Source organism: Amphiprion ocellaris, chromosome 7 (genome assembly GCF_022539595.1).
Source record: "Amphiprion ocellaris isolate individual 3 ecotype Okinawa chromosome 7, ASM2253959v1, whole genome shotgun sequence".
Taxonomy (NCBI): Eukaryota; Metazoa; Chordata; class Actinopteri; family Pomacentridae; genus Amphiprion; species Amphiprion ocellaris.
In genome coordinates, this window is record NC_072772.1 from 16,048,694 (window position 1) to 16,120,782 (window position 72,089).

General features: G+C 38.7%; 3 protein-coding genes and 2 long non-coding RNA genes across 12 annotated transcripts in view; 3 read left to right on the forward strand and 2 right to left on the reverse strand.

Moving 5' to 3' along the window:
• The window catches only part of LOC111589130 (rap1 GTPase-activating protein 2), a 126,806-nt gene extending 121,289 nt beyond the window's left edge, over window positions 1-5,517 (forward strand). For all 8 annotated transcript variants that reach the window (XM_023299857.3, XM_055012116.1, XM_023299856.3 and 5 more), the window contains 6 exons: window positions 889-1,001; window positions 1,152-1,250; window positions 1,339-1,459; window positions 2,354-2,456; window positions 2,581-2,654; window positions 2,966-5,517. In XM_023299857.3, the coding sequence (XP_023155625.1) occupies window positions 889-1,001; window positions 1,152-1,250; window positions 1,339-1,459; window positions 2,354-2,456; window positions 2,581-2,654; window positions 2,966-2,974 (519 nt within the window). In that variant the 3' untranslated portion in view covers window positions 2,975-5,517. The remainder of the gene's footprint in view (window positions 1-888; window positions 1,002-1,151; window positions 1,251-1,338; window positions 1,460-2,353; window positions 2,457-2,580; window positions 2,655-2,965) is intronic.
• A 694-nt stretch (window positions 5,518-6,211) lies between these two features.
• Window positions 6,212-9,473, reverse strand: si:dkey-52l18.4 (uncharacterized protein LOC560708 homolog). The gene is made up of 5 exons (XM_055011900.1): window positions 9,150-9,473; window positions 8,198-8,539; window positions 7,878-8,108; window positions 7,732-7,767; window positions 6,212-7,579 (listed from the first exon to the last, which is right to left on the reverse strand). Exons 1-5 carry the CDS (start codon window positions 9,199-9,201, stop codon window positions 7,485-7,487), a joined length of 756 nt encoding a protein of 251 aa, XP_054867875.1. The 5' UTR covers window positions 9,202-9,473; the 3' UTR covers window positions 6,212-7,484.
• Window positions 9,474-13,777: 4,304 nt separating this feature from the next.
• On the forward strand, window positions 13,778-22,115 carry LOC129349250 (uncharacterized). The gene is made up of 3 exons (XR_008602177.1): window positions 13,778-13,960; window positions 15,098-15,246; window positions 17,331-22,115. It is a non-coding gene; the product is annotated as an uncharacterized LOC129349250 (long non-coding RNA).
• Window positions 22,116-26,102: 3,987 nt separating this feature from the next.
• Window positions 26,103-34,955, reverse strand: LOC129349236 (uncharacterized). Its single transcript, XR_008602161.1, has 3 exons — window positions 34,855-34,955; window positions 33,965-34,065; window positions 26,103-28,041 (listed from the first exon to the last, which is right to left on the reverse strand). It is a non-coding gene; the product is annotated as an uncharacterized LOC129349236 (long non-coding RNA).
• Window positions 34,956-47,325: 12,370 nt separating this feature from the next.
• Window positions 47,326-72,089, forward strand: part of blmh (bleomycin hydrolase) — a 25,941-nt gene continuing 1,177 nt past the window's right edge. Inside the window, exons 1-11 of the mRNA XM_023299009.3 lie at window positions 47,326-47,483; window positions 49,530-49,727; window positions 51,740-51,849; window positions 54,009-54,150; window positions 54,369-54,457; window positions 54,569-54,661; window positions 64,641-64,796; window positions 64,892-65,050; window positions 65,168-65,235; window positions 66,113-66,230; window positions 66,510-66,576. Coding sequence (XP_023154777.1) covers window positions 47,474-47,483; window positions 49,530-49,727; window positions 51,740-51,849; window positions 54,009-54,150; window positions 54,369-54,457; window positions 54,569-54,661; window positions 64,641-64,796; window positions 64,892-65,050; window positions 65,168-65,235; window positions 66,113-66,230; window positions 66,510-66,576 — 1,210 coding nt within the window. The 5' untranslated portion in view covers window positions 47,326-47,473. The remainder of the gene's footprint in view (window positions 47,484-49,529; window positions 49,728-51,739; window positions 51,850-54,008; window positions 54,151-54,368; window positions 54,458-54,568; window positions 54,662-64,640; window positions 64,797-64,891; window positions 65,051-65,167; window positions 65,236-66,112; window positions 66,231-66,509; window positions 66,577-72,089) is intronic.

The following is a 72,089-nucleotide window of genomic DNA, read 5'->3' on the forward strand; positions in this document are numbered from 1 at the left end:
AGTTTATAACAACCCCAGAACACAGTAAAAATTGATTTTACCAAATGTGACCTTTAAAAGGTCATAACATTTTTTAAAATTCAGTCATCTTCCTAATGTGAGTGATTAGAGGCTACCTAGCCAAATACACTGATTTCTGCCTAAGTTAAAACTGTTTAGCAACATTTAAATCAATACCTGAAGATCATAATGAGGTTATTTGCAATGTTTCCAACAAAATCAATCGCATCTGATCAAACTACACTCGTATGCGAGTCTGATGAAGCTTGAGTTACAACTCAACTGTTGATTCTCCTCTCATTTTATCTATATCCCATTTTTTTCTCTGCAACTGGTGGATAACACATCAGTAATATTACTCACAAACACTCCATCCAGGGAGCACGTACCTCCAGTCGTGGGCGAATTGTACTACCTCCCCAGAATTCAATTTATGATTCACTTGATTTCTTTTAAATCTCTACGGGGTCTGGCTGTGCTCCACATCTCAGAACTATTAACCCCTTATTCTGCACTTAGACCCCTCAGATCGAAAAATCAATGCTTTTGCTGTTTTAGCTTCAACGTTGTAGAACAAGCTCCCACTTACAGTCAGAACAACTCAATTTGTGCCTCACTTTGTCAAGCTTTTGACAACCCATGTGGACAAATTGGCATTTGTATTTTATTGTCTTTTGTTTCACTGTCTGTTTATTGTCTTTTTTAATGTTTAATTGTTGCTCTTTTTGTAAGGCACCGTGTCACTCCCTTTTTGAAATGTGAAATAAAATTTATCTTTATTTACAATTTAGATATTTAATGTTGCATTGATCTCAAATGGAGTTTTGAGTGGGTTTAAAATACTGCAATGCAAAGAAGAAAATTAACTCTGTATTCTGTCATCTCCAGCCTCCAGCCCTGTCAGCCAAGTCTCCTCTGAAGAGCCCAGTTAAACGGCGCTCAGGACTCTTTCCCCGTCTCCACTCCAGCACAGAAAGTCCATCAGACAAACACACACGCAGGTTGGTGTTCATTGTGTTACACTTTTTGCTTCGTATCATAATTGTGTTAACACAGACACCATCGTTAATCTATATTTCTTGTGTAGGTGGTAGTTGGATTCTAAATGGTCACACTGATGTTTTCATTATTGTCATGGCTTTTGTCTACAGTGACCAAAAGCTTGCAGAGATCTGCCCGCTGTCCCATGAGGTGAGGTCAGAGACATCATCCAACCCCAGCTCACCTGAGATCTGCCCCAACAAAGAGAGGTGAGAGCTGACTTTTGCTGCTTTTAAGAGGTTAGAGATGGCTGAAGGCAAAATTCATGTGTTTATTCCACCGTTTTCTCCTCCACAGACCCTTTATCAAGCTGAAGGAGTGCAGCAGCGGCAGGCCGAACATCTCTCGTTCTTCGTCCAGCACCAGCAGCTTCAGCAGCACCACAGGAGAAACAGAAGCTCTGGAGGAACTGGAGACTGTGAGTACAAAAGTTGTCGGAACAAAATGAACGAGAAGAAAATGTACAGTTTTTTCCCCCTACTGTTTGTATTATTTTTGTTAGCTTTTCTGTAGCACAAAAAAAGAGAGGAAGCGAGTGTTATGCTGGAGGTGAAGTAACAATACTGAAAACGCTCAGAGTGCGAGGTTGTTAGTAGTGTCAAAGCCTTCATGGATGGGAAAGTCTATAATTGCTGAGAACTGTCTAATAATGAGTGTTGAATGTCAGCGCATCTGTTATAATGATCGCAGCTCGTCTCACTTGCCTTCCATCAGTTGATGCTGCTTGTCAGTGTTATTTTATATTATGTAAGAAATGCTGTCAAATCATCCCGACTCTCAGCATTTAACTTGAGATCGGTTTGCACAGAGGCAGTGTGTGTTGTTAAAACTGTCAAAGTGAAGGTTTGAAGGCCAGAGGAAACAGTTAAAGTAGGGGTATGATGCTTGACACAGCAGTAAAATACACCAGTGGTCATCACAAGGGAGAATTTGATAGGTTCAAAGCAATCTGATATATTTCAGTCCTCATTAAACTTTGATTAGAGAATTCTCTCTCTTTTTTCCTTTTTTTTTTTTTACCTTTAGACAGGATCAGGTGAACTGTGTTCAACTGTTTTAGTGCTTCATGAAGCTCTGGGCCATAACATTATAGAAGCAACTTTTTCAAAATGTTGCAGATTTACATCAACATAAAGCTTGTCTCATAGAACCTCTTGCGGCTTCTTGCTGAACATTCAGTGATTCACTTTGCTGACAGAGAGATTTACGTCAGCAAAACACAGTTTCCTTGTTTCAATGACCTTCCTCAGTTTCTTTCCTCTTCCACCACATCCTCCATATCAACCTGACTTTTAACCTCCCTCTCCCTCAGGCCAGCCATCCATCTATAGCTTCTTCCTCTGCCTTCAGCCCTGCCCTCAGTGTGGACAGCCAGGGATCCGGTACCCCTGTCATCATGTGCCGCAGTCCAACAGGTAACTCTACAGCGTTCAAGCCTTACTCCGACCATTTAAAAAGAATGACATAGCAGAGGTTCGCACTCTAATGAGCATCCTCTTTGTTTCTTTAATTTCCATTCCCCTCACTTATATTCTACAGATGGGAAAAATAAGACATCACCGAGGTCAAACTTGAAGTTCCGCTTTGACAAAATGAGCCACTCTTCCACGACTGTAAGTTTTTAATTTGAAGTCTGCCTTGCTGGCATTATTTTTCATGTCACACAGTACCAACTTTTTAGGACTGCAGAAACTTCCGTGACATTTGAATTAGAAGCGTTACTGCAGCGTGCTGGGGGCAATGACAAAAAATCCCCTGGTGGGTGTTTGATACACCCTGTCCATCTTAGAGACATCTCATTATCTCTGGATCACTGTAATGTCACTGAAACAGTAAAAGCTGGTGTTGGGTAATAGGCCCAGACTGAAAGATGCGTGCTGTCAGTGAACACTCTCCTCTAACTGGCCTCTTTCTTCTCTTTCAGTCTGAGTAGCTTTGTGGAACGGAAAAAAACAGACTTGCACAACGGAGGGACAGCGTAGGCTGACGGAGCTGCAAAAATAAAGAAAGAGAAGAAGAAAAAAATCCCATCGACAACCACAAAATCACTGTAGAACCACTTCCCAAGCCAAGGATAATCTGACCAGGTTACCGACTGCACCAGAGTCCCCACACACTATAAACTAACTGACTATACTGTGAGTGTTTAGTGCAGAGAAGCATCTGAAATTTCTTTTTAACCAATGTTAAGCTTCAGAAATTTGTCAATACTTGCTGCATCTTAGTTGTTAATTGTTCACATTACATAAGGGTCTTGGCATGGCTGTGATACTGTGAGTGTAGACCGAGCAAGACTTTTTCTCAAACATCTTGTTTAATCGAGAGCCATGAAGATACTGAAAAAACGGTAACATGAATCTGCGGCTGAACTGTTCCTCTTAATCTAGCTGACTCGAGTGCTCAATGGAAATATTAGTCAGACATCAGGATGTTCCCTTCTGCCTTTGCCCTTGGATGGTACGTCTGGTAACAGTTCCTCTTTTGCCTAAAAAAAAGTACACAGAGACACACAAATGAACATGTGCACAGACACTTAATGTACAGTCGACTTAAACCGATAAGCCACAACATTTAAACCACCTGGCTAATATTGTGCAGGTGTCAGTCATGCTGCCAAAACAACTGTGAATCTTTGCGGCGTGGAAATCAGAATGGGGATTTGGATGTTGGCATAAGATCCTTTGGGTCCTGTGGGTTGGGGCTGGTGGGACCTCTGTGGATCAGGATGTTCTGGCGCATCCCATGGATGCTCGATTGGACTGAGATCTAGGGAGTTTGGAGGCTAGGTTAATGCTTTGGGCTCTTGGACGTGTTCCTTGAGCCATTCAAGAGCAAGTCCCACAGTCCTGCTGGGAAAGACCACTGCCCTCAGGGGTGTGCTTGGTTTGGAATAAGGTTTAGGTGGGTGGTATGTATCAAAGTACGGCAACATCCATCTAAATGCCAGGACCCAAGGTTTCCCTGCAGAAAATTGCATTGTAACAAGACGATGAATATATACACTTCACTTGTCAGTGGTTTTAGTATTGTGGCTGATTGGTGTTCAGTAGCAAAGCCTTGGAAGTGGCAACACTGGGAGTTTTCTTCCTCCACGGTAGGAGCTGATCTTGTTCTTTGCATATATAATTGCTTTTCTAGGAAACACCTATGATTTTGGAGATGCTTTTGTAACCTTGCTAGCTGCTGCATTGTGTCGGCTGCACTATAAACACGACATGTCTCCTCCTATGACAGCATTTCTGTATCTATAAGGGTCACTTCAAAGCCCTGAACTCAAGTGCTTGGTTAGTGCAAATTAGCTCAGTAGGAGACACTGCCAACACATTTTGCCACAAGCTTATTTTAGCCAAAGCTGCGCCTTACAATCTATCAAAAGCCCTTTTCACCACTGGTGTGTTCTTTCTCTGTTTCTCCGTCTGTCTCTCTGTGTGTCTCTCACTATGTGAGAGGATAAGAATCTCCTGGATCTGGTTACAGCACAGTTGTGGGTAGCCGATCAACACCCACATTTGCTGAAAATAGACATTGCACTTACAGAAAACATTTCACCTTCTGATAACTCCCATTGAAGCTTGCTAGCTCAGTGTATCGGTGTATATGTTCGGTGGTTCTTTTGAACAGGAAGGTCTCCAGGGATTTAAAGTTTCCCAGCATGTGAGCTGATGCAGAAGACTTGAAAAAGATGCTTCAGGTTATAATGAACCATTGAACCACCTTTGGCAAAAACACTTTGAATGTGAACTTCAAACTTTTTTTTCTCTTTTTTTTTTGGTATTTTGTATTTTACGCCTTGTTGGTTGCTATTACAAAGTCTCTTAGAAGTAAAGTGCAAAGCCAGTTGCTCACAAGCACAACAGGCCCGTAGGTCTGCTCTAATCCTCAACTATACCACAACATTAACCTGGAGTCGCACAAACTGGAGTCAGTAAAGAAAAAGCTTAAAGACACACAGATGTGTTTCCAGTGTGACCAAACTGGTAGGTGTATGAGAGGAATGTCTAGGTAACCTTAATGTGTAGGGAACCATTCCTGTAGCTGAGGATGACTTGACAGTGTCTAAAAGTTTGAAAGCTCAGTTCGCCCAAATTACAAATATCCTCTGTAATTTAGGTGACCTTTTAACTTGCCAGGAAACTATTCTCAGTTAGTGTAGACCAGTGATTACCTCGAGTAAGCGAAGCAGGGACAGAAATCCTCTGGACAGAAGCGGGAAGTTCAGATGTCATTTAGTTCGTAGCAGGTATCGCCTAAAACGCCCTGCAGCCTTTTCTCTGTTAATATGCTTAATTTATTAAACGATTATTTTGCATTGATGTCATGTAAAAATGTCACTGCAGAGTACGCTAATTACTAAGGTAAAATTATTAAAGGAAATATATTAATTTAAAAGATGTCTAAACATATGTATATGTATATTTGGTTATGTAATGTGCCATTGAGAATTTATTCTAAAATAAAATGTTGTATTTTGTGTCATTTGAGTGTTTTTTCTTGCAAGCTCTTCACACAGTCCTTTAATATTTAATGCATACAGAACTTTAAAAATTCATCAGCATTTCAGGCTAGATTGTTTTACTTTTTTGTCCTTCAACACATTTAAATCTTTCAGCAGTACGAGCGATGACATCAGTGAAATCATCTTACAAAACAATCCTTTTTAGCACTTTTTGGTGGTGCAACTGGTAGATGCACCATCTCCTTTATTTCTGCACCACTTGCTGTCAGTTATGCCACTGGAACGTAAGGAAAATCTAGTTCTTAACTCTGCTTCACAATTAAAACAGTCTCTTTTTCCTATAGAGAAATCCATATACATGGATTAACAAAAATATTATGCTCATGAAACTACAATATGAATTTAAAGCCAGCGGTGTGAGACACTACAGACAAAAACATTGTTTTCAGTTTAGAGATTATTAGAATATTTTGCCCTCATAAAATCTTTTTTTTCAGGCTTGTAGAATGAAAACATTCAGAACAGATGTTTATATTCCTACATTTTGTCTAATGGCCTTTCTATGCAAATATTTGCACATTTAATGAGAAGCTGAATATGAAAATTAGGTACACAATTACATAATCAGCATATTTAAACACTAAACACAACAAAAAGCATTTTAGTTTAGTGGTTTATAATTATTTTTTTTAATATATATATATATATATATATATATATATATATATATACACACATACATACACACACACACACACATATATGAAATTTTGCAATGTGTTAGAATTCTGACATTAAATTAACTGTTAAACTATTTGAAAAGTAAAAAACCATTTAAAAAAACACTAAATTTTTTATACTCCTCTTTAAAAGAGGACAATGATCCTTATGTTACATTAATTAGTTATACTTTCATACATGGGTCATGTGGTTGTCTGTGTTTCCTCGGGGTTCATCAGTTTAGGCTGTAAACAGTTAAAGTGCACATCAAGTAGAGTCAGCACAGCGTCATACAGTTAGATGGTCAGTTTTATGTTGCCCAATCATTATATAACAATGTACGCATTCAGTAACTGCTGACGTAAGATTCCTATTTGCAGACGTCACGCTAATCGTAATAATTTCCTTATATGTATCATATTTGCTTTATCAGTGCAGTGAAGTCTCAGAGACCCAACAAGACATCATATAATTAAAAAGCAAAAGAGCAACAAGCACAATGAGGAAGTATGAGTCATATTAATAAAAGAAAGTGAATTCCTACAATGCATGTCATGACTTTAGGCACATGAAGTACAACAGTGCTGACTGTAACATGGGACATAAGATTATTTCAGGATCATGAATAAATGATGAACATCAAAATAAGTTTTTCTCATGATATGAATGAGAAATCTCCACCTAAGAAACAAAACTACTAATAAATAAACTGATTTACAGAACATTTTATTCTTAAAAATATCATAAAAATGCATTTTTTTTCTTGCGGTTGACAATACTTTTCACATGCCTGGAACGATATAAAAAATGAATATTGAAAAATCCCCTCTGTAAAAACGCCTGATAGGAAACAAACATTTCTTGCATTTTATGCATTTAAGAGCTCATTTGCATAACAAAGCATGACATTTCAGAAAACTTGCAAAACAAAAACATGGAATCAACCCAGGATGTTTCATATTGGTATATTTTTGTTAGAAATATCATCTTATTCGCCTGTGGTGTTAACTCTTAACTTTGTAAGTAACTGTTGCAAAAATACATCAGTTTTATATTTTTTAATTCTTATTTTTATATTATTTATTATTTATATATTATTTTTGCTTGTTTTTTTCTGTTTGGATTTTACAGGGTTAAGAACGTCGGAATGTCTCAGAGATTCAGTCCTGCAAGTGAGAACCCGCATGCAGTGTTTCCTGAGGATGTCAGTGACAAAGTCAAACAGAAAGTAATACATCATTGATCCTCAGCTTTGTTTCACTTGCAGTCAGGGAAACCTGACAGATGAGTAAACAGTCGATTGTGTAGGCTCTCTCATGGCTCGTTGCTCCCTAAGTGCATCTTGGGAAATGTCTGCATATACTACCTGCAACATTATCAATAATAATTAAAAAAAAAGTTAGTGAAACACATATAAGATCATAGCATGAGCTGCAGTCATATTCAAGGCAGGTCAGGGGAAACAACAATGTTAAGGGCACTTTTATACATACTACATCTGAACAGGCATTCACCTACCACAATATTCTGCTGCTGTTTGGGGCGAACTGCTAAAATTTAAGAAATAGACAATATGGTGAAAAGTGCAGTTCTGACAGCATCACACCAAACTTTAATCAGTGCCACATTACAGGTTGATAAAAGAAAAATGAAGACTTACCTTTGTTTGGGGTCGTCTTACGTTTCTGTGGTACTGGACGTCGAGGTGGAGGCTGTGGAGCGGAGGGAGGCAGGTTTCTCTCTACAGCTGTGTACAGCGTTGCCATGGGAAGCAGCTGATGCTTGACCTCTGAACTCAGACAGTGAGCCAATCCCACAACGATGGGAAAACAAAGAAAAGCACCAGCACAGATCAAAACCCTGTGCCACAAGATCCTCTGAGACGGGACCGCTGCATGATGGATACAAAGAATAATGGTCACAAAAGCAAATATTGTCTAAAATGCATATGCAAACGTGTGCACATGTATAACTGCATACCTGCGGTGATGTTCACGGTCGTCAGATGTCCCTGTTCAGTGTTGCCTGCAGCCCATATAACACTACACTGATAGGAACCTTCATCTAGTGGGTCTGCTCTCAGAAGTTTCAAAACCAGTTGGGTTTTATTGGCAGAGAGTGTCTCTTTGGTTAAACGATGCCTCGCGCTTTCCTTAACAGTGCTGAACTTTTCATATGTTGAATTCTTCCACATCCAGGTTCCTGTCCAGGCGTCTCCACAGTGCTGGACCACACAGGACAGAGACAGACTGCCCCCTGCTGGCACATCATATGCTCCACGTCTTGCCAGAACACCCTGATTGCATTCTTCATCGCAGAAACCTGAAGGAAGGAAGTTTAGCTTTGCTCAGAATGGTGCAATCAGACGGGATGCACAGAAATAACATAGGTTTAAATCTGACACAGTGGTGACTCGGTAACACTGTCAAAAGACCACTGCAAGACACCATGTGAACATGAAGACTGACATTTGTTATAGTATATTCTGTGTCCTATAGCAAAGTAACCTAAGCAAACTGTCAGATAATGCCATCATATGTTTGTTCAGTCTATGAAAATATTTCATTAAACCACAGTAGCTATGTGGCAAACTTTTGTTGGATTTACGTAAACAACCTGTTGACTGGCATGAAAGATTGTATCATTTCCTTATGCAGTGAAGAAACTGTTTGATTTTTGAAAGAACTTTTAATGTCAAAATAAAATGAAACAGAAATTAGAAAATAAATCATAAGAGCTATACAGAGTTGGTAAAACTTTACAAAGTTACCGTCAGTAGAGTTACTTCAACAAAAACAAACTGAAACAGTTTAGTCTCCTTGCCTAGTCCAGTTTCTAAAACAGCATGTATTGTGTATAAGAGGTTCCCCTCGTTTAAAGCAAGAGTTTGAGAAAGATTCCAGATTTGCAAGAGCTAAAGCATGTTACTTACCAGTCTGCAAGATCCAGACATAGCAGATGGCACAGAGGAGATAGTCATACATGTCTGACCGTAACAGTTCAGTTTGTTCAGGTTCATCACAGGTTGGTTTCACTTCTGTACAGATTAAGGCTGCATGTTAAAGCTTGTCCTTGAAAGCTGTCAGACTTGTGTGTTTTTCCTTCAAAACAGCCCTGCTTCTTAAAGTTGCAGTCAGTCTTTAGGAGTCCATCAGCTCTCTCTGTCTGTCACTTTCTTTTCCCATTCCCAGCAATTAAATAGGCTTTCCTTTTTCCTGCTGCCGCTCTGCTCCGATGGGAGGTTGAAGGAAGGAAGTGACCCACTAATCCTCCCCTCTCACGCTCCACACTCACACTCATATGTACAAGTCAAAAGATTACAGGAAAGCAATGAGCGTGAGCCCTTCCAACAGGAAAGGGGCCAGTTTCAATGAACTATGATGTAAACAGAAAAAGTAGTAATATAGAAACTAACATTTCCTCTTGTTTGCGTGCATTTTTTCTTTACTATTGCGATAAATTTACAGTGTCATAAAATGCTTTTCAGATGGTTGATTTGTGCAATAGGACTTTTATTTTTTAGAGTTTTTACTCTTGTTGATTTCCAATAGCTCTTGCATAAGCGTTTCAAATCAGTGCCGTTCTGTTGTGTCACTGCACAACATAAGTTATCTTTAGGCGCTTCACATTGTAAGACTACAATATGATTTTATGGAAAGAAACCTAACAATTCTTTCTGAGCAGCTCTGTTGCACCAGTGGAAAGAAAAAAAGCCCCCTTTACCAGGAAAACAACTCCAGCAGCACCAGGCTCAGAGAGGGTGGGCATCTGCCTTAACTGGCTAGGGTGAGGTTAGCAGATGGATAGCAGAGAGAAGCAGGCAAAAAGATGCATAACACACCAATGAACACTGAGGAGGCTGGTGAGGCCTGTAAGTGCACATCAGAAATGTGCAGCTCCAGAGCCAGAGATACCTGCAAAGAGGACAAAACACACACTAGAGGAGAAAGAAAACACTAAATTAGTTGCATGCAATGGTGGCATATACATATACAGCAAGTAAAAGAGTGAAATGTTGAGGATAAGTGCTCAGTGCATCATGAGAGCTTCCCCAGCAGCCTATAGAAGTGAAACTAAGCCATGGCACAGTTTCACTTTAGCCAGCCCTAACTGTAAGCTTTATCAAAAGGGAAGTTGTAAGCCTTAACTCAGAGCAGGTGTCTGCCTTATAAACCCAAACTGTGAGCTGGTTCGCTGCCTGCAGTCTGAGAGCAAAGCGCTCCTTTAGAATATCTAGTCTTTCAGATACGATGGAGCTTGTTTATTAAAAACTTTGTATGTGAGGAAAATGGTTTTAAATTCTGTTCTGGATTTTACAGGAAGCCGGGGAAAAGTGAAAGAGAGGAGAGGCGCTCAGTGCATCCTGGGAAGTCCACCAGCAGCCTTGGCCTACATCAGCAAAACTCCTACCTACAAGCCCAGTGCATCATGTGAAGCCCCCCAGTATTTGCACTGCAGGGCTGCAAGGTGAAGCTAAGTAACTCAGCATTGCTGTTGTGATTATATTGTTGTTAAATTGTCCAATAGCTATTCATTTTTCAGGTTTTGCCAGCCTCAAACAGCAAGTTAATTTTCAGTAGAATGTCAACCGTCAAAATAAAAGCTGTAGTTACCTTTAGAAAGAAAAAATATCCAGCAAATCTTAGGGTCAACAGAATATAATTATGTGGTCATTATTAATGATATATTTTAACTATATATGTTTTTCCACTGTGTATTATTCGATTTTTTTGTCACAAAATTTGTCATGCTTTGAAAGCAAGACCTTTGCAATTATCACTTCAAATCTGACTTTAGAAGCACTTGTTAAACCCTTACCTTCAAATTTACTAACATCTTTTATCCTTGGGATCAATTTGACTCCAGCAAATTCAACTTTCTGAATTTTTTACAATTAAAATTATATATGGGCTGCACAGTGGTGTAGTGGTTAGCACTTTCGCCTTGCAGCAAGAAGATCCCTGCTTCGCGTCCCGGCTTTCCCGGGATCTTTCTGCATAGTTTCCATGTTCTCCCTGTGCATGCGTGGGTTTTCTCCGGGTACTCCGGCTTCCTCCCACAGTCCAAAAATATGGTGAGGTTAATTGGTCATTCTAAATTGCCTGTAGGTGTGAATGTGTGAGTGATTGTTTGTCTTTGTATGTAGCCCTGCGACAGACTGGTGACCTGTCTAGGGTGTCCCCTGCCTTCACCTGAGTCAGCTGGGATAGGCTCCAGCCCCCCCGCGACCCTAGTGAGGATTAAGTGGTGTATAGATAATGGATGGATGGATGGATTATATATACTTTCAATAAAACAACCCCTCACCCACTCTACTTATACATCCAGAATACCTGTCATGTGATTACGAAGAAATTTGCAGATCACAATAAAATCTCACTGACTGCCCCAAATTTGGAAAGAGATATCTTTTTGGTGTTTTAATGGATTAATATTATTTCAAAGTACATATTTTTGTTATCTATAACATTTGGAATGAAAAACGATTTCTGTTATTAAGAATAGTAACGTGTATCATGTTCAGGGTCAATTTGACCCCAAGAAAAACAAACACAATTTCAAGACGTTTAAGGCACTAAAGCTTTTTGAAGATCATAAAACTGCATGTTATAGTGACCTCAATATCATCCAAAACAACCAAAACAAAACTGTGTAAAATGTGGATATTTCTTATATGTTTTAAACAGCTAAAAGTCTGGGGTCAAATTGACTCAGAAGATAACAGGAGGTTAATGATGCTCCGTCTAATCCCATTGACAGTGATGTATAAGAATAACAGAGCAACCTGTCCTTAAAAGCTGTCCAACTTGTGTACCTTCCGTCCCTCTCAACCCGCCCGGCCAGTGTCAGATGAGGCCCTCCATGTAAAGAGCCGGGTTCTGCTCAAGGTTTCTTTATGTTCAAAGGGAGTGTTTTCTTGCCACTGTTGCCTTAGAGCTTGCTCTGGGGGTTCAGGCGTAAAGCGTCTTTAAACTATCTGAACTGAAATTGGCGCTACATAAATAAAATTGAATTGAACTGAATTGAAGTAGATGCTTGGGTGCCCTTTGAGGAAGGAGCATCAATACCATACATCAATAGAAAGAAATGTCAGCTTTGGTTACTTTCACAGCAGAGGTTATTTTTTATGATGACCTTTGGTGAAAGACCCAGAGAGGCTGCAAAGGCTGCAGAGGTCAAGGAAGCATCCAAGGCCTTTACATAAGTAAAAGTACCAATACAGCAATGCAACAATGCTCTGTTACCAGTAAAAGTACAGCATTAAAAAAATCAAATTTAAGTCAAAGGTAAAGACTGATATATTTATCTATATGACATTACAGATCCTGAAGCCTTAGTATGTCAGCAACATGTTGCTGTTGTAGCTGCCTATATACAGGGGCAGCAGATAAATCTGAGATCTTGTCACATGATTCATTTGAGAAGGAAGAAAAAAATCATTTCTGATGAACACATCTGTTTTTAGTTTCAATCTTCTATTCTTACCAGTGTGTGTCTAGTTTTATGTATAAGTTTGAAAGCAATAAAAAAAATGGAGTCAAATTCCTTGTATGTGTACACAGCTGATTCTCTTCCTAATTTCCCCTTTGAGCTGTATTGCAGTGGAAGAACAAAGCAGCATTAAATATTGTTAATTTAAATTAAATAATAAGGTATAACTACCTAAAAGTCATAATTAAGGACAGTACATGAGTAAAGTACTTTCCAACATTGTCAAATTTGAAATAGTTGTATCAAATTTGGAATATAATCTGAGATATAATTTGCAAATTTACACCTCTGTTGTTTTCAGTCATTGTACATGTAATATATGGCTAGGCATATATAACAGCTTTTTACTTATTTATTAATTAAAATGATTATGTGTAAACTGCACACTGAGGACAAAATATTGTACATTCTGCTGTCAAAGTCCTGCAGGACTACTCTGCACAGATGTAAGTAGCATTCGATTAGCAGAAATTACTTTTCAGTGCAGGTAAAACCAAATACATGATCATCACCAGAGCCAAAAACAGGACTTTTGATAATGTGGTCACATGAACTTTTAAGACAGTTACAGAATGTCTGGGAGGTCCGTGTACGGATCTGATAATTGGATTTTCCGTTCTGAAACGGGTATTGAAAAACAAAAAACGAGTGGTTATTTGATTTTCGGTTTAAAATACAAAAATTTAAATTTAAATACAAGGCGTTTTTCCTTTTCATGAGCAAAAAGGGATATACATTTATTTTTTTAAAAATGCTTTGATTTTCGTTTTATATTTAGAATAACAAGAAAGTAAAATCAGTAAGAGACAGGAAGGAAAAAAGGTCCGTTTTTTCATTTTCTGAGACCGGAAGTGGTCATCAGCAAGTGTGGAGCCAAACAGAGTACGGTGCATAGGTAAATAAATATTTTTTTCGTGAGTTTTCATGGTCAGAATGAGAGATCAGGTGGCCGATCTTAAAATAAATCAATATTGAATTTTTTATAGAACGTTAAAGTTTTGCGAAGCCAGGGGGCGGGACTACTTGATTGACAGTCCGGTCTGGAATGAGTGACAGAGCCTATGGAGGAGGCAGCAGAGACTCTGTTCTCCTCGTTTGGATTAATTCTGATATAATAACTCTTGGTTTATTTATCGGTGCAGCAGCAGAACCTTTTCCACAGACAGTTTTCCTGCCCGTTGGCTTGTTTTAACCAGTTTTCTACCTTCGGCTGATTCTACCAGCAGACACTGAAAGGACTCTGATAGTTCGGTAAGTAAATGTTTATTTTCGTATCGGTGCCGCTTTTAATGCACTTTATATGCAGCTTTAGTGTCAGATGTAATGTGTGTCATGCACTCCAGATGTTGGTAGAGTTTGTTTCAGTGTGTGTTGACCAGAGAAGAAAGTTAGCATAGTAAATATTAGCTTTAATGTTAGCAATGCTAACCGAGCTAGCTGCTCAGTCGTATAGCCTGATTAAAGCTAACGTAGCATCAAGCTAATGTGTTGAGTTTCATGTAAACAGTTGAAGTGTGTTGTGTTCCTGTAATGTGCTTCATTAAGTTCATAAAACTGTGGCTGGTTGACATTAATGTAACATTCAGGAAACTTAAATGTGATTAAAACAGTAACATTAATGTTCTAGTTGTCAGTAATCAGCTTTAATATGACACTAAAACAGACTAATAGTTTTAAATGACATCAGTTTCATTAATTTGTTGAAAATTGTCTCATTTGTTGTTGTGATGTTGCTGCTGATTCATTAAAAGCAGATGATCCATGTTGAAGATATGTTTAGTTCTAGTATCAGAAGTACAAGAAGAAAAATGGAAGTTTAGTTCTGCTACATCAAAGATTTCAGGATTAAAATAACTAAATGAGTCTTTATACCTCAAACTTTATTTTTACAATAAAGAAATAATGAAATAATCACAGATAATAAAAATATAAATAGCAGAGAAAACCTGAGAGAATAATTTCCTGAAAAGTCTGTGAAGGAAAAGCAGCTTTTTATCCTGAAAGATCAGAATCAGCTCCAACATCTGCATCTGACAGCATCAAGTCAACCAGAAAGAAAAAAAAAAAGGAAATGACTTCTTTCTGATCACATCTGTTCCGCTGCTCACAGTCTGCTGCTGCTCACATTCTTCACATTTATAGTCCACTTTTAAAAGTTCAGCAGACAGGTCCTCTGCTTTGGAGTGTGACGATGTCGTCGGTGATGTGGAGAGTGAAGTTTCTGTTTCACCCACAGCATGCTTTAGGGCAGCCAGGTCGGACTTGATGTTTGAAATACTGACCGACAGCTCAGATTTAACTGTCTGTAGTTCTGTTTTGATGGGTATTAAACTTTCTTTCAAAGTCAACAGGAGCTGGGTCTTTAAAATAACCGCCGTCTCGTTACAGAGTGAAAGCAGCAGTTCCTCCTTAAGGTCAGAGATTGCAGCATCTGAGGGCCTCTTCAAAAGAAGACGTAGTTGATGAAGGCATTCTGGAGCAGGACCAGAAAGACCACAACCAAGCAGCCTTGAGATCTTAGGCAGCGTCTCTCTCGGGTGGGTGTCAACGGTGTTCACGGTCAGGTCTGTGGTAATCCCGTCAAAAAACAAAACAGAAAAAAAATCTAGATTATAAATCAACATGTAACCAAAGCACTCTGTGTATAACTATACTATGTATAGGATGTAGTTCAGAAAATGTCAAAATATAGTATACTTTTCAAGAATAACATAGTATGGCCTGTAGTTCATAGTATAGCATGTCGGCAAAAAAACTCAACTGATTATTATGTGGTTCAAAAAGTGCAAAATGATAGGATGTTGCCTAAAATTGTCATGTATGATATGTGGTTCAAAAAATGTCATAGTGCAGTATATTGTCAAAATAGTATGTTTTTCAAGAAAACATCAGAGTATATGTCATCTAAAAAATGCCATAGAATAATATTTCATTGCACAAGTAAAAGTATAGTAATTTTTAAAACTGTTCAAATTCTTGAATGTTGCTTAAAAACAAAAAAAACTAAAACAAAAAAAAACGTCATAGTAATATGTCAATTTAAAAAGCCTATAGTATAGAGTGTCGCCCAACAAACGTCATAGTATAGCATGTCGCTCAAACAACGTCATAGTTTACCATGTCGTCCAAAGAATATCATAGTATAGCATGTCGCTCTTAAAACATAGTATAACATGTCGCTCTAAAAACGTCCTAGTACAGCATGTCGCTCAAAAAACGTCATAGTATAGCATGTCGCCCAAAAAACGTCATAGTATAGCATGTCGTCCAAAAAACGTCATAGTATAGCATGTCACTCTTGAAACGTCACAGTATAGCATGTCGCTCTAAAAACGTCATAGCGTAGCATGTCGCTCTAAAAACATCATCGTATAACATGTCACTCTTAAAAATGTCATAGTATAGCCTTTGGTCCCTAAAACGTCCAAGTATAGCATGTCGTCCAAAGAACATCATAGTATAGCATGTCGCTCTTACAATGTCATAGTATAGCATGTCGCTCCTAAAACGTCATAGTATAGCATGTCGCTCTTACAACGTCATAGTATAGCATGTCGCTCCTAAAACGTCATAGTATAGCATGTTGCTCAAAAAACGTCATAGTATAGCATGTCACCCAAAAAACATCATGGTATAGCATGTGGCTCAAAAAACGTCACAGTATAGCATGTCGCTCTAAAAACGTCATAGCATAGCATGTCGCTCTTAAACCGTCATACTATAGCATGTCGATCTAAAAACGTCATTGTATAGCATGTCGCTCTTAAAACGTCATAGTATAGCATGTCCCTCTAAAAACGTCATAGTATAGCATGTCGCTCAAAAAACGTCATAGTATAGCATGTGGCTCAAAAAACGTCACAGTATAGCATGTCGCTCTAAAAACGTCATAGCATAGCATGTCGCTCTTAAACCGTCATACTATAGCATGTCGATCTAAAAACGTCATTGTATAGCATGTCGCTCTTAAAACGTCATAGTATAACATGTCGCTCTGAAAACGTCATAGTATAGCATGTCCCTCTAAAAACGTCATCGTATAGCATGTCGCTCAAAAAACGTCATAGTATAGCATGCCACTCTAAAAACGTCATAGTATAGCCTTTGCTCTAAAAATGTCACAGTATAACATGTCGTCCAAAAAACATCATAGTAGAGCATGTCAGAGTATAGCCTTTGGTCTAAAAACGTCAGAGTGTAGCATGTCGCTCTGAAAATGTCATAGTTTAGCCTTAAGTCCACAAAACGTTATGTCCTGGCTTTCTGAAGTAGGTGAGGAGCAACACAAAAACAGTCCAAATGCTGATTTCCAGACGGTTAGACGAGTATTTATTTTAAAGAGTAAGTTTACAACAGCACAACATGTGAGGGGGTTAAAAGCAAATGGGTGTTAGTAAAATAAGAAGAAATAAACAGAACTAAAAGTGAACTTCACGTTGACACTGATGGACATTCCAACCATGAACAAAGTAAAAGATAATCAATAGGAAAAACAACTCTTCCTGTTCACATCTTAAAACCCAAAAACACACCGTAGTGGCATCCTAAACTAAAACTACCAATGGGTTCCCTGTTTTCCTTTCTGAACAATTCAAAGGTCCCTCTCTATCTCCCCACACAGCCACCAACCACTGGAACACATCTGGAACAAAGTTCTGCCGGGCCAGCTCAACTTCCCCTCAGAAGAAGTGCTGCCACCTGCCAGATGAAGGAGCCTTTTGAGAGGCAGCTGGCATCGTGATTGGACTGTACTTTGGTCTGTTCCAATCCAGCTTCAGCTCCAGAGACGGCAGGCGGGACGAGTCAACGGAGGCCAGGTGGACGGAGGCATGCAGCTGAGTCGAAAAAAAATGTGATTTTTAACATGTTGTAAAAACGTGTCATATGATGAAATAATGTAAAGGAGGCTGTGAAAAACACTCCAGAGAGATTTTCTTTGAAAAAAAAAAATCATCATGAATTTTGGCGCAAAAAAACGCCATAGTATATACTATGTTGAAAAATTTGATTTTTCAACATGTTGTGAAAACATGCCGTATGATGAAATAATGTAAAGCAGGCTGTGAAAAACACTCCAGAAAGGTTTTCTTTGAAAAAAAAATCATCATGAATTGTGGCGCAAAAAAAAACTCCATAGTATACTATGTCGAAAAATGTCGTTTTTCAACATGTTGTGAAAACATGCCATATGATGAAATAATGTAAAAGAGGCCGTGAAACACACTCCAGAAAGGTTTTCTTTGAAAAAAAATCAACATGAATTTTGGCGCAAAAAAAAACGCCATAGTATACTATGTCGAAAAAAAATGCGATTTTTCAAGATATTGTAAAAACGTGCCATATGATGAAATAATGTAAAGGAGACCATGAAAAACACTGGTAAGGTTCCCGTTGACAAAAAAATTATCATGAATTTTGGCGCAAAAAAACGCCATAGTATACTATGTCGAAAAAAAAATGCGATTTTTCAACATGTTGTAAAAACGTGCCATATGATGAAATAATGTCAAGGAGGCCGTGAAAAACACTCCAGAAAGGTTTTCTTTGAAAAAAAATCATCATGAATTTTGGCGCAAAAAAACGCCATAGTATATACTATGTCGAAAAATGTCATTTTTCAACACTAAATCTTATTGAAAAATATGTTTTACTGAAGTCCACCTCTTTCAGCCATCTCTACCCCTCATTAGATACCACTCTAAGGTACATTATACAAAAAAAAATCCAGTAGATGTCAGTGTTTTGAAATAGCATGCAGAGCAAGTTACTCTGCTCACAGGAAGTTAGCACGAGCAAAATCACTCCTCGCATGAGGACTCTGTTTGCTGTGATTTTCAAAGGTGAAGTAATACTTTTGACATATTATGGTGCCTAAGGAGTTGCTGAACACAAATGTGTCATTTGAAATGTAAAAAAAAAAAAAAAAAAAGATTTGAAAGGGTAAAATAATTTTTCTCAACCGTTTGGTAGAGGTCAATATTTTAAAAATTGGTGGGTCTCTTCATTAAAAAAAACCATTGATTGTTGTTATTAGTGCCCCAAAGAGATAAGAAATATAAAGAAATAATTTTTCATTGCCTTTTTCTTGGTGAGGATGTTTAAGGGTTAACTTAACATCTGTAAACAAAACAAAAACGTATCAACAAAGTTTTCTGTTAGAGTTTGTGTTCTTGTAAGTTTAAATCCAAGATTTTAAATACTTTCATTTACTGCAAATTAATATTGACTCCAAATGTCACACTAATAATCATTATCAGCCTTAAAAACCCACAAAACACCCCTCTATACTCGACCACACTTAGTACAGTCCGGTTCCCCCTTCTATAAATCTGCTTGGAATCTTCCACTTCCTGTTTGTCAAAGTGGCCTTCTACCTGGACAGGTTTTGTTGGAGCTCATGCAACAAGCATTTTGGGTAACTGCACTTTAATATAAATGGATGATACTGAATTAGAGTCTGTTTTAATGAGACTGAGTTAAGATGTGTAGCTCTGTCATTAAATAGTAAATTATTTCCCAGAATTCACAGAGAAAGGTCTGAAATGTTTGCTAGGTTAGTGTCCCACATGTTCTTTGGCTCAGCTAAAGCTAACTCTCTCCAACTTCTGGATCTCTTGAGTTGCTTGTTTTTAAAATATCTTGCTAGAGGTGCTGAAGCTCAGAAAGTCTGAGATGTTTGTTCAGAATGAGCTCATTCTCAAGTCTTATCTGAACTGTCCTCTTTTGTTTGAACTTGCCCTAAACTTAGGAGTTAATGACAGAGCAGCACATTCAGGCTCAGTCTCATTTATGTAGCGATTAAACTTCAGTGTCATTCATTGATGTTAAAGTGCAGTTTTTCAAATGTTTGTTGCACATGCTCCCGACCAAACCAGTCCAGGTGGAAGACGATGTGAAGAGAAAGCTCCAGAGGATGAATATCACACATTTACGTTGGAAATAAATGTCCTTTAATTAGACATTGTCATGCAAAAGTTGGATTTCCCTTTAATGATGTTCAAATCTTTGTTGAGTGTTTTGTTGATGTTGGTTTCTAAATGTTTTTTGACACTCGGCCCCAAAGATTAAAACCTTTTCCGGCGCACAAGCTGCAACAATTCACACATTATCAACTATCTTTCTGACTAAACTAAGATAAAAAGTGAAAAACTGCCTGATTCCTGCATCATGAATGTAAATCTTTTTGGTTTTTATGATGGTAAACTGAATATATTTGGGTTTGACATTTTATAAACCAAAACAAGAAATGAATTACTGCAGAAAACAATCAACAGATTAATGGACAAAGAAAATGTGTTTTCCAACATATATGGCTGAATTACTCCAACATTACAAGATACACACAATTTGAATTCAATTTTATTTATATAACGCCAAATACAGGTCAAATTGTCTCAAGACGCTTTATTTTTATATTTTTTTGTCATATTTAAAATATGACAAAGTAAGAAATTTAAACCTCTTGACTAATCCAATTTATTACTTGGTTTTTAAGAGACTAATCGACAACTAAAATAACTTTCTCCACTAAAACTAATAAACATCAGGTCAAATGGAAGGAACAGTTTTAAATACTGCAGTCCCACGATGACAAGAATAAAGTTTGTCAACAAAAAGTAAATCTGCTGGTGGATTCCATTAAAGTCCTAATAAATGATAATAAAGTGTGATACTAAAGATTTGTGGTGCTAAAAATCTCCAAGTAAAGATATCAAGTTGAGCATCTGGATGGAGGTTGATAAAAGTTGACCTCCCTTCATTTCTCTGGAACCGACTCCATGGATTTTATGGATGGTGGTTAAAGCCCTGCTCTTCTAGTGGTCTTCCTTCTAGTCGCTGTGAAAAGTCAGTCCATCCTGGCCGACTTCAACACCTCTTCATGACAGCTTGTTCTGCCTCCGACCTCGTGGAAACTCCAGAAACTCGGGAAAACCCATGGAGACTCGAAGAACTCGTGGAGACTCGAAAAACTCGTCGGGCGGGGGAAGGTGTGGTGGGTGGTGGTGGGCGGTGGGGGAGTAGAGGGGGGAGGCCACCACCCACCTCCCCGCCTACTCTCCGCCCTGACTCCACCCAGACTCCGCCTAGGCCCAGCCCATGTGGTCACTTCAGGAACTACGATGCCAAAGGGACGACGAATTTATTTCTTTTCATCTGATCTGTAGCTCAGTGAGTTAAGGATTTGCCTATGGAGCTGCAGGTCGCTGGTTCAAGACCAGACCCTTCTTAAGTTTTATCAAAATCCTGACAAAGACAAAGAAAGAAAAGTGCCAGTGGTGGGACTTGAACCTGCGACCTTCCACTTCGTAGTCTATCCTCTTAACCCCCTGAGCTACTTGCTCAGATACTAATTTTTCTTTTTTTTGCGCATTTATCATCTATTTTTTGTCTCTTTCGGTTTTTTTTTTAACTCGAGTCTCGACTCGACCGTTTTTCTCAGGAGGTTGGACTTCAGCCTTTGTGCTGGAGGGTTGAACCCTCAGTTCCAAGACTTTCCAAAGCCTCCACACCTCCCCAGTCCTCAGGACCTGAGCTTTCACACAGTCTGAGGGCTGAAATTTTCTAAGTCCCACAGTAGATCTGTTAGTTTGAACCTTCAGACAGTCCAAGGACTGAAATCCTCTAAGTTCCTGAGTAGTTCTCTGTTAGTTTGAACCTTCAGACAGTCTGAGGACTGAAATCTTAAAAGTTTCTCAGTACTTCTCTGTTAGTTTGAACCTTCAGACAGTCTGAGGACTGAAATTATCAAAGTTTCTCAGTACTTCTCTGTTAGTTTGAACTTTCTGGTTAACAGAAGCCTTAAAACTTGTGACCATGAGTCTTCATTTCACATTTAGACCATCCATCTGAGTTCTTCTCAGACCTTCACCTGTGGGTTTTTTAGAAATCCTGAACAAACTTTGATTCTCTTCACTGAACAGTAAAGTTTGTGGAGATCAAAAGGTAACATTAGTTTGATCAATGCCTTCAACTACTAGTAGACTTTATCTGGAAAGCAGTTTTCTGAAATGAGTTCTTAGTAATTCTGTCCACAATCAAACCAAGAACATAGAAAGAGGAAATGTTTGAAGAAACAACTTGATGTTTTCATTTTAGACTAGAAAACGCTTTTAGACCTTTATCTGTTTTTGCTCTTTTTGATCGTTTTGTCTCTTCTGTTTAATTTGATCTTCTAAAGTCTAACTGGTGTCTTTTCAAATGTTTTTTCTTTAGTTTGCTTCTTCTTAAACATTTAGTTTTGCTCTTTTCTCACCTTTTATTCTTTTCTAATGTCTGATTTGATTTTGAAATGTTTTGTCTTTTTAATGTTTAATTGTTTTTTCAAATGTTTTATCGGCTTGTTTGAATTTTTTTCTTTCCCAATATTTAATTTTTTGATTAAATCTTTAAGGTTTTTCTTTTTAAATGTTTTACCACCTTTTAATGTTTAATTTTCTTTTTAAATGCTTCATTGTATTTTCTGTTTAATTCCTATTTGAAGTTTTATTGTCTTTAAGATGTAATTTTCTAATTAAACATTTAACCTTTTAATTGAATGTTTTGTCTTTTTAAAGGTTTAATAATCTAATTAAATGTTTTGTATTTTTTAAATGTTTAATATTCTTATTTAATTGTATTTTTTAAATGTTTAATCTTCTTGTTTAATTGTAATTTTTAAATGTGTAATTATGAAAAATATTTTATCTGTAATTTTGAATATTTGTATTTTAAAAATTTTGTTTAATTTCATAATGACATGTATTGTATGTTGTTGAATTATCTAATGCAATATTTTGTCTGTTTAATATAGTTAAACATTAAATACAATTCCACTATATTAAACAGACAAAACATTGCATTAGATAATTCAACAAGATACATCATTATGAAATTAAACAAAATTTTTAAAATACAAATATTCAAAATTACAGATAAAATATTTTCCATAATTACACATTTAAAAATTACAATTAAACAAGAAGAATATTAAACATTTAAAAAATACAATTAAACAAGAAAAATATTAAACATTTAAAAAATACTTTTCAATAGTTGTAGGCAATAGTTTCAATTGTATTACATTTTTTCCCCTTTGATTTAATTGCTTTTTGTTATGTAGTTTATTTCTTTAATCTTTTTTCTGTCAAGATTTTAACCCCAACCTTAAAAATGAAATAAACCCTTAAATCACAATGAAAATACTTGTGTTGTCACAATCATGAGTTAGTCAATTATTCAGTTTATCAATTCAACTTTATTTATTTAGCATCTTTTACACAGATGACAAAACTAAACAAGCAAAGAGAAAAAAACTATGCTAAAACTATGATTAAAACTCAAAAACATTACAAAAAAAAAAAAAAAAAAAAAAAAAAAGATTTAACATGATTTAACATATGTTGTGTCCAGGGGATGGAGGGAGTTTATTGAAGTCTTCTTGGGCTCACATGGTAAATCACTTAAAATATAAACTTGATATTCAGTCTAAGGAAACTGCAGAGCGACAGAAGAATCAACAATATCTCCTGTTTTCTCCTTTAATGAGTCGACTCTTCTTGTGCTTTCAGACCAAAGAACTACAGACTCTTCACAACCAGCTCAAACTCTTGGTACAGGACCTCACCACACGGGTCAAGAAGGTTTCTGTCTCATTTCTACTCTGAAGCTCACCTTCTCCTGCTCAAACTGCTGACAAATGTTTCTGCTGCTCTAAAGTCTGGTCTCCAGAACTTCCTAAAACTCTCAAAGTCTCTTCTGCTGCAGGTTGCTATGTAGAACTGTTGCAGAAAACCTCATTAAACCACATGGAGGGGCCTCAAGATAGTCGTCCAAATGAAACCATACAAAAACCAAGCTAGTACAACCCAAACACTAAAGTCTCCTGCAGCCTACCAGAGAACCTCTGAGAACAGAGAATCAGGACAGGAACTCTTACCTTCTGGACAACCAACGTTGGTTCTCAAACAAGAATACAGACTCACTACAGCCAAGATAAAGACACAACTCAGCTGTACCAAATCCACTAATCACTGCACACATTAGCACCATGTGCTAACTGTGGCTAAAGAACCACATTTACCAAGACAACTATCCAGTACAAAGCCCTAAAACACAAGAAACACATTAAAGATGATTTTACTGCTGAAAGCTGCAAGCCAACACCTAAAGAACAAACTAAAGCAATGGAGCCAAACCCGGTTCAGTGGTGAAGAGAAACAGAGGAAATGTTTGCAGCCAAATAAAGCAGGAAGACACTGAGCTGCTCAGGTGTTTCTGATAACACCAAGCAGCCACCTGGACAGCCAATAGGAACACAGCTTACTGGAAGTCCAGAGGGCTGGGTTACTGAAGTAAATTTAGTTTAAAGTTGAAGCAGAAAGTTAACAAAGAAAGTTGAAAACCACCTTCTGATACCTGAAATCTCTGAGTTTTCAGACAAAGAACACCTGAACATGTCAAACTGGCATCATAGTAGAACCATCATTGTAAAAACGTCATAGTATGGTGTGTTGCTCAAAAAACATTACGACCCGGCTGTCTAGGGTTGCTGAGGAGCAACACAAAAACAGGACAAACGCTGGTTTCCAGGGGGTTAGGAGGATATTTATTTGAAAGAGTACATTTACAACAACACAACATGTGAGCAGAAAAATCGCAAAGTCTCTCTTTAGTTCAGCTGAAAATATTAGTTTTTGTCTTTTTTATTGACCAAACTTTTCAGGAAGTAGATGAATAATTAAAGCTCTCATGTAGAAGTCCAACTTATTTTGAATCCTTGTGGACAGTTTAATCTTAGAGTTTGTACAGCTGTTGAGTTTTTAAAGTCACATGGATTGTTTTGACATTTAATAACCGAGTCCTGAAATAAAATTACACGTGGATTTCTGTCATTTAGTCTGGAATAAACAAATAACAGCAGCATAAATCTCAAACGTAATTATGAGGAGTCTGGATTGAGGTTTCTCACTTGATAATGATCAAAACATGAAATTTAGGTTGGTTTAAAGGAATATTCCACCTTAAATCTTTGAATGTTGACCTAAAAGGTTGGTTTCAGGAAGTATTCCACCTACAAGGTCCTCAAACATCCACCTTAAAGGAACATTCCACCAAAAATCCTTGGACATGCACCTAAAATGTTGCTTTAACCAAGTATTCCATCCAAAATCCTCAAAGAGACCTGAGGGGCTGGTTAAAAGGAATATTCCACCTAAAACCCCAAATATAGACCTGAAAGGGTGGTTTAGAAAAAATCCTTCAGTGTAGACCAAAAAAGTTAGTATGGAGGAATATTCCACCTGAAATGTAGACCTGAGAAGTTGGTTTGGAAGAATATACCATCCTAAACATCCTTAAATGTAGACTGAAAGATGGTTTGAAAGAAAATTCCACCTAAAATCCTCCAATGTAGACCTAAAAGGTGAGTTTAATGGTATATTCCAACTAAAATTCACTACTGTAGACCTTGGAGGTTGGTCTGATGGTATATTCCACCCAACATCCTTGAACATAAACTTAAAAAGTTCATTCAAAGGAAAATCTAAACCTATCACCTAAAATCTTTCAATGTAGACCAAAAAATCTTGGTGTAAACGAGTATTCCACCTTAAATGTAGACCTAAAGGATGGTTTGGAGTAATATTCTACTCTAAAATCTTCCAATGTAGACCTAAAAGGTTGATCTGATGGTATATTCTACCCAACATCCTGGAACATGTACCTAAAAGGTTGGTTTAATGGTATATTCCCAGAAACCCTTGAACATCGGGCTTAATGGTATATTCCACCCAAAATACTTGTACATATACCAAGAAGTCAGTGTAAAGGAAATGTAGACCTAAAAGGATTGTTTAAAGGAATATTTAAACTGTCGTTTTCATTATTTAATAATCTGTTGTCAGTCAGAACCCTGGCAAACTTATTTTCATCAGTTTTAGTAGAAGAAATAAAGGAGCTCTTGGTTTTTCCTGGCGTTAGTGAGTCAAAAGCTGCTGTTTCAACACAGAAACATTCACATGCATCCACAAACCTCTCAGCACTCAAACACCCACAGACAGGAGGCCGGCTGGACCGAGGCTCAGCGGCGTCCTCAGACCCACGAGTCGGGGAGTCGCTGAACTTGTTGGTCCGGTTTGAAGGCCTCTGTGTGGTCCAGTAGAAGTCCACGTAGTCGGTGTTGGCTTTGAACCGCAGTGACTGGCCTCCATCAGGTGGACCAGCTCGTCCTCGTAGGGCTCCTCCTGTAGCCTTGAGGGGACCACAGGAATATTCAGTAGCTGTTGGATTTCTTCCTGTCAGGCTCGTGGTAGAACGGCTCTGAAGAATCTTGTACTTGTCTTATCTGGAACAATCTAACAGCCTAAACTGTTAACAGCAGTGTAAAGAAGCAAACACAGGCATAGATTAGGACTCAAACTAGATTTATTTTAGAAAACAAATCAGCTTAGAGGCATTTATTCACACATGTGGCTGAATAGGAGGCCGTCCAATCAGATTTGAGGTCTTCACTCTGTAGGTTGTTTGTTTGGTGAGACTTTTGGACCTCCATCAGGTGACGTGGATGTTTGATGGTCTTCCTCTCTAGTGCCAGATGATTCATCCATGAATTAAGCAGCTACAGACTGAAATGAAGCTCATGCTGCCGTTACTGAATTCCTGTTCCAGATCAAATGTTCAGAGCTCACTTTGAATGCAGCCGTCTGCTGTCTGATAGTTTTTCTCATTGTAGTCTTCAATAAAGTCTTTTCCCTCATGTCAGGATGTGGTGAGACTCTTTCTCAGTCTCTGCAGACGTCCCTCATTGTGCATCTCCAGAGAAGAAACAGAAAAACTGATCACTGCTTCAGCATCACAAACGCTCTCCAGCATTGAGAGTGTTTTAGGAATTAATTCATTGTGTTGTGAACTTTGAAGGAGCAGAAACTTTACAGCTGCCAAAGATATGAGCTCCAATTCTGGATGTTTTAGGAAATGAAGTTCATCAAATGAACACTTGATTATTGCTGATAATGCTCATTAAACTACTGAAGAAATCCAACATAAAAACCTGTAAACTCTCAGGCAACTTTTGTTAAAGTTTGTCTATAATTCTATCATCATGTTCTGGAACCAGGACTCTGCAGAAGTTCCTTCAAACAGATACTTGTGTGTTTCTATTTAAGGCCTCAGGTTTGAATGTACAGCAGAGGATTAGAAAGGAGTGATTTTAATATTTAAATCAGTCCAGTAAATGTTTGGCGTGAAAATTATTAAAATTTTGATTTAGATAGATTTGTGTCAAATAATATTGTAGAGTCTCACTTAAATATATCCAAATCAGTTCAGTGTATTTACATTTTATTGAGGTAAATTTACATAAATCATGATATTCTCGAGTCTTAACTGGAATATTTCTAACATTAATCTTTTTGTATTGTGCTGATAAACAACAATAACCCGACTTTCAGATAATATTTGTTGTCTGTGATTGAGACTAAATTCCTCCACATTCTGGAACTGGACTGAATTTCCCAAAATGGAAACATGGACAGAATTTAACACTCATGTATCCATGGCAACGCTAACGTTTCTGCTTCTTACCAAAGTTCACAACACAAGTAAAGATTTTAATGTAAAACTTCAGGGATGACTGCTGACCATAAGTATTCTGATCAATACTTCATGATCAATATCAGGACAGATGTTACAATTCCAGCTGTTACATTAGACTGCAGTTATTCACAGAGAAATTAAAACATCACTTTCCTCATAAAAACTAGATGGGACTTTTATTAAATAAAGTGTTGGTGAATAAACAGTGTAAACAGTGCAAAGCAGCTCCATTAAATCAGGAGATGTGAGACTTCCACAGCATGGATCACCATCTGCTGTGTTGATTCATAGCTGAATGTCAGAATGAACTGAGCTAGAAAAGCTGCTTTGAGCTGCAACATTACGGTCTGACAATCCAACACCATCACAGTTTTCATCTGGTTGTTTTGCTCCAACATGCTGTGAAGTTCAGTTTTTACCTGAATCAATACAGAGATTCTATTTTCAACCAAGACTGGAATAAAAATTAGAATGTTATGAGGTTATTAATGCAACTAAATCCTTTCAGATGGAAGGATTTACTTCTAAGTTCTAATTCAAGTTTCAGTTGGAGCACATTGCATTCACAAAGAAAAACAGCGAAACCTTCATAGCAACATTTAATAAACCTAAAGCTTCCCTGTTGGCACATTGGTGGAGTTTGTTACTGAGCATCTGAACCTTAAATCCAGTGAGACGACCATCTTCAGTCGAGGCCAGTCAGAGAACTTCAAGACCTTCCATCAGCTGGACCAGATGTGGCATCATCTCCCTCTGAACATCTGGATGACAGGAGAAAAGACAGAAATCAAACACAGAAATACAATTTATTCACTTTCATCATTTTATAAAAGTAGCATGAACTTTATTAAAACTTGACAATATCAGTAATGAAAGTAAATGTTTTTATCTCGTGTTGAAGCTAAATTTAAAGTCAATTTTAATGACAGTTTATCCTGAGAGGAGTGAGAATGGAGCTTTTCTTTCCTTTTTTACGACGATATGTTTAGCCGCATGTCGTTTCACCGCTGGGTGTCTACGTTGTGTACTGCAAACAACGTTGGCTTTATAGACAATTGGAGCTCTTTCTGGGGAAAACCTGGTCTGATTAGGAGAGACGGCATCCATCCCACTTTGGCTGGTGCAGCTCTCATTTCTAGAAATATGGCTGATTTTATTAGAACTCCTAAAGCATGACAACCCAGAGTTCAGACCAGGATGCAGAGTTGTAGTCTTCCACACCTCTCTGCAGTTTCCTCTCAGCTGTCACCCTCCAGTAAATCACTTAGCTTTATTGAGACCGTGTCTGTCCCCCGACCACCAAAATTCAATAAATTAAACAATTCAAAAATAAACAAAAGACATAGTAACCATAAAAATCTAATGAAAATTAATACCACTATTTCAACTGAGCGAAGAAACAGGACAATTAAATGTGGTCTGTTAAATATTAGATCTCTCTCATCTAAATCTCTGTTAGTAAATGATTTGATAACTGATAACCAGATTGATTTGTTCTGTTTGACTGAAACCTGGTTGCAGCAGGAAGAATATGTTAGTCTAAATGAATCAACTCCTACTAGTCATACTAACTGTCATGTTCCTCGAATCACAGGCTGAGGAGGAGGAGTGGCAGCAATTTACCTCTCTAGCTTAAAAATTAACCAGAGACCTAAACCTAGTTAGTTAATTTGAAAATCTTACTCTCAGTCTCTCTAATCCAGATTTAAAAGCTCAGAAACCAGTTTTATTTGTTGTTGTATATCGTCCTCCTGCTCCTTACTCTGAGTTTTTATCTCAATTCTCAGACTTTTTATCTGATTTAGTGCTCAGCTCAGATAAAGTCATTATTGTGGGTGACTTCAACATTCATGTTGACGTGGACAGTGACAGCCTTACGACTGCTTTTAATTCAATATTAGACTCAATTGGGTTTTCTCAACATGTAAATAAACCAACTCAGTTTTAATCATACCCTTGACCTTGTTCTGACTTATGGCATAGAAATCAAACAGTTAACAGTATTTCCCCAGAATGCTCTTCTTTCTGACCATTTTATGATAACATTTCAATTTACAACAATAGATTGTATAGGAGTTAAGAATAAATATCATTACAGTAGATGTCTGTCTCACAATTCGGTGACTAAATTTAAGGAAATAATACCCTCTCTATTTAGTTCAGCACCACTTACTGATACAATGGAAGGGAAATATTATAATTTTACCCCCACAGAAGTGGATTATATTGTTAATAATGCTGCAGCCTCACTGCGTACAACACTTGATAGTGTTGCACCTGTAAAAAAGAAAGTTCTATCTCAGAGAGGACCTGCTCCTTGGTATAATTCCCAGCTGCGGACTTTAAAGCAGGCATCCCGAAAGCTGGAAAGGAAGTGGTACTCCACTAATTTAGAAGAAGTTTATGTAGCTTGGAAAAACAGTCTAATAATTTATAAAAAAGCTCTTCGTAATGCCAGGACAACATATTATTCATCTTTAATAGAGGAAAACAAGAACAACCCCAGGTTTCTCTTCAGCACTGTAGCCAGGCTGACAAAGAGTCAGAGCTCTGTTGAACATTGTATTCCTTTAGCTTTGAGCAGTAATGACTTCATGAGCTTCTTTACAAATAAAATTATTACCATTAGAGAAAAAAATTATCTGGCCCTTCCTACAAATGTCACAGATGTATCATCGAGTACAGATGCTTTAGAATTGGCTGTAAGACCAGATGGATATTTAGAATTTTTCACTCCCATACATCTCTCTGAACTGATTTCAATAGTTTCTACATCCAAACCATCAACATGTCTTTTAGATCCTATCCCAACTAGACTGTTCAAGGAGGCTTTACCTTTAATTAATTCCTCAATGTTAGATCTGATTAATCTATCTCTTGTAACAGGCTATGTACCACAGACTTTTAAGGTTGCTGTAATCAAACCTTTACTTAAAAAGCCCACTCTAGATCCAGATGTTTTAGCCAACTATAGACCAATTTCTAACCTCCCACTTCTCTCTAAAATTCTGGAAAGAACAGTTGCAAATCAATTATGTGAACATTTGCAAAGGAATAGCTTGTTTGAAGAGTTTCAGTCAGGCTTCAGAGTGCATCATAGCACAGAAACAGCTCTGGTGAAAGTTACTAATGACCTTCTCATAGCGTCAGATAATGGACTGGTCTCTATACTTATTTTGTTGGACCTTAGTGCAGCATTCGATATAGTCGACCAGAAACTTTTATTACAGCGACTAGAACATTGTATTGGCATTAAAGGGACAGCACTGGACTGGTTTAAATCCTACTTATCAGACAGGTTCCAGTTTGTGCACGTCAACAATGACTCTTCTGAGCATACTATGGTTAATCATGGAGTTCCTCAGGGCTCTGTCTTAGGACCAATACTGTTCACATTATACATGCTTCCTTTAGGCAATATTATTAGGAAGCACAGTATTAATTTCCATTGTTATGCTGACGACACTCAATTGTATTTACCTATGAAGCCAGATGAAACTAATCGGCTAGCCAGACTGCAAGATTGTCTTAAGGACATAAAGACCTGGATGACCTATAATTTCTCACTACTAAATTCAGACAAGACTGAAGTCATTGTATTTGGCCCCAAACATCTTAGAAAATTGCTTTCAAAGCATATAGTTACTCTGGATGACATTACATTGGCCTCCAGTACTACTGTGAGGAACCTCGGTGTTATCTTTGACCAGGACATGTCCTTTAACTAACACATAAAACAAATCTGTAGGACTTCCTTTTTCCACCTGAGAAATATTGTGAAAATCAGGAACATCCTGTCTCAGAGTGATGCAGAAAAACTAGTCCATGCATTTGTTACTTCTAGGCTTGACTACTGTAATTCCTTATTATCAGGTTGCCCCAATAGCTCTCTGAAACATCTACAGCTGATCCAAAATGCTGCAGCCAGAGTACTGACGGGAGTTACCAAGAGAGATCATATTTCTCCTATATTGGTTTCTCTTCATTGGCTTCCTGTTAAATCTAGAATAGAATTCAAAATCCTTCTTCTGACATATAAAGCTCTTAACAACCAATCTCCATCATATCTTAAAGACCTGATAGTACCATATTATCCTAGCAGAACTCTTCACTCTCAGACTGCAGGCTTACTTGTTGTTCCTAGAATCTCTAAAAGTAGAATGGGAGGCAGAACCTTCAGTTATCAGGCGCCTCTCCTGTGGAACCAGCTCCCAGTTTGGGTTCGGCAGGCGGACACCCTCTCTATTTTTAAGACCAGGCTTAAAACCTTCCTTTTTGACAAAGCTTATAGTTAGGGCTGACTGGGGGACCCTGAGGGGGTCAGCTGGAGTCTTCCTCTTGGACGTACTTCTGCCCTCCTTACTTCTGCCCCTAGTTATGCTGCTATAGGCCTAGGCTGTTGGGGGACCTCTCTTGATGCACTGAGCCCTTCTCTAACTACCTATGTATTTACTATATATACCATTATTGCATTACACTCACTCTGTTTCTTTCTGTGTCCTTTCTCCGAGTGTCCCTGGTCCCAGAGCTGGATGCTTCAGATGTGTGGTTGTTCTCCCACCGCCAGCTGCCCATTTCCACCGATCTACTCTGCATTGCCCTTACTATACTTGATTTGCTCATCTACATATTTTTGAATTTACCACCAGCTATATATGTAGTACATTTAATGCCAGAGCCGTACACCATAGCAGTAAACTATAATTAGTTTCCATGTTAGTTATACTTTGCATGTATCATCTGTCTTATCATGCATGTATTATACTGTGTGTTTTATGGTCCTTGTGTCCCCCCCCTACCTCTCTATCCCTCTACCTCAATCCCTCTACCTGTAACCCTCTACCTGTAACCCTCTACCTCCACCTCTCTACCTCTTCTGTCGGGTTCTGTCTCGGGTTCTGCTCGAGGTTTTTTTCCCTGTTAAAAGGGTATTTTCCTTGCCACTGTCGCCTTTTGGCTTGCTCTGGGGGTCAGGCATATGGGTTCTGTAAAGCATCTCGAGACAATTTGACTGTAATTGGCGCGATATAAATAAAATTGAATTAAATTGAAATTGAATTTAGAATATTCCCTCAAAATATTCTATTTATTATTGGTTTTAGAAGCATTTTTATTTATTTATTTATTTTTAGATACCTCAGACTGATACACTTTGCTGGTTTGCAGATAATTTCATGTACAATGAAAATAAAGATCTTCTATTATAGCATATTTTGCTAAAACAAGAACTGCAAACCTTCTCAACCATTACTCAGTCTGCAAAATTCCAACTACGACCAAGAATTATCTGATGTAGTTATTATTATAATCTTTACTGAACCAGCCCTGGAATTAATAAAAATCTGTACATGGATATGATTTTCTCTGATGGGACCACTATGGAAGCCGTAGTAACAATTAACTATCCTTTGAAGGGAAAGATTGGGTCTTCATTCAGGTGGATAAAAAAATGCTCTCCCTTATAAAAAAAATGCATAAAGTAAATCTCTTCTGCACTGCACACATACTACACTTTTGTATAACTCTGGATGTCAGAGTAAAGTCAGACAGATCCACTGATCAGCCACAACATTCTGACCACTGACAGCTGAAGAGAACAACATCCATCATCTCGTTCTAATGCAACGTTCTGCTGGGAAACCTTGACGTTCATGTGGATGTTTGACATGTACCACCACCTAAACACTGCAGGACAAACAACCCCCTAATCTCCATGGCAACAGCAGTCCTTGATGCCAGCTGCCACCCTCAGCAGGACAAATTAAAACTGTTCAGGAGTGGTCCAAGGAACACGACAGAGCTAAGCTGTTCACCTGGGTTCCACACTCCCCACATCCAGATCTGACTGAGCATCTGTGGGATGGTCCAGGATCAGCCTGGTCTAGGTAGGACCCACCCTGAAACCCACAGGATCCACAGAATCCACAGGACATCCCCAGAGGTTCTGATGAACCACTGGATCAGAGGAGTTTTAGCAGCATAAAGGGACCAACACAGTATTAGTCAGGTGGTCAGAATGTTATACTGTTATATTGTCATGCTGATTATATGATCAGTAAATGTTACCATCAATTATAACGTCCACATTGATCAGGAAAAAAAAAACAACTATCAGTTCATTCAGAAACTGTGGGGTTAAACCTAAAAACACAGACCTCAACAGCAGTTTGTTTCAAAGCAGAACACCAGCTGGTTTTCACTAAAGAAGCTTTCAGAGCAACAATTAAATGACAGTTTTGTTCTCATTAAGTTCAGAGTCAGCCAATATAATGTACACACATCAGGAAAAGAAAAACTTTTATAAATATTTCATTTGTATAAGTACTTCTACATATATAGATTCCTCTTTCTAAGTTTGATCAAATCACGATAACTCTGTGTCCTGTTGTACGATGTTTTCCCATCAGATGGCGCTACCCTCATGAATGGAGCATCAACAAGTGACGTCTACAACACAACAGAAATGTCTGGAAGCCAGTGGCCACCACTTTGAGCACCTCTTGTAATTGTAGAGGCCAAAGATAACTTTTATTAATCTCCTGATGTCTGAATAAATTTGGTATTGAAATATTTATGCAAGTTTTTCTTTTCCTGATGTGTGTAAACATTATTTTGGCTGACTCTGTATAATGGGTTTCTGACAGGTCACCAGGCAACATCTTTTTATAATAATGACAAACATACCTGCATTCTACAGGAATGATTTTCCTCATGTGCAGGTAAAGATGTGTGAGGAGCTTAGAGATGACAGGAGCAGGAGTCATCCTCACTAATTCAGCTTCCACCTAGAAACAGAAAGACCACAAACAAACACACCGATATACTCTCAAACATTCAACCTCACAGCCTCAAAATATCTGTTTAGGAAGTGTTGTGTTTCTAAATTCTGCTGAAAGCATTGGCAGACATTCTCTTACAAGGTTGTGTAAAAAGCAGCCTGTCCTCTGAGCTACTGAGAAATTTTCCTGAACAACCTCACATAAAAAGGGGAGTTTAACTCATCAGGTGACTGAAAATGAACGTTGTGCAGTTCTAGATCCAAAAGTAGGATGTTTCAACTCATGTTTTACTACAAATACATGCAGTAATAAATAAATACAATGGCTGGTTGTTAGTTTATTCACTATTAATGTCATTTTATATACTGGATTGAACTTGAGCAGTGGAAGAGAGAAGGAATTTAATGAAATTATGGAGATTCAGAGAGGTAATGTTGCGCAATGTTTAGTTAAGCGTGGTTTTATTCAAACCAGCTGAATGTTAAACTTCAGTGCAGCTCAACGGGTTTCAGTTAACCTTAAAGTAAAATAACTTTTTTAAAAGCTAAAATACACAGCAGAGAAATACAGGTTCAGAATGTCATTCTAATAATGACAGCTGTGGCAGCAACTAACACAGGTGTTCAGCGGTAAGTTAGCCACCTGTGTTAATTAGCCCGCTAGCTAACTTAGCCGCTTAGCTAGCTAACGCGTCCGGACCAACTGCTCAAACACGACAAAACACAACTCTTCACAAGTCGCTGACTTAACGTACAACAAAACAACGCTACTGGTTAGAAGTATTTATCTTCTTACCGTGTTTTACTCCAAAAACAAGTAGTGATGGTCCTCTGATACAGGAGGCTTCGACACATGCGCTGTAGCTCATGAAGCAAACGTATCGAGCTACTGTGCCGAGGCGTGGTTTGGTCACGTGACTCGTGACGTTTGAATCACTTCAGTGACGTTTGAAGCACTCAACTGCTTCGAATCACCTGATTGGTTCGGTTTGTTATGTGAATCACTCAGCGGGATCGAGTGTTCCGGGATAGGAGATCCCTAGTGTTGTTCATTTGAATTGTTTTTCGCAGAATAGATTGGTTTTTTTGCTGTTGTTTTTGCTTTGAGAGTTAGTAGTATGTCAGATTTCGTATTTCGTAGAGAATAGATAGATAGATAGATAGATAGATAGATAGATAGATTATATATATATATATATATATATATATATATATATATATATATATATATATATATATATATATATATATATATATATATATATATATATATATATATATATATATATATATATATATATATATATATATATATATTCCCAACTCACCACCCCCATGCCACAACACCTGGCACAGAACCTTGTCAGGTGCTTAGCTGACAGACTACAACCAAAGAAAAGAACAGTTCACTGACTGTTGCTACACTTGTGGCTCTGCAGTTCAAAACTTTTGGATTCACCAATCAGAGTGGCAGCCAGTGTGAAAGAACGTTTAATAACAGAATGCACAACAATTAACATAAAGACTACCAAGCAGCAGTCATCTACGTCACAAGCACCACCGCAGCCTCGTCCTCCACCACCAGCAGCACCTTCCACAGGTATTTTTTTCTCTTCTGAATAGGGAATGACTGACATTTCTGGTGATGATGATGATGATCTTCAATATTTTTCAGTTCAACTGTGGAGCCTATTAGACGAAGACGCAAGTAGAGCCTGGCAAATGCAAAGCGCCACAGCGAATGCAAATGTAGAAAGAACGGCAGACCCACTGGCTTACTGGGCAACCCACAAAACCGTTTACCCAAACTTGTACAATGGAGCCAAACATTTCCTGTGTACCTCAGCCTCATCTGTGCCGTGTGAACAGGTTTTTTTTTTTCTAAGGCTGGGGAGATAGTGAGTAAAAGAAGGAACTGCTTGAGTCCCAGACAATGTTCCCTGTAATTTTTCCTGAGTCTGAGCAAACACACAAACTCCCTGACCGTCCCTTGGACAACTGTGAGCAACATCAGACGTGTCACTGTGGTCACACCAGCATCGCATCCATTCAAGTTACATGGTTCATTAAAAGAATCAAATTACAGCATTTACATTTCTGTTAAAACACTTTGTCAACAGGAGCCAGTTGAAGGCTGCAGTGATTTTAGTGACACTACAATGTATAAGAATGAAGTTATTGAATATTTGTCTCTCTTTACTGTTGCAGTGGTTTTGCAAATTGCAGACGGACCCTGTTCACTCCATAGACACCAATGTTATTCCTGTAGCTTGAAAGACAGCTACTTTTGATAAAACTGGGCTTGTAGCACATTGTCTGCCTTGCAACAATGGGAAAGAGGCACCGTTTATGTTTTGACAACCTATATCTAATGAGTTATTGATGCTGGAAGCCCGAATCTGTGAATATCTTTCCAACTTTACTGAACTTGGGGCCACTACCACCTAAGGAGTGATATATTTAATTCAGAAAAAAGCATTTAGCCATACTGAAAGCTTTAAGTGCTTTATTAACACGGAACTAAAAATTTTGTATTGTTTTATTATCACAGGTTCTGTCTGAAAAGAGGTGGCATCATTTTAAACAGTGAAATCAAACTAACAAAATGTAATGACCAACCAGTGAGCAATACTGGATTCTGCAAAAACATAAACAACTTTTTTAAACTTCTAAATCTTATCTTAACACAGTTAATGTATTAACTTATTTTTGTGTGTATGCATGTATTTATTGATTTATTTAATACTGTTAACATATCAGAGTTCTGAGTGAATTTTTCTTAAGATAGGCAAAGGCCACTTATTGATTACATATAGGCTCTTAAATGTTTATTAAAAACTGAAAAGCATTTAAAAAAAAAAACAACTTAGGCATTTATTGAGTCACTAAAATACTGTAGAGTACAGACCACATCAGCATGATTATAAGCATCCTCTGGTAAATTAACAACCAGATACTGATGTCTCTCACCATATGGACTTCAGGAGATGACTGGGGGATGATAAACTGTGACCTACTGGTTGGGTTCTCTCTGTTCTCATGTTTCTTACATGTTTGTCCCCTGACAGCCGAGTTGTAATGTTTTTTGAGCAACACACCATACTATGACGTTTTTACAATGATGGTTCTACTATGGAACCAGTTTGACATGTTCAGGTGTTCTTTGTGTGAAAACTCAGAGATTTCAGGTATCAGAAGGTGGCTTTCAACTTTCTTTGGTAACTTTCTGCTTCAACTTTAAATTAAATTTCCTTCACTAACCCAGCCCTCTGGACTTCCAGGAAGCTGTGTTCCTATTGGCTGTCCAGGTGGCTGTGTTCCTATTGGCTGTCCAGGTGGCAGCTAGGTGTTATCAGGAACACCTGAGCAGCTCAGTGTCTTCCTGCTTTATTTAGCTGCAGACAAACATTTCCTCTGCTTTTCTTCACCACTGAACCGGGTTTGGCTCCATTGCTTTAGCTTGTTCTTTAGGCGTTGGCTTGCAGCTTCCAGCAGTAAAATTGTCTTTAATGTGTTTCTTGCTGTGTTTTAGGGCTTTGTACTGGATAGTTGTCTTGGTAAATGTGGTTCTTTAGCCACATTTAGCACATGGTGCTAATGTGTGCAGTGATTAGTAGATTTGGTGCAGTTGTGTCTTTATCTTGGCTGTAGTGAGTCTTCAGAGGTTTTTGGTCAGACACATTCTGAATTCTTGTTTGAGAACCAGCGTTGGTTGTCCAGAAGGTAAGAGTTCCTGTCCTGATTCTCTGTTCTCAGAGGTTCTCTGGTAGGCTGCAGGAGACTTTAGCATTTGGGTTGTGCTAGTTTGTTTTTTGTACGATTTAATTTGGACGACTATCTTGAGGCCCCTCCATGTGGTTTAGTGAGGTTTTCTGCAACAGTTCTACAAAGCAACCTGCAGCAGAAGAGACTTTGAGAGATTTTAGGAAGTTCTGGAGAGCAGACTTTAGAGCAGCAGAAACATTTGTCAGCAGTTTGAGCAGGAAAAGGTGATCTTCAGAGTAGAAATGAGACGGAAACCTTCTTGACCCATGTGGTGAGGTCCTGTACCAAGAGTTTGAGCAGGTTGTGAAGAGTCTGTAGTTCTTTGGTCTAAAAGCACAAGAAGAGTCGACTCATTAAAGGAGAAAACAGGAGATATTGTTGGTTCTTCTGTCGCTCTGCAGTTTCCTTAGACTGAATATCAAGTTCATATTTTAAATGATTTCCCATGGGAGCCCAAGAAGACTTCAATAAACTCCCTCCATCCCCTGGACACAACATATTTTATTACCATGTTAAATGTTTTTTTTTTTTTTTTTTTTTTTTTTTTAAATGTTTTTGAGTTTTAATCATAGTTTTTTTCTCTTTGCTTGTTTAGTTTTGTCATCTGTGTAAAAGGTGCTAAACAAATAAAGTTCAACTGATAAACTGAATAATTGACTAACTCATGATTGTGAAAACAGAAGTATTTTCATTGTGATTTAAGGGTTTATTTCATTTTTAAGGTTGGGGTTAAAATGTTGACAGAAAAAGCAGATTAAAGAAATAAACTACATAACAAAAAGCAATTAAATCAAACAAACAAAAAATAATACAATAAAACTTTTAAAAAATTTTATTGTTTAAAAGATTTAAGAAATTTAAGATGTAATTTTCTAATTAAACATTTAATATTTTAATTAAATGTTTTGTCTTTTTAAAGGTTTAATAATCTAATTAAATGTTTTGCATTTTTTAAAATGCGTAATATTCTTTAATTTTATTTTTTAAATGTTTAATTATGGAAAATATTTTATCTGTAATTTTTAATATTTGTATTTTTAAAATTTTGTTTAATTTCATAATGACATGTATTGTATGTTGTTGAATTATCTAATTCAATATTTTGTCTGTTTAATAGAGTTGAACATTAAATACAATTAAATTATATGTACATATACCACCTTTTAATGTTTAGTTTTCTTTTTAAATGCTTCATTGTATTTTCTGTTTAATTCCTATTTGAAGTTTTATTGTCTTTATGATGTAATTTTCTAATTAAACATTTAATTTTTTAATTAAATGTTTTGTCTTTTTAAGGGTTTAATAATCTGATTAAATGTTTAGCATTTTTAAAAATGTTTAACATTCTTCTTGTTTCATTGTATTCTTTAAATGTTTAATGATGGAAAATACTTTATCTGTAATTTCTGATATTTGTATTTTAAAAATTCTGTTTAATTTCATAACGACATGTATTGTATCGTGTTGAATTATCTCATTCCATATTTTGTCTGTTTAATAGTATGTAATGTAATTTAATGTTTAACTCTATTAAACAGACAAAATATGGAATGAGATAATTCAACACGATACAATACATGTCGTTATGAAATTAAACAGAATTTTTAAAATACAAATATCAGAAATTACAGATAAAGTATTTTCCATCATTAAACATTTAAAGAATACAATGAAACAAGAAGAATGTTAAACATTTTTAAAAATGCTAAACATTTAATCAGATTATTAAACCCTTAAAAAGACAAAGCATGGGTACCCATATAGCTCAACGGGTTAAGCGGGTGACCAATGTACAGGGGCTGGTCCCTGATGCAGTGTCCTGGGTTCGAGTCCCGCTAGTGGCGTTTTGCTGCAAGTCTTCTCCCGACTCTTCTCCCCTGTTTCCTGTCTGTCTCTCACTACACCTATCCAATGTAAGGCCAAAAAAGACAAAACATTTAATTAAAAAATTAAATGGTTAATTAGAAAATTATATCTTAAAGACAATAAAAGTTCAAATAGGAATTACACTGAAAATACAATGAAGGATTTAAAAAGAAAATTAAACATTAAAAGGTAGTAAAACATTTAAAAAGAAAAACCTTAAAGATTTAATCGAAACATTAACAGACTGTCTGAAGGTTCAAACTAACAGAGAACTACTCAAGAACTTTTGAGATTTCAGTCCTCAGACTGTGTGAAGGTTCAAACTAACAGAGAACTACTCAGGAACTTAGAAGATATCAGTCCTTGGACTGTCTGGAAGTTCAATCTAACAGAGAACTACTGTGGGACTTAGAAAATTTCAGCCCTCAGACTGTGTGAAAGCTCAGGTCCTGAGGACTCGGGAGGTCTGGAGGCTTTGAAAGTCTTGGAACTGAGGGTTCAACCCTCCAGCACAAAGGCTAAAGTCCAACCTCCTGAGAAAAACGATCGAGTCGAGACTCAAGTTAAAAAAAACTCGAAAATGGCAAAAAAATAGATGATAAATGCGCAAAAAAAAAAAAGTATCGCGCGCAGCTTAGAGGGAACAGTGGTCCCAAAACTGTTGATAAATTATTTCTCAATAAAACCTCATAACCAGTTACATAAGCACACCCTCTTTACTGACCTCTTTACCAATAAACCCCAAGACATACTTTGCCAAAATCCATAATAATCCATAAAATCTTTATTTGCACCAGCCCCATGTGAAAATGACATCAGTCTGTATTTGTAGAGCATCTCATGAATGTAGCAGCACCGTTTAAATGTTTCATAACACAGAATATAAGCAAAGAGTATATAGGGATACAGACAAACATGGGAAATAAGAAACGTGCTCTTCAATAGTTATTGTCATTATTATTGCTAGTAATATTATTTTTGTGTCCACTACAACCCATACAATCATCTAGTGTAGTCAAACAGGAATGTGTGCATGGCGAATCAAATCCAAAACAATCCATGAACCAACGACCACGTCTTGATTGCACTTCATATTATTGACCACTAGATGTCCTACTCGAGCACTGTGTGTCATTGAGGCCTCGAGTAATGAACCATGTTTTGAATGAAGTGTCGAAGCTTCAACAAAGCCTCAATCAGCCATCACTAAAAACAAGGTCAACAGCAGCCAGAGATGCTACCAGACGTGCTGACCATAGATATACATAGACTAGATACGCTAGCGCCCTGTCTTCTATATTATCTATGGTCTGACCAATCGCCGCTCTCTGGCTCCGCCCTCTGAGAATCTTGTTGTCGTTTGGCTCCACACTTGCTGATGACCACTTCCGGTCTCAAAAAATGAAAAAAACGGACCTTTTTTCGTTTGTCTCTTACTGATTTTACTTTCTTGTTATTCTAAATATAAAACGAAAATCAAAGCATTTTTAAAAAAAAAGGTATATCCCTTTTTGATCATGAAAAGGAAAAACGCCTTGTATTTAAATTTTAATTTTTGTATTTTAAACCGAAAATCAAATAACCACTCGTTTTTTGTTTTTCAATACCCGTTTCAGAACGAAAAATCCAATTACCAGATCCGTACACGGACCACAGACCCTGGGAACTAGGATTCATTTAAATATCAAGTGCCTGTCCTGGAGACTACACTGACAAAAAATGAGTTTCTCTTACAGGAAGAAATGTGTACTACTACAGTGTAGACAAACATTTTACTGAGACAGCTTTTCTTTTTATTACTGGATTATGACATTTTATACATGTGTGATAGACCCTGGGTTTTATTTATTTACACAGCAAATTGAGAAGAGTCAAATTTTGGGTGTTAGTGAAATTTCAGCAAGTGTAGAGTTATTTTAACCCTGGATGGAATCAAATCCCTGCAAATGTACTCTCAGTTGAAAAAGAGTTGGAGTCAAAAACGAGTGTAAAAACAAAGTGTCACTCAAACAACTCTGTGAGTGTCACATCAGCACCTTTTACTCTGAATTTTTCACTCTGAACTCTGAACCTGGATGTGACACTTACAGTGTTATTTATCTCGCCCCGCCTCCATTATTGAACATTCCCTGACAGAGAACAACGTCTCATTCTACTGCTGCCTTGAGTCTTGGATTTGACTGCTCATTGTCCGTAAGAAGGAAAGTTATGAGAACTGTGCCAGTAGAAACTGAATTTCAATTATTATATAAACATACAAGCAAACACAAACCGTTGTGTGATAGTTATAAAGTCCGGGAAATGTCACGATCTTCAGTTAGCGTTAGTTCTAACTAGCTAACTAGTTAACAGTCGTGACCAACTGATACCCTGTTATTAGTCTTCCCCGAAGTGTTTCGGATGGAGATGAGATGACGCTTTCGATATACTACAAAATGTGATAATAAATTAATTTATATGGTCCTAATATGACTCTGAAGAGTATGCTTAAACGAAAGAGGCATATATGTACTTTTAAGTTTAAAGCAAACCGGATTAAACCTGAATCATGTCAATTAGTCTTCCTCACGGGCGTAGACTATGTACTGGACGTGCCACTCTGAATTGAAACTGCAAACTGAATCTGAATTTTGCGAACTGAAATTAAATTTCATGTTTTTGAATTTAAGGAAGATGGAAAGTTGAATTTTCAAGTAGGTTAAATACAAATTTAAATCAAATAAATTCAGTTTCAAAACATTAAATTCAATTTCAGAACATGCTTTTCAAATTCAAAATAATTCAAATTTACTTTCTAGTGGCACAAATCTCAGTCCATATAATTTCTGTAAACACCATGTTCTGATACAGCTATTTATACTTTTTGAATGGTTTTGAGTTTTTTTTTATTAGTGATTAGCCACTGTAACACCGTAAGCTAATGTTTTGGTGCGATACCAATGCCACCCTAACCAGATATCGCAAGTAGATTCCTTATTCATTTTAGCTCGCTTAAACCCAAACCGCATTTTGATAGCGTAGACCTCAGCCGTGATGAATGTTGCAGGAAAGCCTTTCAAATTAATTGTTAATTAAGTTAAACTGGCTAAGTTCAACTTTGGGCTACTTGAAACAGCGTTTCTGTGTTAGCTATTTGAGTCCATGAGCATTAAGTTTGCCCATGCCCAGCCATATGGTGAACAACACTAATAATGTGGTTGTTAGGGTCCTCCCAGTTTGTAAATGTGCATTATTTCATGTTAAACCACAGGAACAGTTGACAGAAGACTGTAAGACAGTTAGCATTTTGCGTATGCTAAGCCGCCTTGCACTGACAGCATGTTTGCCGTACTGTTTAGTAGGTTGCTTCTCTTTAGCTAATGGCAACAATACAGCACCGATGTCTTTTTGGTGGGTAAAACAAAAGCAGTATAATTTCTGTAAGTGTGCCACATCAGAAGGGCTAAGAAAAGATAATGGTTGGGGTTTCATTTCTACATTGCTACAATTGTTTAATGTGAAGATTCAGGTGCCTAACTTATTGCTCACATAAATGAGCGATAATATGTAAATGTTCTCTTAAGTCCCCTAAGTTGTTGTGTGTATTATTTGTTGTTGATTTATTGCATGTTTTCTTCAGTGTGTGTTGTTGTTTTTCTATGTGAATTACATGCTGCAGCTCTTTAGTCATGTGTCTCCTAGTGTGCTATCTGCCGTGAAAGTAATTTAAACTTTTGTATCTAAGGTTCTGAGGTTCTTTGGAAACACAGTAGATGATATTCCTGGAATGTGCTATGGTAAGATATATGCAAATAGTATGATAATGTCTAACACTGACTATTAATCTGTCAGTTAATATGAGTAAGCCATATAAATTGGTCATAAAGCTAACTTGTAATATATTTCTTTTAAGGAGTAGATAAAATGCTGGCAAAGGTGGAATATCCTGGAGTCCAAAAATACATTAAAGTGCCACAAAATGAAGAACACTTTGATTTCTTCAAGTTTCTTCAAGAAGGTTGGTATTCATATTCAGACACACTCTGATCACACACACAACACTCAAGACAGTCATCTTACAAGTGTAACTGACATGGTTGATTTGATAGCTGAAGTGATTTATTTTCTTATTTCTCCCAGTGATTCAGAAATTTAGTCTGCAGGCTCAACTTCTAAATTAAGATGAGCTCAGGCTGCATGATGAATCTGGTACAGCAGATCCTTGAAGATGCTTTTGTGCAGCTCCTAGAATCTGTCGGACCCCACGTTGATGTCTTCATCATGCAGCTGCGATGAAACATCATCCACCAGCCATTTACAGTCCTTCTGGAGGGCTTGAAACGAGTAGTGCAGCTTTGCTTTCTGAAACACCATAGCGACGCTCCGGTACACCACCATAGCCACGTACGGCTTTTTGGGATTCGGTGGTGCCTCTATGACCGTCTCCGGTGGCAGAGGAACCTCCACATCGGTGCACTCGAGACACTGCAGGGCCTCTGAGTCCATCAGAGCCTGCAGCACCTGTCTGCAGTGCTGCTCCGACAGGGTGTTCATCCAACAGCATCTGATCAGAGACAGGAACATGTAGACTCTGTAGCGGATCTCCACGTACAGAGGGTCTCTGGTGCTCAGCTCCGTGGGGATGATGTCCGTGTTTCTCTCATACAGCAGATCTGTGAGGGCCTGCGTGAAGTGCAGCGTCTTACCTTTAGGGATATTCAGGTAGCAAACCTCCTCGCCATTTGTGGTTTCTCTGATGTCCACCAGAGAGTCCACAGCTTCCACTATGGCCTGCACCGTCTCTTTGCTCTCTGCCCTCAGGTCTTTGCCGTGCTTTTTACCAATTTTTCCCCAAATGCGAAACATGGACACCTTGGAAAGCTGTCTAGCAAAGAAGACTTTCAACTTCCCTGCTAGCCCTTTCAGGGACAGTTTTTTTAGCGCCTTGTCCCACTGATGGAGACTCTCTCAGAGCCGATAGCTGAGCCTCGATAATTGAGGAGACCTGTGAGGTGAGCTTCTTCGTCTCCTCACTAAAATGTTTCTTCACCTCCTCGTAACTGCACGGTATCATAGCAGCAATCAACGGCTCCGTCATGTTGTCCACTGCCCTCCAGATGATGCTCTGGACCACTTTCTGTATGGTGGTGTCCACACTGTCCATGGATTTCAAAGAGCTGAGATCCAATCTCAGACTCCTCGCACTCCTTGTACTTTCTGAGCTTTTCATGGAGGGCAGGCTGCTCCTTGATGTCGTGGAGCGAATCATTTTTATGGCTGCATCCATCATGGTTTTCAGCCATGTCGGAAGCAAAGCTCTGAGAGAATCATCGCTGGAGGATGAGGATTAAATACTCACCATTTCCTCCTCCACCGTGATTTTGTTCAGCTTTTCAGCGCTCTCACTGCTGACACCATCCTGCAGCTCCAGCGCCTCATTAAAGCTCTGTGGAAGAGCGCCGGCTATTGCGTCCGACACTTCCCCCTCTGTGACCTCGGTTCCCAGAGCTTCCATGTCGCTCAGGATGGACCTGGCGCAGACATGGATAATTTCTGCCAGCAGATATTTGGGATGGATGTCAGCTTCCGTACCATCAGCATCTCCAGTTGCTCTGAAGTAATTTGTCCAAAGATGGAGCTGATCAGTGGATGCAGGGTTTCTACTGAGATAATGACAGTATGTGGTTCCCTGGACTTTACCTTTGAGGCCATTTTCTGTGTTGAAGGTTCTGTTTGGATCAAGGATCGACTCACCAGTGACTTTGAATCCGCTGCTGTAGTTCCTCTTGTAAAACGGGTTGTGTCCGACATCTATTTCTCTTTTTTTTTTCAATTCTGTTTTTATTGAAAGAAGCTAACTGTTAATAACATCGCAAGAGTTAGGCAGATATGCACAAGCTATATACATCCAGAGAGTAGATGTGAAAAGAAACAACATTTATAGCAGCTCATTATTGCCTTGGCATACAGGATTTCAAGGTAAAGAATTAATGAATAGATCAATAAAACATAAAAACATTTCCTTCAGTTAAATGATATTAAGTCCATATTCATGCAGTCATCTCACCAATATCAGGTCTCAAAGGCCTCACATATCTCACCCATCCCTCCCAGTGTTGCACAAAGGAGTCCATCTTCAGGTTTACAGTAAAGGTTATTCTTTCCATCCTATAAATGCCCATGGTTATGTCTATCCAGTTATTTGTTGTCGGTTCTTGTGTCAATCATCTCTTTGTTATTGCTTTTTTCCCTGCAGCTAGTAATATACTAAGTAAGTATCTATTTATGTTTTTGACCTCTGGAGAAATGCATCCCAAATACATGGTATTAAAATCAAAAGGTAAATAACTACTAAGAATCGTTTCTATGGCTTTATGTATTTCTTTCCAATAAGGGTTAATTTTTGGGCATTCCCAGAATATGTGGAAATATGTGGAAATAATATGCCACACTTTCTCCAACATTGTGAGTTCCCATTTGTATAGTGTGCTAGGGGTAATAAAAAAACGAGTCATATTTTTCCATCAGAATTCTTTCCATAAGTGAGATTTTGTGCTCTTCCATTGAAGTTGGCAGATATTTTGCCACTCTTCATCCGTTATTGTTAGGCCTCCTTCTTTATCCCATTTATCCCTTATATATCTTGTTGAGTTGTTCTTAAAATTATGGAGACTTTTATGCAATTGTGATATGATGTTGTTATTTCTGATTTGTATGCTTTTGTAAACAGCTGGATGAAGGGTTTGCTGTCTTCTCTGTTACTCTTCCTTTTGATATTTTGGCTGTGACAGTTCCTCAGTTGAAGATACCTATAGAATTCTTCCTTTTCCAAAGAGAACTTTTCTTTTAGTGATTGAAAACTCATGATTTCATTTTCCTGTATGACGTCACTTAATGATGTTATACCTTTTTTAATCCACAATTTAAATCTCGGATCTAATTTATTTGGTGGGAAGTCGGAGTCGTATGCACAACAACTCAGAATTCTTATATGTTTTTCCAATTTATATTCTTTCACTACCCCTTTCCACACCTTCAAAACAGATTTTATCCATGGACTTTCTATTTTGTCTATATAGTCCAGCAGGTTTTTGTCCGGTAGTAAGGTTTGTTTTTCCACTACCTTATTGATGTGTTTTATTGTGAATTCCCACCCCATACACTCAGATGATTGGACTATGCTGCAGGCACTGGCTGTTTTGTTTTTTAATGTGGTTGCAAAATCCCGTTTTACTCACTGTGCTTCTGCAACCTGCAGAATAACCTAATGTTGGATGAAATTTTAATTTTTAATTTTTAATTTGATCTTAACTTCCAGCTGTTCTTGTTTTAGTTAATCCATTTGTGTGTAAAATTGTAATGCTCTAAGTAATGTTTTTTTATTGTTTTACTAACTTTGCCTTTCAATATTTTATAAAGAGCCACATTTCAGTTCAATCTGCTTTGAATTTAAATAGACGCTTGAATGAATGAATGAATGACATGACACTCATATAAAAGAAAGAATGAAAGTCCCCATAGTGTACAGTAATGATTAAATTAATCAGGTTGTGTTGTGGTACAGCCTCCTGTCTCTCGGGGGTCGCCTGCCCTGCTGGGACACACGTTTGCGGGGTTTGATGGTGGGACTGGAGGGTCCTCGGCTACGTTCCTCGCAAACTCCGCCCAACCGCCACGTCAAACACCGACCGGGAGTCCATAAACGAGCGCACCCCGTGACCACACTGACTGTCGGTGAATGAGATAAACAAAGAGCCAGCGACTTTTCAGGACAACAGACAACGCTCCTCAAGCTCCTCGGGAACATGGAAACTGGTAAGTAGAGCGGCTTTCTGTCCCGTTTCAGCGGCGCTGCTTCGTGTCTCCGGCAGCATGAGTTCGGCAGATACAGAATGACAGCTGAGGGAGCTAACAGGCTAAGCTAGCAGTCATTGCGTTAGCACGCCAGCCTGTTAGCATGGCTTAGCCGCGGTTTTCTTCACTAGGTTGACAGTTCGTGCCGACAGATCGTGAGCATGGTACCAACATCCAAGCAGTACATACAGGAAGCTAACACAGCTTTAATTGTTGGTTGAAAACTGTTTCCAGCTACAGGAACTGGGCATGTTAGCCTGTGCAGCTAGCTAGATTGGATGGACTTGGAAAAGCAAGAACCTGTCAAACTCTTTAAAGTGACGGCGGTTTTCGTTAGGAAGCAAGGTTTTTTTTTTTTTTACCGTAAAAGAGAACGGTTTCATAACTCTTTCAGTAGGTTAAAGTTGGCTTTTTGCCAGCCACACCAGTTGGGTAAGATTGCTTCTTACCACTGGTTTTATAACTCTTCTACAGTAGTAGGCAAAGGTTCGGGCTTTGGTCGTATATGTAAGTCCTATTTTAACTGACTGTTCCCCGTTTAGACAGGTCCTTCCTACATTTAAAAGTTTTAGTTACAACAAGGACCTTCATAGAGTCATAATATGCTGACCTTTGTCCTGCGATTTTGCCAGCTACAATAGGTGCCTGCCAATCCTCCACTTTTAGGCTTCATTCCAGCTGTAGTTCAGCCCTTTGCACATGGAGCAGTGATGGGCGAAATAAAGTGCTTAGCTAATATAAACCCAGCTGTATAACCACCGATGTGTAAATATGCAAGTCACCCTAGCTGCCTGTGCTTGGCCCCTCTCCATAGAAAGCCACCCCTCACCATTCATACCCTCACTTGTTGAATAACAACCTGACCAGCCAAGTAACTGACCCTTTAGTTAACCTTTGTAGTATGCACTTTGCAGCACACACCCTTCCCTATGTTGTGTTTGAATGAGGTGCTGTCAATTTAAAGCTGTCGGCTAATTCCCTGTAACAGACTGAACCTTTGTCACTTACTCTTTCCCCTTCGTTGTCTATCCACACCCATCAGTGTCAAAGAAATTCTGCTGTTGCACCGTAAGGAAAACACGGTTATGTTGACACAGGACCCCATGCAGGCCAGCTCTCAAAATATTCTCTGCCTTAGGCTTGCTTCTGCTTTTTTTCCCCCTGATAACAAGAGCATGACACTTAATGAAGTTTGACACTGTCCTAATCTGCGACGGTCAGTGCATTTCAGCCCTGTGCGGATGGAAAATAACAGTACGCAGCTGAGACGGGTCGAACTCTAGGCAGCATGCATGACTAGGCAATGTCCCTCTCGATGTTTAATTGCTCTGCACTATTATTTGACGGAATCACAAACCACACACCAGTGCCAGTTTGATTCTGTCAAAGTGCACCCCTCCTTCTCCCATCCAGCAGGACTAGACAAGCTTTCCAGTGTGTTCTTCTCACAGATGGAGCCAGATGAGTGATACCAGCCAGCTCTGATCAGCCCTCGGCTCCCTCAGGCCTCTTATAGTACTACTAGAAAGCATTCTCGATTTTTGTCCATGTTTACTGCTACTGCCTCTCCGTTTTCCCAGTATGTTCGCCATTCTTTATCAGAGCTCTAATCGTAATTGTATTTAACGTCCTTGATAGGCTGCTATAAGCTCTGTGTGGCTGGTGGAAAAAGGGAAGCGCCAGACAGTTATAGCTTTTAATAAAGGATGTGCTGTTGGTTTATGACTATTGATCTGGTGTTTACAGGCATTATTGTGACATCTGAGTGTGTGAGTGCTCGTAAGTCGGATCCTAAATGGGAAGCATGCACGCTTTAAGTGCACAGATGAGTCAAGCGAACTGGGACTATAGGAAATCCCTCCTCTTCGATTTCAACATCTGTCTGCCGTGAAAGACTTCCTATTCCAAGTTAACTTTATTTGTGCTTGTGCTTCCTTCTTAATTTTTTTTTTGCAATTCATTTCTGTTTTGCCTTTTTATTATTCCCCTCTTCTTTCCCTTCTTCAGGTTTGAGTCAGGAGAAGGTAGCCGCCTTTCTTAAGCGGCTGAGGGCCGAGCCACGTTACCTGTTGGCCCAGAATGTGTCAACCTGCATCGACCCACTGGAGGTTTGTCTGCACCGACAGACTGTCCAGGATACTGTGCACATCTTCCAGCACTCTATCCCCACAGAGGGCAAACCCGTCACCAACCAGAAAAACTCAGGTAAGACAAAATGCAGCGCAGTTGCATTCATGATTACACACTGATTGGTTCCACTGGTTACACAAGGGCGACAAATTAAAGAAAACCCGAATAAATAACTTGTTAAACACAACTATTGCAGATTCTTCCATACAGGTGCACTGCGTTATACCAAGAAGCTAATAGCATCTTGATACACATTCTGATTCTGTATCAAGATGGGAGGAGGAAAAGATCTATTTGACTTTGAAAGAGAGTTCATTGTTGGGGCACAGATAACAGGAGCTTTAGTCACAAAGATGGCTTAACTTGCTAGTGGAGGAAGTGAATAATTTTGCAATAATAAATCTGCATTCAAATTTGACATGGATACACAGGACTGGAAATTGTAGTTGACTGTGCAGATTTGATGACTGTGATTCTATTTCTTTAGAGTGATATGTAAGGAAAAGGGAAGTGCAACTCTTCCTCAGGCGACTGAGAATGTCAGTGCAGGGTGTGATCACCCTGCCAGGAAGAACAGCTTATATACATTTACACAGACGAGGAAATTAAGAAAGTAGAGTTGCAGTATTTAAACCCCTTAACACAAAGATGAAAGCAGATTTCAATGTTTAGTGCTGCAGAAACCACAGGCACCGGTCTGCAAAGATGTGGAAACGGTCCGATGAGTCATCCTTCATCATGTTCCCCACAAGCAGGTGGATGATGTGTGGTGTTTACCAGTAGAACGGTACAGGCCTGGATGCTTGACCTCTTCAGTGAGGGGATTCAATGGCATCGTTATGCTGTGGTGGGCATTTTTTATGGCATGGTTTGTGCCTACTTGTAACCCTACAGTGGGGAATGACTGCAAGTCAGTACAAAGTTGTTCTTAATCATCACTCTTATCCTATTCTGATGAGAATGGTCTCTTTCAGGATGACATTGCCCCTATCCATAGGATGCAAGGGGTCACTGAATGCTTTGATTAGTTTGAAAATGATGTGAATCAGATGCTATGGTGTTCACAGTCACCAGATCTCAACCTAAGTGGACACCTGCGGGTAATAATGGACTGAAGGGTTAGACTGCCATCAACAAAACACTAAATGAGTGAATATCTTTTGGAAGAATGATGTTCTATCCCTCCAGGCCAGAATTACACAGCATTGGGGAATTATTGTCATTGTACACTACTGAACGTGTTCTGGCAGCATTTGGTGACCCAACACAACACTTCATGTTGGTCTTTCCTTTCATTTGTCACCCACCTGTATATAGACATTGTCTTAGCCCTTGGTTCTAGGTCTAGGTCTTTCATAATTCATTTTTTCACATCTTCTGTCATTGTTTATGATTTTTGGGTAACAGTTTTTGCAATGTGTTCTCATGAATTTATTGTGACATTTATAAATCAGATGATTGATATCAGTTAATAGAGAGATCTCAATTAAATCACCACTAGCCACTTCTTCATTCCCCCTGTACTAAACTCTGGGTGTAACGGTGCTGGGTTTGCTGTTCTAGGGACGTGTATTACAGTGCCTCCCAACAAGCTGGAGCAGCTGGAATAACTTATGTGTTGGTGGATATAGTGTGGGCCACAGAAGTCAGTCTTGTTTCAAAAATAGATTAAATGTCTCCAACAAATCTAGAGATGGTTGCACTTCAAGCATCTTGAAGACAGACCATGCCTACCACATTCTACAGCAGACTGTAGATGGGAAGCTGATAAATGCATTTATCCTCCCCCTCAGACAGCCATTGCCCAGAAAAAGACTCCAGAGACATGAAACCCTTTTTTTCCAAATGGGTCCATCCAACTCCCACATTAAGCTAAAAAACATCATCTAGCCTTGCAATACATCCACATGCATTTGTTGGCCTGATCATGGTGTCTATACAGTGATTATTTTCTAATATTCATTAGAGGGATCTAATGAGCCTACCAGCTTGAGGAGTGCTAATGAATATGTACACATGCCTGTTGCTTATACAGTCCTGTATTTAGCTTTTATTTACCTCAAAACCTGTCTTCTTTTTACCATTAGGGAGATGTTGGATCTTCTCGTGCCTCAACGTCATGCGACTTCCCTTCATGAAGAAGTTTAACATAGAGGAGTTTGAGTTTAGTCAGTCCTATCTCTTTTTCTGGGATAAGGTAAGAAATACAGTAAAAGCACAGACTTCATTCCTTTTGGACTCCTTTTTATTTGTTGTAGATACAATAGAGTTCAAAAGTTTGGAGTCACCCAGGCAGTTTCATGTTTTCTATGAAAACTCACACTTTTATTCATGTGCTAACATAATTACACAAGGGTTTTCTAATCATCAATTAGCCTTTTAACACCATTAGCTAACACAATGTAGCATTAGAACACAGGAGTGATGGTTGCTGGAAATGTTCCTCTGTACCCCTATGTAGATATTCCATTAAAAATCAGCCGTTTCCAGCTAGAATAGTCATTTACCACATTAGCAATGTCTAGACTATATTTGTGATTCATTTAATGTTATCTTCATTGGAAAAAAAAATGCTTTTCTTTCAAAAATAAGGCCAATTCTAAGTGACCCCAAACTTTTGAACGGTAGTGTATTTGCTTTTCTTACATTTTTTTAAGTCAGGAATTTTGTCACATTCTGGCAAATGGATGTTTTTGTTGTTTTGCAGTCAGGATGCTATGTGCGTGTGTGCGCCCGTGTGCATTAGTGCAGTATTATTATGCGGCACTCTACTACTATAAGGTCATTGTCCACCTAAAACCCCCTTTTGTGTGTAGGGGTCAGTGCTCTTCCAGGGCCGACGTCACAGTGACACCCCTCTAAATGTTTTTATGTCTCTTTCTCTCTCTGGTCTTCCCAGTGAAGATTTTTCCTGTTGAAAAGACATTTAAAAAGTGAATATGGTCATCAGTGAAAAGAGGTTCAAAATAGATTTTTTTTTTCCACAGGCTATTTTAAGATGTTGATTGAACGTTTAAACCCTGTTTCACAGGGATTTGCAACAGTGAACATTTTTATTCTCTAATGTGCAAATAGTAGCCTGCCATCATTTTAGAACCTATCGAACAAAAACAAAAATAGATTTTGCAGGGAAAACCAATAGCAGTGACAGGAATCATTCTCACAACCTTGATGTTAACTTGAATCTTAAGCTACCAAGCGAAACCGGTCCTGCAGACTAGAATACAGGGTGATATTGCTTATACTGGAAGGGCAGGTTTTGCCTTTGGATGTGTTGAGACTGTAACCTCTAAGCACTCATGCATTGGTGTTACAGCATGTAATGCTTGTTCTTATTTTACATTAATGTATTCAATGTTCCAGAAGCATTTTGTTAACAGCATAGGGCCTACATAGATCCATGTTGATAATGTTTTCAATGACACATTGATTACATTAATGTGATGTCTTTGTATAGATCATATCTCACCAGCCAAGGCAGTGTGACTTTAGAGAAATGCCTTTAAACTGAATATTGTATCTCTTTCCACCTACAAGTGGACAAATGATCTCAATCATGAATGTGCTCAAACAAATTAATTCTTGGAGACATGTTGATCTTGTAACTGCAGTTTAGCTAATTCGAAAGACATTTCGTAAACATTCACGCATTACCCAGCTTGAAATTGAAGCTAAAATCCTGGTTGGTGCTCACTGGGTTGCGTCTTTTTCTTTCATATGTTTAGACAGGTAGTGGTTCTGCCATGAATACACCTTTTCTTTGTGACAAGTGGAAGACGTTGGGACTTTCACTGTGTACAATATTAGTTCCAAACATGGAAAAAGGAAATGTTGTGCCCCAGGAATATCCTGCCCCTTCAGAGCCAGTTGGTTACATTATATCAGAGGTGTAGAGTTGCAAGTCTTGGAGCAAGTGTAAGTCAAATCTTAAGGCTTCCAAAAATTTGACCCCAGACCTCAAGTCACATCGTGAACGAATTACAAGCCTTCTGAACGTTGACCATTTAATAAATGACCACATGCTTTTACATGTTTTCCTTTCAAAACTCTGATAGTAATGTTCTGTTACAAAGCTGCAAATCTTATAAAGGTGTAAGTCTCATAATTGGTGGCTATATGAGACCTGCCTGGCACCGTCTTATTTAATCTTTTTAGTTTTTTGCAGGTAGAAACTGGATACCTAAATGTTTTTGTTTTCAAATCTCATGTAAAGGGAAGTGTTTTGTTTTTTGTTTTTTTTTAAGAGGGCTTTCATTTGCTCATTTTTATGCCTCAAGTCTAACTCCCATCTACAAGTCTGCATTACATGTTATGTTTCCTTACCATGTCTCTCTGTTGTGTTTTTATTTTCTACAGATAGAGCGCTGCTACTACTTTCTTCAGGCCTGTGTGGAGACGGCACAGAGGAAGGAGCCAGTGGACGGACGTCTAGTCCAGTTCCTTCTCTCCAATCCAACTAACGACGGAGGACAGTGGGACATGCTGGTCAACCTCATTGGTTAGTTCTCATCATGACACATAGTCAGAGTAACACAAAGTTCATGTTGATACTTGAGTAACCCGTGTAACTGTAAAAGTGTTTGGTTAATATTCCCCTTAAATGAAGATGATGTGATGTGTGCCTTCTGTAACACCAGAAAACACTGTTTCTGTGAGACACTAATCTTATTTGTCTGACTGGATTAAAAATGTTGTTTTAAAATGTCCTTTCTTCAGAAAAGTATGGCGTCATTCCAAAGAAATGCTTTCCAGAGTCACACAGCTCAGAGGCCTCACGCAGAATGAATGACATCCTCAACCATAAGGTTCATTTACACCTTTCTTTGAGTTTAAACTAATTCAATCAAGCTCATGTAAGCCTCTCATCAATTAGTCATGTGATTCAGGCTGTGCTGACTTTTGTTTTTTCCCTATAGCTGAGAGAATACTGCCTAAGACTGAGGAACATGGTGGCCAGTGATGCCACTAAAGCTGAACTTTCTGATGCTGTGGACTCCATGATAGAGGAGGTGAGACTGAAAGAGCACATACAGCTGTTTTTGGACACCACAGACTTTTTGAGGAACATAAGTTATGTTTGACTGTAGAAAGTATGCACAGAATTTTGTACCACATGGCAAGCCATTTGAACATATATTAGTTACAATCGATAGGCGTCGCTGATACCCGTAATTTATTTCTTCCTTGTCAAGTTGCGTATCTGTTCCAATTTGTCTAAGTGGGGTTTCTCATTACACTACAATTAATCTGCAGATATCCACATTTCACAGCGTGCATATCTGCAGCTGAATTATGACTAATTTTAATCCCATTTTCAGATAGTATAATTCAGTTTTGGCTTGTTGTAACTGCAGTTCAAGCGAGGTTTATTTCCCCTCAATTTAAGATATATTACATCGTCTTTTTTTTAGATTCAGTCACAATAGATTTAGCTTTATTGTAACTGCAGAGAGTGCTAAGACAGCACAATAAAATATGGATAAATGACAGCATACACGGTGGATATGAGATAAGAGGTATGCAGTATATACATAGTATGAAACGTGGTGTGTAGTCTCCTCAAAGTCAACATGCATGGGGGTGGGGTGGGTCAGTATTAGTGGACTAGGGGCTCTCACTGTGGACTTCTGTGAGGTGACAGCTGAGGGCAAGAAGTTGGCTGCAATCCTATATCCATGCTAGTATTCTATATAGTATACCAGAAAAGGATTTAGCATGTTCTGGTGCGCAGTACGTCAAATGTAGTTTGCCAAAAATACTAGGATGTCCCATTACATCAGGTCAGATTTCGAAATATGCAAGCCAGCAAGCTTTACCAGTCATTCTAACAGACATACACACATACATTGTGAGTGCAGCGGTTAAAGTTTAAGGTGCATTATTATGACGAAGTAGTATGTACCAATTATGTATACTGCTTTAAACAGTACGTACATATTTTAAGTTTAAAAAAAAAAAAAAAAAAAGTATGTGATTCAGACCGCAGCGGCTGCTCCTGACCGTGCTGTTGTGACTAGTCAAGGTGATGTTGCATATTCTGCCTGGTCAAAAAGTAATTACAGATATCTTCAATTAGAGGCACTACAGATATAATTACATCAAAAGCCATTTACTGCCATGTCAGAGCAACATGAAGCCAAATTTCTGAAGCCAAAGAGAAGCAAGTCTCATGAACAAAAGCTCGTTTAAACTCCTTGCTGAGAAGTTTCACATTTTCGTTGTGTTTACATTACAGCCAACACTGCTCTAATGCTTTGCTATGCTAATATCTAATAAGAAGCCTTGCATGAACAGCATCGTGGGCAACAATGGGACTAGTAATAACGACTTTTGACATTTCTAACAATGATTGCTTGCCGTAGTTTCTCTGGAATAGTTGCAGGTGCCAAAATGTCCCTCTTCAGAGTGTGGTACTTTCCAAAAGTTCAGGAACTATCAGGGCAGAGTTGCGGGGCTGAATGTTCAGACCTTTTGCCAAGTGGAGACATTTGGGGTCATTGCATTTTCAAATAAAAAGAGCTAATTAGTTGACGAATATTGCATCCACTGCAGTATAAAATGAGATGTGTGTATAGCTAGTTTAAGTACTAAGTTTTCAGTGACCACTGTTGTGTATAGATCACAAGTGTGGAGATTCCACACTGAAGAATCGCACTCAGCCAAAGCTGCAAGTAGTAGATTTACTGAGGGTGGAGCAGCTGTTTGTTTATCCTTGTCATCCACACAATTTCCTGTGCTATTTTATTTAGTTTAGTGCCCTATTTTAATGTGTTTGTTCGCCCATTTATTAGTTATTATGTTATAATGAAATTGCAATATCGACAGTATTTCAATTAATTTCTCATTTTCATCGTTGTGAGTCAGTGAGTATTTTTTTCTGGCTATTGGACAGTGAATGATGCTGATTGATCACAGACACACAGCTGCTACAACTATATACAGTCATTTACAAATTAAGTAAGCACTTTCATACCATGTTTGAAAGGTACGTGTAGCCAGACTCCTTACTGGGCTACTAGAAATAAAGCTTAATTTATTAATTATTTTCATAATAGTAATGCACTAAAGCAAAACTAATGCATGTAAAACACTTAATAGTTTTACATACAAGTGTTAGAGGAAGGATGGAGCTTCCAGTAAGGCTGCCAGCAGTGTTTCATCCATAATTGCTTAAATTTACAACAAGATAGGACTTCGTAGTTTGTCAGTGACGGCAGCCATGCAAACAGAAGTGTGGAGTTGAGATGTTTCTAGTTCAGTTCCTGTGTTTAGTTCCTGTGCTTCCATAGTTTTTGTCAGCTTACACTGCAATTTCTTTCCAAGCAGTGGACACACAATCACTAACACAATGCACATGTAACTCTTTAACAGATGTTCTCATTCATACTGCATCATAATGGTATTACAAACGTACATACAAAACATGATTGCTGAATTCAAATCTCATTTGGCAGCATGCTGGTCCTGGTTAAGTAGCACAATAGACTGATGGATATAGAGGTCTTCAGCCGATGCATTAAAGTGAGGGACTCAGATGGAAAGTTTAAGAGAAGCATGCTCTTGTTGTGAGCTGTCAGAAGAGAGTGTTGCAGAGGTTGGCCAATAATCCTTGAAGTGTGAAGACAATATGGATGTTGACTCCAAAAGATGTAGGCATCCAAAGAAAGTAAACACATGCTACCTCTTGTTACAAGTAACATTTATATGAGGAGCAGCTGGAAAAGTTTAGTGGAAAAGAGATAAGAAATAAGAGACCCTGTATCACTGCAATATGTGCTGCTTACACAATGTAATGATGATTATTCTTCGCACACACTGCTGACATGTTGAAATGACAGAAATGCTGGTTTTATTTATACCATTGTTCCATTTTTACCAGAAGAGGGAGCTGTCAAATAATATATAACTGAGATGAGCAACATCTAAAAGCAGCCTGCGTGTAATGCCTTTTAAAGTCAGGTTTAATCATTGAATAATTTTTTTAAAAGCTATGCTGATATGCTACAATTAAAACTGTCATTGTTAAGACATTTTAAAGAGATGCAGGAAATTGTAATGTAGCAGTGCTGTGTTTGATATGCACTTGACGTCCATTAAGTAAATGTCAAAATTCCATCTAAATAGGAGGGGTCATTTTTAAGCATTTTTTAAAAAAACATTAAATGTAATAAAAAGTCAAATAGTTTAACTTGTCATTTTATATGTGCATCATTTAGGATTTAATATCACATTGATGTAACTCAACATATGAGTGCTTTACCTGCACAAGTGGCTCCAGTGCAGCAGCATGCCAGCTGCCTATATTTTAAGCAATTCATTGTTGGCACATGTGGCACAGAGAGGAAACCGTGTAGTTGAATAAGCATTTGTTTAACCTCGGTGCATGTTCGGGTAACGGTGTCTTGCATAGAAAGCTTAAACAATTAAGAAGTCTACAACGGAACCTGAAAAATGCCTGCAGGCGCCTGCAAATACACAATAACGTTATTTTTAACAGTCTTTCATTCAATTTTTCCAATTATTTTTTCCGTTCTTTTTTGAAGGCAGCAAGCTTATCTTCTGTTTTGATTTTTTCTTTCTTTTTTTTCTCCATGTTACATGTCCAGCATACAAGTATGTGCCCATGTCATTTCTGAACTATGGTCTTTAAAGCAACAAATGAAAACAATCTCCTGCACACTGCTGCACATGTCACACTGTTAAAGATAACCATCTTGTTTATGGAACAGGCTAGCATGTGATGTTGGAAAGTGGAGACATATTCGCCTCCAAAACAAAAATACAAGGTATTCTGCTTTAACAGAAAGGAGTATATGTACATGTTAACAAACACATGCACAACGTGTATAACATGCATTTATTCTGCCAGTGAGATACAGCAATGTGCCCCACAGTGTATGTACTTGTAGGTGGTGCAGGTTGCGCTTTGTAGATGTGAAGCTTTTTTCAGGCTTCCTGTGTGTGTGTGTGTGTGAGGGGCCAGTCAATCAATCTCCCATTCAGACGACTGCACACAGCACAGGGTCTGGTTAAGCAGCCTTTGTTGTCAGCTATTAGGTCGTAGTGTGCTCCTCGCTGGTTGCTTGTTTAAACAGTCCCTCGTGTCTCAGTGCACCTCCATGGACGCACGGCCATCGCCACACACGCACACGTGACTTGTACATACGCAAACATACGTTGTGCAACAGTGAAGACTGCTCCCGCCACACTGCACGGCCGTGTTTGTTTGTCCACCTGGAAGTGGTTTGTTTTGCGGCGCACCATTCTGTCAGGCCAGTGGTGATGGAGCATTGGGTCATGTCAAAAGAACAACATAAGGGCGTAAAGAGAGCCAAATTGTTTGAGGATATTGTTGCAAGTGCAGTTTACCTGCAGCATTTCTAATAATTCAGTCATTAAGGTACACACAGCAATGCAAAAAAATTAATGATGTGTATTTTTTTCCAATTATCGAAATCACTAATTATATTGTTTCCATGTTTTTGATGCATTAGTAAGAGATGTCAAATTATGCTATATGTATAGATTGAACTTTTTTTAATGGAATTTTCAGAAATATGATCCTTTCGCTCTGACAGTAGATTATAATGTGTATTTAAAAGCCCATTTGTTATTTAGTTCATGTCAACCAAATTTGAATATGTCAGTCAGCATATGTATATATGAAATATTTGAAAAATAATACATTGGGATCAAGGTTATCATTAAATATATAAACTGTTTGTGTTGGAAGCATGGCACTTGTCTAACTTAGGCGGACTCTGCATGTTGTACTGTGAGAAATTGGAAAAATAAATGTTAGCATTATCAGCGGAAATTACCACAGCAGTTGTTGCATGATGTCTGTAAAAATGTAAATACTGTGTATTCCCTAAAGTTGATCAAGAGAAATGAAAGTATAGAGTGGAACTATGTTGGTAACCGCTTCTTTAACTTGAGGATCTGCATGCTGAATGTCTGAATAGCTAAATAACTATTCCACATAATTTAATAATGATGAACAAATGACCAATAAAACAGCTGAGGATGAAAATATTTTCATCCTCAAATGTCCCAGAACCCCTTTTAAATCATGCCATCAGATTAATCTAAATCATCATTTGAAAAGCCTGTTTGGTAGTATAAGTGAAAACACATTAGTGCTGGATTTGTTGTGAAATTATATGATATTTTTATTTGACTCTGGTACACTGGCTGTCAGCTGTGTGCTCCCAAACCATCAAGATGACAAGTCGTTCTGGTCTCAAGTTTGACTCGCCTCCAGCTCCAACAGCAGTGTTAGCATATTAGCTCTGTGAATTGTGATTGATCTGACACACTTCAGACGGCTGACTTCTTATTAACGACGCAGACATCTAATGACTGTCATTAGCTCATGGAGAAACAGGCAGCGCTTGTCAGTCAAGTGATGCATTTGCATGACGTTATGTCCTAGCATTGTAGCATTGCTTTGTTTTTGTTGTAGCCGAGCACTTTTGGGAACTGTTTGTGCAGATCGGGTTTACAAATAAATTGGTGATTTCACAGATCATGAACCGCATGTCCAAAACTGTGTTTGTGGATATGAGCGCCTTGTGTATTTGTAGGCTTACGTATGCTGGTTTTCTTGGACTCTTGCAAATGGGAAGCTAGTGTTTCCTCTACATGTTCACATGCGTTTGCATCTATGCGTGCACATGTGTTTCTCAGGATCAAAGTGCAGTGTCAGTCCTACTTTGGCGTGTGTGGAAGTGATCCTGTCCACCCCTCCCTACGTGGCGGCTGTGGCTGTGCCCTGGTCTTCATCATGCCAGCCCCACGCACGCTCCCATGACAGGCAACCGGGGTCAACGTCTCTGCTTCCACTTACTGTACCCCGGGTGCACTTGATTTAAATGAATCGCTTTGCGTCTCAAGAATCTATTGTTTCTGTTAACACTGGTCAGGCACATTCGCTCAAACCAAGCAGATAACATTTATCTGACAACCCTAGCGAAAAAGCTTAACCCACTTTAACATGCACCTGCAGTAACAGTGGGCAAACCGCTGCTGTGCGCCGCGACTGTTTGTCTTTAGAGATTGTTAGGAAGACAGTATCCATACGCTGCACCGAGGCAGAGACGATTAGTTTAACTTTCAAAGCCAGGCTTTCTCTTTCATGCTGTATTGAATGTGCGCCCATGCTCCTGTTCTATCACTTGTATGGACAAGTAGACGCCACTCATACGCACAAAAAAAAAAAAAAAGGCACAATCACTGGAAACTGTACATACACATGCGCTACTTCACACACATGAAACATACACAGATGGTATCCCTCACGCCACGATTGTAGCCTTTCCATGCTCCATTGCGTCATGGAATCAGAAACACCATGTGCAGCTCTGGTCTTGGCTCTGAACTCACAGAGTGATTCTTCAGACAAGTCTAATTTATGAGACGGCCATCAACTCACAGAGGAACCTTCTCGCTGTAGCTCACAGGCCCGGTGCTGCAGGGTCTTGGCTCGGTTGATTTGTTGCTCGATGCGGGTGGGTTCCTGCGTATGTGTCATTGTTAAGGGGCCGCAGGAATAGCCAGCACAGAGTGGTCCTCTTACATTTCTTGAATTTCTCTGCACAATTGGTAGAATTTAACAATGAGCACATGTGTTGCATGTTTACTAAACATGGAAGTTTAATCAAAACCTCACTCATTTTTATCTAAACTGTTTGCATGGTGTCATTTGCTTACACTCACAAGTCCAGCTTCTAGACAAAAGTTATAAATTCACTTCAGAGTAGCAGCAAGGCGCATGGTTTGCCTCAATTTGGCATCAGTTGAGTGAGAGCCAGTTTCAACCCCATAATTGTGCATCTTGAATGTCTGAGCCGCATGTTTAATTTGTACATCAGTACCATGATTTTTAAAAAGTCTTAAATTATTTGTATAAAAAGCCAAAATTAACTTGTGTATTTTCAAAGCAAAACATGATTCTCTGATTTTATTTTGACTTATATATACAAAAAAAATTACAAAATACAAAGAATGTTTACTCCACTCATTTAAAAAGAAACTGATCAAATTAAATTCAATATTCCGTTTCTGCCATAAAGTGTTTAATAATGTAATAAAATAATCACTCCGTGATGGGTATGCAAATTGTTCCAAGTGGGTGGTACACTCTTCACGAATATGACAGATAATAAATGCAAATGAAGTTGCATTTTCGGTTTTAGTCTGAGAAACTAAATCAATTAAGAGCTTACTGAAAACATCCTTTGCTAAGTTTGAGTTGGTGCTGCTTAGCAGCTTTGTAAGATTTTGATAACTTTTTACATTCCAGTAAATCAGTTTCAGGATTTCAATGGACTTTAAGTTATTTATAGTTATTTATAGAGCATATTTTACACAACAGACAGTGACACAAATGGCTTTAAAATACAGAAATAAGATTAATATTACATTTTCCAAAGACTGTACAGAATTATATGTACATATACTTGTCTCTTTTGTGCTTTACTGTTGGTGTAAACTGCCTGTAATGTGTTTTGCAGTGCTATCCTGCATTCAGTCAAGGTGCAATAAGCACCTTTTTCCCCATGTATTGCTTTTTGTGAAACATGTCGACAGCATAGAAGGCTGGAGTCTTGCCTAGCTCAAAGATGCATATATTTTCTTTTTCCATACTGTATATTGTAATATTTTGCCTCCTTAGTGTATGTGTTAGTCTCTCCAGGGGATTTGTTTGTTTGGGTCACATAAAACAAATAAACGTGCAGCGAAATGGCAGCCCAATCAACACTGGAGCGCATGTGCTATCAAACATTAGCCACAGTTAGCCTGAATAGCGTGCAGCAAGTCAGCTCATTGTTTATAGCAAGACATGCAAACTGGCCTGTCACAGAACTGAGACAGACATGGGGTGGACCCTCCGCTAGAGCCGGATGAGTCGAAGACAAAGCTGCATGTTAACCGACTCCATCATCATCCTTTACAACAGCTGGATCCTGAAACATATTAACAGTTCAGATGTTTAGAATAGTAAGATACGTATGACATGGCTGTTGAAGTTCCAAGCATGAGGCAAGTGCTGCAGATTTTAGGAATAATGCATGTTGGGTTAATGAAGGAGTTGACATTTAGTCTTGAGGTCTTAGGCTCAGATTATTGTAAATTCTAAGTTGAAAATGCAACTATAATGTATTTGTTGTCTCAAAATATTTACGAAAAATTAAATTCCAGCTTAGACTGGCAAATACATGTTGTGTAAATGTCAAATCACACACATTACATTGATATACGATTCGCAAATACATCCTAAAACAATTCAATATGTCTGTGGTGTTATTATTACTGTTTTGTCACCCCCCCGTATCTCCCTCACCCTTTCCCTGTCACTCCCTGTCTGTCACTGAGGCGACAGGTGTTTCAATATTGATCCTGCTCTGATGTCATTGGCTCTGTTTGTTCTCCGACTGAGGGCTCTTTCTGCCGGCCCAGCTTTTTCCTCACACCTAGTTTATTTGCCTTGCCCGCCGTGATGAGTGGGCCCAAGGCTGACCTGGCATTAAGGCTTACAGTATGTGTCGCGGCATCTGAAAGAAAAACTGTAAAGTGAGTGGAAAGGTTTAAAGTAACCAGGAAGAGCAGAGTTGTTATTGGAAGAAAGAGACAAGGGCAAGGTCAAGAGGTAGTCGAGGCGTCTTGTAAAGGTACTGAGGGGCATCTGGGCAAACACAGACGAGACAAGGGGATGGACACCTCAGCATGTCATCCTGCCCGCAAGGCAGTCTAAACAAAGTAGCTGAACAAGGTTAGCTTGGAGATGGCGGTGAAAGGGGTTGAACAGATGCTTTTGTTGACTCAGCTCATGTGTGTATTTTTGTGTATGTCTGCTCTTTTGTGACTTTACGCTTTTCTGTAATGAAGAAGGAGGTTGTTTGTTTGAGTATGCCAGGCCTGAATTTATGCATTTTTTTTTTGGTGTGTTTGTCTCTGTGCGAGCATTGCTGGGGTGAGAATAGAACGCTTAGTGAGCTCAATGTCTACTTAACCAAAAGCAAGAATGTCATCTTTATGTAGGGGGAATTTAATATGTGTTGACTAAGCATGAGAAACTGCTGCCATGGCTGCTACATTTCTCTGGGCCTGGCCAAAAATAATCCCCCCTTCAGCTCTATATTCAGCTAGACAGAAGGTTAATTTCTCTGGATATCAGCAGAAATAGTCAATAAAAATTCAGCGTGAAAGTCTATTGGAAATTTGTCCTTTCTGACATCCAGAGTCGAAGCGGTGAGAGTGATGTATTACCATTCATCGGTGCAATCAGAACAGAGCTCACTATGCTGTCGATCCGTTGTACACGTGCGTCTGCTTTTCGTTAAACCAATATATCACCGTCTAGTTGCTCTTCTTTTATCTGCCACCAACAATAATCTGCGCTGCATTTGAATTTCTCAATCCCTTCTTATTTGATAGGAAAAACATGTGGAGAGTCCCGGGAGAGGAGGGCTGAGGATGGGAGAAGTGAAAAGCAAAAGGGGGGAAATTCCAGAGATAACTATATCAGAGGTTTGAAAGGCCAGATTGACAGACAGCCCAGTCCAAACAACCCGATTTAGCCCACAGGAACTCAGTCTGAACTTCTGCGCTGCAGGAAGACACACATGGCGGAGGGAGGGAAAGGATGTGCGGTGCAAATGGTGGGATAAGGAAAGATGGAGGGGAGGGGAGCACTGTAGAGGGGAAAATATATGGAAAATTGAGAGAACTCCACATACTGATGAATGAGTGCATGCAAGGACAGATATGGAGGTGGAGGGGTTAGATAAGTGCATGTCGCGAAAATATAAAAAAAACAACAGACAAATACAAATATTAACCAGAACTGGTAGGACTTCTGTTGAGTTTTTGACTGCCAGTGAGCGCTAAATATGAATTGAACATGGGTTTGTGTACCTTTAGAGCCAGATTTTTAATGTTTGGGTGCAGTTTTGTAAAGACCTTGACCGTCTTTTTGCTCTGCAGGTGTTCCGGGTGGCCAGCGTTTGTCTAGGCAGCCCTCCTGAGACCATCTGTTGGGAGTACAGGGACAAGGACAAGAACTTCCATCGCATGGGACCTGTCACCCCCCAGGAATTCTACAGGGAGCATGTCAAACCCCTATACAACATTCAGGACAAAGTAAGTGCCCACTTAGACACAGTAAATAAGCCGTATCATCTACTACCAACTTCCCGAACAGTCTCTGAGCTTGTATGGTAACTCCTGATCCTTAGGTCTGCCTTGTAAATGACCCACGGCCCCAGAACCCTTATGGGAAGCTGTACAGTGTGGAGTTCCTGGGTAACATGGTTGGAGGTCGCAGCACTCTGTACAACAACCAGCCCATACAGCTGCTGAAAAAGGCTGCAGCTGAGTCCATCAAAGAGGGAGAGGTAGGTCAGGACAAACGGGCATGAAGAAGTGGGTGTGTTCGCTTTAGCCTCGTTTGAATGTGTGAAATTGATCATCGTGAGCATGACTAATGTTTTTCTCTCTCCCACCCCTCTTAGGCAGTGTGGTTTGGTTGCGATGTTGGGAAGCATTTCCACGGCAAGCTGGGCATTAACGACATGAATGTGTGAGTATATTTCAGTGTGCTGTAAGTAACTGAAATGAGGGAATTATGTGCTTAAGAGGCTAGAACTTTTTGTTATTTCTGTTGGAGTTGTGCATTTAAAAAAAGATAAACTGGAGTACAGTTTTGGACAAGAAGAGGACTGTGGATTTTGTCCTCCATCACTTACATTTTAAGTGCATTAGGAATGGATAGGAGGAGTGATTACAGCAAGCCAAACTTTTATTAATGTACATACTGACAACTGAGTGTTGTGTTAGGACAGATGTAAAAAAAACTGTACATCTTTCCTTTTAAAGAAAAGATCAAATTTATCTGTGCCAAATCCTTGTATGAGCAGCTTTTTATCAGGTGTCAGTCTCTCTACAGAGGAAAAGTAGCTTGTTTTTCCGCAGCGTCTGTGTCTGAGTTTCTGGCGCCAGGCTTAAATTTGCCCGCTGAACCAAACCAGAATGGTGCCGAATGTCTGGTATCATCTCTGCTGAAACTCATCTTTCAGACAGATTGTTTCTTGTGTCAGTAGATTATAACTGCAATGAGGCTGGGGCTTAATATAGCCTCATTTCTGCAGCCATGCTCAAGATAGAAATGAAAAGGTGAACTGTCTTTTAACCCTAGCAAAACCCCAGACTTATCAAGGCAGTGCATTTGGCTTTTTATGGTCATCACATCTCTTCTCCTGCCTCTATTAAAAATAGATTTGAGGATTGCTGGATTATAACACAGATAGTTATCCGTGGGGTTATCAAATCTTTGCCCTTTCTCTTTACATGAGTGTATAGGTGGAATCGTGGGGGTTTTCAACTTCTTTTGTCAGCAGAGGAGGGTGTGTAAACTTTGATTTATTTTTTTTTGTCTGGTTCTGTTTGTGGACATGCAGGTTCAACCATGAGCTCGTGTTCGGAGTTTCAGTGAAGAACCTTTCAAAGGCAGAGAGGCTGATATACGGTGACTCCCTCATGACCCACGCTATGATCCTCACCGCTGTCACAGACAAGGTACGCTCACACAAACATGCACCACAGGTATATAACTGTTTAGCAAGCTCATGTATACATGCAGCACATATACAAACTGACCAAGAGAGATACACACATTCAGAGTTTCCCAGGGTTTTTTGCATGAAAGTCCTGCTGTGTGTTTACACTGCTTTAATCCGCTGCAGTTTTTCATAGTGCTGTCAATTTCCCCCTTTGTAAGTAACCCCAGCTGTCAGGACACTTTCTTTCCTCTCGCCTCCGATTCTCACTCTTATCTCCCCATCGTCTCCCTCTCAGGATGGGAAAGAAGGCTACGAGAAGTGGAGGGTGGAAAACTCCTGGGGCGATGACCGTGGGAACAAAGGTAACACAAAACACCACTCGTATTTTCAGTCCTTATCTTGAGCGTGTTATTTATTTCTTTCCTTTCTATTTAACCCGACATGAAGCACCACAAAACTGTGTTTAAGCAGTTGCCATGTCACAGTAAAATAGGCTGATTTGTTTAATATGTTACAGATTGTTCGCTGGTAACCTCTAAAATAGCTGCTTTCACCTGGATGTCTTGAATTCATTTACAGATGCTATCCTTCCAACAAAGCCATCTGGTCTGGTTATAAACCATCATTTTCATGTTTGTATCAGTCGAATTGAGAACAGGATTACACACAGAGGTTCCCCTGTGTTTCTGCTTTATGAACTTGTAATTGGCTGTGTCCTGTTTCATAAAGACTCGGGGACACACAGGCACAGCGGACTTTCTAGTGTTCTTTTTGCTCATACTTCTTTTTTTTAAACTCAGTGCCTCTGGGTACAGTCACAGTTACTGAATGAACTCATCCTTCAGACACAAAAGTAGCTGCAGATCACACAGATTACTCCAAAAATGTCTTTCTACCATCACATTTTCTCTCAAAACTGTCGGCAAACAATTGCTCTTTTGTGTTGCGGTTTCTGCAATTTTGGCAGAGGAGGTAAATAAAATTGGATGGAGCAACGCAGCAAAAATGCGACTGTAGCATCTTTCATTTTTGACTCAGTAATGTGAAGACTGTTCTGCTGTGCAGATTCATGGGTCAGATGTGAACAGTTAATCATGATGGGGAAAAATTGCACATGTTAGCTCTAATAATAAGAATAATATTCTTTACAGCACCTTTCTAAGTAAGTTAGAATGTGCTACACAAAGCAGACATGAAAATACAGGGTATAAGACCAAGCAAAACAGAAACACCCAGCATATAAATGAAAAAAATAAAATACACACAATACTAAGGATAAAAAAAATCATGCAGAGTGTACATAGTAATATGTATGAATGAATGATATATGAAAGTATGTAGTAGAGTTGTGAAAGAATACCATGATATTGTCAGTCTAAGATCCTCAGGGAGGGAATTCCTTCAGGGCTCCTGCAAGCATATCCTCTAATTACAACAGTTCTATTAGAAGAAATTGATGCTGCTGTTAAACATCTTTGTTTTAGTTCTTCTGTGTCTGGGTCTTTGTAGATTATAACGATATGGCGCAGCGCTTACGGTTACAAATGTTCTACACTGGCAAGGCAAGTTTATTGAAGAGCATATTTTTATACAAAAGTGATTTAGACGTTTTTGAAAATGACAAAAAAAAAAAAAAAAACACTAAAATGCTAATTAATAGAATATAGACCTAAAAGGAGAAAGTTAAAAACAGAGACATAAATACAGGAACTTGAGAGGTCGAGAGGTTTCATTGGGTAAAATCTAGTCAGAGATGTATTTTGGTCCTACGCTGTTGAGAGATTTCATAACAGCTTTAAACTCTCTAACACACTGACGCCCTTTGGAGAGTAGGAACTTTTGAACTTGACAGTTACTTTTTAGTGGTCACTTGTTGGTTTTTTTTTCCTTTTTTTTTTTTTTTTTTTAACCACAAATTCAAAATGAATTTAACGACCTAAGTCACTCTTGCGTGAACTACCAGTAAGACATTTTGATGCGTTAGGGGAAAAAATGTAAAATGTTTGTCATTAAGTAAGTAAGGTTGCCCCTCACAACACAGCAGGTTCTCTGCACCGCTGAACCAGACTACTGTTGTTATTTCCCTCTTTCCTTTCATCATTGTTTCTCATCTTCCTCTGACCCTCGCTGCCTCTCCTCTCCATCTCTGAGCTCGACATTCCACTGCAAATTATAGGAGAGTATTTCAGGTCAGTCATGCATCGTCTGGCAACTCGCGCACACACATACAATGCAAGATATACACACGAGAGGAACACACAGACTCACAATATTTGCTTGAACCCACAAACCTTAGTGACTGTTGGGAAAACATGTGAAAACCCCTCAGTCAAATCAAATGTATTTCACGCATATCTTATTCTATAAACACCAGCGGATGGGGGGAAGGCTAGGGCCCCCAGCCCGTCTGAAGCCAAATTAATAAAGTTTTTGAGAACAAAAGTTTGAGAAGTGGAGTTCACTTGGGAATCCGAGGGTTTTGTTTGTTTGACAAAAGCTGAAGGGGGAAAAACGAGGCAGAAGCAGTGAAAAGGAGAGGAGAGTAAGCAGGAGAGAGGAGAGAGATGAAGCTCAAACAAAGATGTTCCAAGGGTAGAATCGGTTAGAAAGAAGTAAAAACAAAGATGAATATCTGTAAAGATGATTTTGGAAAATTGACAAAGAAGAAGCTGAAGATTAGTGGTAGAAAGAAGGAGCAGAGAGAGAAAGTGAAGTGTGTTTATAAGGTTTGCGAAGACTTAATGGCTCCCTTTAGACCCTTTAATTTTTTTCCTGACCTTGAAGAGTTTCTCGTGAGAGGTTTAACTTTCTGTTTCCCCCGTCTTTAAGCCCTCTCTGAGGTGCTGTTATGGCTCTGCTCACTCCACAACTCATACTTTTATGCATTTTAAGACAAACGTTTGGCAACACGCTCTGAGGTTTTTATTTTCGATTTGAGAGGACATTGGCCTGAAGGTGACTCCTTAACATTTGTCATGATTTGTGTTTGAGCCCTTCAATAGTTTGACAAGGAGAGATGGTGACTTAATATTTACCTACCAGTGTGATTCTATTAAGTAAATGCAAGAAGATGATATGTAAGGACTTTGGTATAGATCCTTCAGTAGCTTTTAAGTGTGCTTTAAATTCATCCTCGTTATTTTTACCCAAACTGTAATCAAATTCTTTACCTCCTTTAAAGGTGCCCTTTGATTTCCTGAGAAGTAGGCTGTGAAGTGTCAAAATTATTTCACAGATGCCTCTAATCATAGACGCAGCCAACCTCCTCTTAAGTCTTAATTATATGCAGGAGTTCCAAGTCTGGACCCAGCTTCTTATTTTTTCAGGTGGAAATACATCAAAGCACAAAAATTTACCACAATCGTAAAACCTTTTTTTTTGTTTGTTTTTTTTTACTGTTGATTAAAGCTGCACTTGGCAGAAACCACATATACCCCATATACACAAGATAATCGAGCCAAAAGTCAACATTCATTCATGGCTTCGCTCAGGATTCAAACCTCACTTTCCCAAACAAAAGTCCTGCATCTCACCCATTGTGCCACCACATCTTGGTCTTACTACAAACTTTGTTGGTATTTATACTATCTGCTGTGTTTAAAAAGACTTGTGATTGTCCAAAATGTCCCATCATGGGCTGGATGTTCTACAGCCTGAGAACAGAGGATGAGGTGCAGAGGTTTGCTGAAAATGCAGTAAGGAATTTTGGCCTATTAATGGCAAAAATATACTGCTTATCCCATACTGCTTTAATTTTTATAGTCTTGTATTTTCATCTTCATGCCAAGCTTTGCATAGTGTAAATTTATGGACAAGTGCTAGCAAAACTATAAAGGTTTCCATTAGCAACAACAATAATGATAACATTGGTCTTTATTGTTTTTTAGAAAATAATAGCGTGCTAGAACGCTAAAATAAGATGGCAACCATTGTAAAAAATAAATCTATTTTAAATTGGCATGCTATCAGTGTTAGCTTATTAGCATGCTGATGTTAGCATTTAGTTCAATACACCACTTTACCTGACAGATCAACTAGCATAGCTGATGCATTAGTCTTGGGCTGCATTTCCAAATTGAATACTTTGTTCTTTTACTTTAGGCGTGTACTATCGTGGCCTTTACAAAGTATGCACTGTTTCATGAAGTGTACATACAATTGTGACCTCCTGCTGCATCATAATGTTGCGTTTTCCACATAGAGTACCGTTCAAAAGCTTGGAGTCACCCAGACAATTTCATGCTTTCCATGAAAACTCACACTTTTATTCATGTGCTGACATAATTGCACAAGGGTTTTCTAATCATCTATTAGCCTTTCAACACCATTAGCTAACACAATGTAGCATTAGAACACAGGAATGATGGTTGCTGGAAATGGGCCTCTGTACCCCTATGTAGATATTCCATCAACAATGTCTAGACTGCATTTCTGATTAATTTAATGTTGTCTTCATTGATACTTTTGAACGGTAGTGTATATCCATCACAATCTGTAGTGCAAAATGAGCTGCTGTCTGCTTGTGTACTCTCAGCGGCTCAACTTGTACTCATGCAAGATACCATGACATATGTTGTGTACCTGCACAGAGGATTGTGGGTCAGAATGGTGAGGAAAGCAGGCTGGCTTGCATACTGCAAAATCTCACTGGTTGTGGTTGGACATTTTGGTATTTCTCGCAGTCTATTTGGATATTGGGACGCACCACAAGTCTTGTTGCTATACATTTAACTGTTGCATTCGGTTTGAATTTGGAGAATGACAAAAAGGTTTGTTGGTACGTCCAAATCACTCTCTTCTCTAATCTCTCTAGTAAATGTAGGTGTCTTTGTGCATCTGTCTATTCTTAATTTTTCTTGACAACCATTCATCTGATCTACTCGACACTTACCACTAGTGTGGAGTTGGAAGTGATTCTCCTGAGCGGTTCTCGTATTTTAACTGAACATTTTCTGTTCGGATTCCACAATGGTATCCTCAGTGGGCCTTTGACTGCTTGTTTTGACAAAATTTATATGAAAAGCATGTTTTCTCTTGGCGAGTGACAGTCCTGTGTCGTTGTGAATTGCAGCTTTAGGTTTAAATGCAAGATGGCAGCTTTGCACTTTTTTTTAGGTTACACTGCATCAGTCTGTTCTGAGACAGGACAGTCAGCCTAACCCAAAAACCAAATAACACCCAACATTATCACACACACACACGCACACATACACACAATGCCACCCAACACGCAGGTTCCAGGAAGCTCACATCAACACACACATGGATACCACAGTGAGAACCAGGCAACATGCCATCTAAGATTTGCGTACTTGGAAGAACACAGATATGCAACACACACGCCATCCCAATACATTGTTTTGAACTGTGGCACGTTGTTGCGGTTACCCTGACGTCTTTGATAAGTCAGCTTGACAGTGGGAGAGAAGACCTCGTTTGCTCAGCTCTGAACACACGAAAAGGGTGAAAGAAGAGTTGGAGCAAAAGGTGGTATTATGGAAAAAGAAGAATAAAATTGCATGAATTCCAGTTCTAATTAATCTTCCCATGTGGGTCAGTTCAGTGCTAGGTTCGAGCTGGTTTCATATAGCTTTCAGTCGTTATTTATGTGGAGGACACACGCCCAGACATCTTTCATTTTAATTAATCATTTCAGGATGGGGCTGGATTCCCGTCCAAAAAGGGATCATGCTATCCCAACATCCCCTTCCGTCAATCTAAGTTCACGGTGCTTTCATAACCCCAACAGATTTGGCCTTGTGTGACTACAGGGGAAAAAAAAAGAGACCGACATTGTTTAGTTTTATCAGGGTGGGCGTGCAGAGCCGATGGCACGAGTGTTGAATGCAAACCGCACTAAAGGGTGAGGCAGAGT

What these genes read in the sequence shown, in the direction of transcription:
- si:dkey-52l18.4 (XM_055011900.1), bottom strand. Translation starts at nt 9,201, where the DNA reads ATGTATGACTATCTCCTCTGTGCCATCTGCTATGTCTGGATCTTGCAG. An exon ending in TGTCTGGATCTTGCAGACTG is followed by an intron (nt 8,540 to 9,149) that starts GTAAGTAACATG and finishes TCCTTCCTTCAG; the next exon opens with GTTTCTGCGATGAAGAATGC. An exon ending in GCAGCAGAATATTGTGGTAG is followed by an intron (nt 7,580 to 7,731) that starts GTGAATGCCTGT and finishes TGTTGCAGGTAG; the next exon opens with TATATGCAGACATTTCCCAA.